This window comes from Ranitomeya imitator, chromosome 4 (assembly GCF_032444005.1).
Source record: "Ranitomeya imitator isolate aRanImi1 chromosome 4, aRanImi1.pri, whole genome shotgun sequence".
NCBI lineage: Eukaryota > Metazoa > Chordata > Amphibia > Anura > Dendrobatidae > Ranitomeya > Ranitomeya imitator.
Window position 1 is genome coordinate 454,464,208 of NC_091285.1, and position 72,089 is coordinate 454,536,296.

Below are 72,089 nucleotides of genomic sequence, written 5' to 3' on the forward strand. Positions count from 1 at the left end.
TCTTGATTTGTAATTAATGTTTATTTGCAATGTGCTTTTGACTTACTCAATTATTTTTTTAGTTATTGATTTTATTAAATTAATAGTTTAACATCTTATTGGAAATAATTTAAAGGAGACGCGACAGGACAACACTCGGTGGATGCCATATCTGTGTTAACAACTCCAAAAAACTTTCAGTTAACTTCTTGCAGGAGAAAGAAATTGTAGCTGTTGGACCTTTGTAGTACAGTTCCAGATATTTGTTGTGTGTTTGTTTTGATTGTTAAAATGTCTGCATTTGAGATCTCAACACGATCTTATTTTTTATAATCAAATTAATTTTTTAAATATTTTATTAGGTTGGTTCAAGGGGTACACGGGCCGCAGTAGACAGGTCAGTGGAGGCCTAGTGGAAGGAGGGACCGCAGATGCGCCACTGTTTCACCCATACACAATTAGTAGGCCTAATGCAGCGTAGTTTCCAACAGCTACTAAACGAGAGCCGGAAGATCGAAGCTCAGGAAAGGCAACCTGGGGAACACCTTGGAGTGTAACACAACCTCTCTCTACACCACGGAAGGGCTGATTCTTAGGAAGGAAGGCTGTTTTAAATAAGCATTGCGCGTCCGAGGGTGATTATATTCTTATTCGGTATCTACTCACCCTCGGACGCGCCATGCTTCTTGATTTGTAATTAATGTTTATTTGCAATGTGCTTTTGACTTACTCAATTATTTTTTTAATTATTGATTTTATTAAATTAATAGTTTAACATCTTATTGGAAATAATTTAAAGGAGACGCGACAGGACAACACTCGGTGGATGCCATATCTGTGTTAACAACTCCAAAAAACTTTCAGTTAACTTCTTGCAGGAGAAAGAAATTGTAGCTGTTGGACCTTTGTAGTACAGTTCCAGATATTTGTTGTGTGTTTGTTTTGATTGTTAAAATGTCTGCATTTGAGATCTCAACACGATCTTATTTTTTATAATCAAATTAATTTTTTAAATATTTTATTAGGTTGGTTCAAGGGGTACACGGGCCGCAGTAGACAGGTCAGTGGAGGCCTAGTGGAAGGAGGGACCGCAGATGCGCCACTGTTTCACCCATACACAATTAGTAGGCCTAATGCAGCGTAGTTTCCAACAGCTACTAAACGAGAGCCGGAAGATCGAAGCTCAGGAAAGGCAACCTGGGGAACACCTTGGAGTGTAACACAACCTCTCTCTACACCACGGAAGGGCTGATTCTTAGGAAGGAAGGCTGTTTTAAATAAGCATTGCGCGTCCGAGGGTGATTATATTCTTATTCGGTATCTACTCACCCTCGGACGCGCCATGCTTCTTGATTTGTAATTAATGTTTATTTGCAATGTGCTTTTGACTTACTCAATTATTTTTTTAATTATTGATTTTATTAAATTAATAGTTTAACATCTTATTGGAAATAATTTAAAGGAGACGCGACAGGACAACACTCGGTGGATGCCATATCTGTGTTAACAACTCCAAAAAACTTTCAGTTAACTTCTTGCAGGAGAAAGAAATTGTAGCTGTTGGACCTTTGTAGTACAGTTCCAGATATTTGTTGTGTGTTTGTTTTGATTGTTAAAATGTCTGCATTTGAGATCTCAACACGATCTTATTTTTTATAATCAAATTAATTTTTTAAATATTTTATTAGGTTGGTTCAAGGGGTACACGGGCCGCAGTAGACAAGTCAGTGGAGGCCTAGTGGAAGGAGGGACCGCAGATGCGCCACTGTTTCACCCATACACAATTAGTAGGCCTAATGCAGCGTAGTTTCCAACAGCTACTAAACGAGAGCCGGAAGATCGAAGCTCAGGAAAGGCAACCTGGGGAACACCTTGGAGTGTAACACAACCTCTCTCTACACCACGGAAGGGCTGATTCTTAGGAAGGAAGGCTGTTTTAAATAAGCATTGCGCGTCCGAGGGTGATTATATTCTTATTCGGTATCTACTCACCCTCGGACGCGCCATGCTTCTTGATTTGTAATTAATGTTTATTTGCAATGTGCTTTTGACTTACTCAATTAATTTTTTAATTATTGATTTTATTAAATTAATAGTTTAACATCTTATTGGAAATAATTTAAAGGAGACGCGACAGGACAACACTCGGTGGATGCCATATCTGTGTTAACAACTCCAAAAAACTTTCAGTTAACTTCTTGCAGGAGAAAGAAATTGTAGCTGTTGGACCTTTGTAGTACAGTTCCAGATATTTGTTGTGTGTTTGTTTTGATTGTTAAAATGTCTGCATTTGAGATCTCAACACGATCTTATTTTTTATAATCAAATTAATTTTTTTTATATTTAATGATGTTGGTTCAAGGGGTACACGGGCAGCAATAGACAGGTCAGTGGAGGCCTAGTGGAAGGAGTGACGGCAGACAGGCATCAAAGGCCTAACATTGGGCTGGCTGTAGGCAAGTTAAAATTGGTTCCAGGGGAACACGGCCATCAGTGGCCTGGTCAGTGTAGTTGTAGTTGAAAGAACGGGACGCAGACAGGCTTCGAAGGCCTAACATAATAACATAGGGCTGGCTGTAGGCAAGTTAAAATTGGTTCCAGGGGAACACGGCCATCAGTGGCCTGGTCAGTGTAGTTGTAGTTGAAAGAACGGGACGCAGACAGGCTTCGAAGGCCTAACATAACAAACTTGGGCTGGCTGTAGGCACTTTTAAATTGGTTCCAGGGGTACACGGGCAGCAGTGGTCTGGTCTGTGGAAGTCTAGTGGAAGGAGTGACCGCAGACAGGCTTCGAAGGCCTAACATAACAAACTTGGGCTGGCTGTAGGCACTTTTAAATTGGTTCCAGGGGTACACGGGCAGCAGTGGTCTGGTCAGTGGAAGTCTAGTGGAAGGAGTGACCGCAGACAGGCTTCCAAGGCCTAACATAACAAACTTGGGCTGGCTGTAGGCACTTTTAAATTGGTTCCAGGGGTACATGAGCAGCAGTGGTCTGGTCAGTGGAAGTCTAGTGGAAGGAGTGACCGCAGACAGGCTTCCAAGGCCTAACATAACAAACTTGGGCTGGCTGTAGGCACTTTTAAATTGGTTCCAGGGGTACACGGGCAGCAGTGGTCTGGTCTGTGGAAGTCTAGTGGAAGGAGTGACCGCAGACAGGCTTCGAAGGCCTAACATAACAAACTTGGGCTGGCTGTAGGCACTTTTAAATTGGTTCCAGGGGTACACGGGCAGCAGTGGTCTGGTCAGTGGAAGTCTAGTGGAAGGAGTGACGGCAGACAGTCTTCGAAGGCCTAACATAACAAAATTGGGCTGACTGTAGGCACTTTTAAATTGGTTCCAGGGTAACACGGCCAGCAGTGGCCTGGTCAGTGTAGTAGTTGTAGAAAGAAGGGACCGCAGACAGGCTTCGAAGGCCTAACATAACAAAAATGTCAAAACAATGGTATTGTCAGTGCCAGGCATTGAAGGATGTCAGCGCCTAGACTACACATTGGTGAAGCTGTGAGAGATAATTTTGCTAGTGGTAGAGCACTGTTTGAGCTGGGGGGGGGGGAACTGTCTTGTGGCCCGGCGGTACAGGCACAGGGCCCCTCATATTACAACGGTGTGTCTGACGTTGGGTGCGCACCACCACCGCCAGAGACACTTTATTGTACTATGAGGGACCCAGTGGCAGTGCCGTCGACCAAAAGCGGCCACACCCACCTCTTCAGACAAACAGCACTCTCAAGGGTCCAAGCGCAAAGTGGCGATAGCACGGCCCCGTGTGGGGAGTTTGGCCATTTCGTGAGGTGGAAACATGTCGTATGCTGGACAATCAGGTGAAGAAAATTACGAGATTGGAAAAGTCATTCAGAATAGTCCACAGGCAAGACCTTTTCATAGGAAAGCTAGGTGTCAGCCGGGCAGGGTGGGGCAAAAGATTTTGAAATCCAGTTGTGGTTCATTTTAATGAAGGTTAGATCATCTACATTTTGGGTAGCCAGACGAGTCCTTTTTTCTGTTAGTATTGAACCTGCAGCACTGAATACTCTTTCTGATAGGACACTAGCTGCCGGGCAAGCAAGCTCCTGCAATGCATATTCTGCCAATTCTGGCCAGGTGTCTAATTTGGATGCCCAGTAATCAAATGGGAATGACGGTTGAGGGAGAACGTCGATAAGGGATGAAAAATAGTTTGTAACCATACTGGACAAATGTTGTCTCCTGTCACTTTGAATTGATGCTGCAGTACCTGTCCTGTCTGCGGTCATAGAAAAATCACTCCACAACCTGGTCAGAAAACCCCTCTGGCCAACGCCACTTCTGATTTCTGCCCCTCTAACACCTCTGGTCTGCTGGCCCCTGGAGCTCGTGTGAGAACGATCACGGGCGCTGTGTGCAGGGAATGCCAGAAGCAAACGGTCAACAAGAGTTGATTGTTTTGTTGCTAATATTAGTTCCAAGTTCTCATGTGGCATAATATTTTGCAATTTGCCTTTATAGCGAGGATCAAGGAGGCAGGCCAACCAGTAATCGTCATCGTTCATCATTTTTGTAATGCGTGTGTCCCTTTTGAGGATACGCAAGGCATAATCCGCCATGTGGGCCAAAGTTCCCGTTGTCAAATCTGCGGTTGTGCTTGGTTGAGGGGCAGTTGCAGGCAAATCTACGTCACTTGTGTCCCTCAAAAAACCAGAACCCGGCCTTGCCACGCCACCAATTTCCCGTGCCCCCGGGAAAGCTTCCTCATTAAAAATATACTCATCCCCATCATCCTCCTCATCCTCCACCTCCTCTTCGCCCGGTACCTCGTCATGTACACTGCCCTGACCAGACAATCGCTGACTGTCATCAAGGCTTTCCTCTTCCTCTGGTGCAGACGCCTGATCCTTTATGTGCGTCAAACTTTGCATCAGCAGACGCATTAGGGGGATGCTCATGCTTATTATGGCGTTGTCTGCACTAACCAGCCGTGTGCATTCCTCAAAACACTGAAGGACTTGACACATGTCTTGAATCTTCGACCACTGCACACCTGACAACTCCATGTCTGCCATCCTACTGCCTGCCCGTGTATGTGTATCCTCCCACAAAAACATAACAGCCCGCCTCTGTTCGCACAGTCTCTGAAGCATGTGCAGTGTTGAGTTCCACCTTGTTGCAACGTCTATGATTAGGCGATGCTGGGGAAGGTTCAAAGAACGCTGATAGGTCTGCATACGGCTGGAGTGTACAGGCGAACGGCGGATATGTGCGCAAAGTCCACGCACTTTGAGGAGCAGGTCGGATAACCCCGGATAACTTTTCAGGAAGCACTGCACCACCAGGTTTAAGGTGTGAGCCAGGCAAGGAATGTGTTTCAGTTGGGAAAGGGAGATGGCAGCCATGAAATTCCTTCCGTTATCACTCACTACCTTGCCTGCCTCAAGATCTACAGTGCCCAGCCACGACTGCGTTTCTTGCTGCAAGAACTCGGACAGAACTTCCGCGGTGTGTCTATTGTCGCCCAAACACTTCATAGCCAATACAGCCTGCTGACGTATGCCAGTAGCTGCCCCATAATGGGAGACCTGGTGTGCAACAGTGGCAGGTGCGGATGGAGTGTTTGTGCGACTGCGGTCTGTGGACGAGCTCTTGCTTCTGCAGGAGGACGAGGAGGAGGAGGAGGAGGAGGGGGTGCGAACGGCTACAGACAACTGTTTACTAGACCGTGGGCTAGGCAGAACTGTCCCAAACTTGCTGTCCCCTGTGGACCCTGAATCCACCACATTTACCCAGTGTGCCGTGATGGACACGTAACGTCCCTGGCCATGCCTACTGGTCCATGCATCTGTTGTCAGGTGCACCTTTGTGCTCACAGATTGCCTGAGTGCATGGACGATGCGCTCTTTAACATGCTGGTGGAGGGCTGGGATGGCTTTTCTGGAAAAAAAGTGTCGACTGGGTAGCTCGTAGCGTGGTACAGCGTAGTCCATCAGGTCTTTGAAAGCTTCGCTTTCAACTAACCGGTAGGGCATCATCTCTAACGAGATTAGTCTAGCTATGTGGGCGTTCAAACCCTGTGTACGCGGATGCGAGGCTAAGTATTTCCTTTTTCTAACCATAGTCTCATGTAGGGTGAGCTGGACTGGAGAGCTGGAGATCGTGGAACTAGCGGGGGTGCCGGTGGACATGGCAGACTGAGAGACGGTGGGAGATGGTATTGTTGCCGCCGGTGCCCTAGATGCAGTGTTTCCTACTACGAAACTGGTGATTCCCTGACCCTGACTGCTTTGGCCTGGCAAAGATACCTGCACAGATACAGCAGGTGGTGCGCTAAATGGTGGTCCTACACTGCCGGAAGGGATGTTGCGTTGATGACTAGCTTCATTGGCCGAGGGTGCAACAACCTTAAGGGACGTTTGGTAGTTAGTCCAAGCTTTCAAATGCATGGTGGTTAAATGTCTATGCATGCAACTAGTATTGAGACTTTTCAGATTCTGACCTCTGCTTAAGGAAGTAGAACATTTTTGACAGATGACTTTGCGCTGATCAATTGGATGTTGTTTAAAAAAATGCCAGACTGCACTCTTTCTAGCATCGGATACCTTTTCAGGCATTGCAGACTGAGCTTTAACCGGATGGCCACGCTGTCCTCCACCAGGTTTTGGCTTTGCCACGCGTTTTGGGCAAGATACGGGCCCGGCAGATGGAACCTGTGGCGATGTTGATGCCTGCTGCGGCCCCTCCTCCTCCTCTGCTTCAGAACTGCTGCCGCCTGCACCCTGTTCCCCCAATGGCTGCCAATCGGGGTCAAGAACTGGGTCATCTAATAACTCTTCTTGTACCTCCTGCGCAACTTCGTCTGTGTCACCGTGTCGTTCGGTGGTATAGCGTTCGTGATGGGGCAACATAGTCTCATCAGGGTCTGATTCTTGATCAGCACCCTGCGAGGGCAATGTTGTGGTCTGAGTCAAAGGACCAGCATAGTAGTCTGGCTGTGGCTGTGCGTCAGTGCACTCCATGTCAGATTCAATTTGTAATGGGCATGGACTGTTAACTGCTTCACTTTCTAAGCCAGGGACGGTATGTGTAAAGAGCTCCATGGAGTAACCCGTTGTGTCGCCTGCTGCATTCTTCTCTGTTGTTGTTTTTGCTGAAGAGGACAAGGAAGTGACTTGTCCCTGACCGTGAACATCCACTAACGACGCGCTGCTTTTACTTTTACCAGTTTCACGAGAGGAGGCAAAAGAGCTAGAGGCTGAGTCAGCAAGATAAGCCAAAACTTGCTCTTGCTGCTCCGGCTTTAAAAGCGGTTTTCCTAATCCCAGAAAAGGGAGCGTTCGAGGCCTTGTGTAGCCGGACGACGAACCTGGCTCCACAGCTCCAGACTTAGGTGCAATATTTTTTTCCCCACGACCACCTGATGCTCCACCACTACCACTACCCTCATTACCAGCTGACAATGAACGCCCCCGGCCACGACCTCTTCCACTAGACTTCCTCATTGTTTTAAAAACGTAACCAAACTAACGTTATTTGTTGCAGTCACACAACTTACACGGTGAGCTATAACTTCAGTATGATTTAGCTACCCCTTTACAGGTTGGTGAGACCACAGCGAAAATCAGGCCCAATGTTACACACTCTTTTTTTGGTGGCTGCAAATTAGAGAGATGCCCCACACGCAGGACTGTCACTGAAGCACAAATGTTAATATTAATGTCACACTATTATTTTTTTTTTATTTTTATTTTTTTCAGGAACACTTTAGAAACCCCCCAAAAAAAAAAAAATAGATTTTTGCAGGGAGAATTTAGAAAACAAATGTAACAAACTATATGCTTTCTATGGGCCACTGAGTGAGAGATGACGCACACAGGAATCAGGAGTGGCACACAAGCCCAGAGGCCAATATTTTTCTACCAATGATTGATGGAGTTATTTTCTCTGGTAGATTTTGGAACCCAAATCAAGGAAAAAAAATATAGGCTTTCTATGGACCACAATTGGAGAGAGAGAGAGAGAGAGAGATGGCACACCCAGGAGTCAAGACTGGCACACAAGCAGAAAGGCCAATATTAATCTCCCACTGTTTTTTTTGTTTGTTTTTTTTTTTTTTTTTTCAGGGAGACTTTAGAAAAAAAAATAATAAAAAAAATATGATTTTATCAGGAAGAATTTAGAAACCAAATAAAATAAAATTATTTTTTCAGGGAGAATTTATAAAACAAATAAAAACAAAAATAGGCGTTCTATGGCCCACTGACTGAGAGATGACGCACACAGGAGTCAGGAGTGGCACACAAGCCCAGAGGCCAATATTTTTCTACCAATGATTGATGTAGTTATTTTCTCTGGTAGATTTTGGAACCCAAATCAAGGAAAAAAAATATAGGCTTTCTATGGACCACAATTGGAGAGAGAGAGAGAGAGAGAGAGAGAGAGAGAGATGGCACACCCAGGAGTCAAGACTGGCACACAAGCAGAAAGGCCAATATTAATCTCCCACTGTTTTTTTTGGTTGTTTTTTTTTTTTTTTTTTCAGGGAGACTTTAGAAAAAAAAATAATAAAAAAAATATGATTTTATCAGGAAGAATTTAGAAACCAAATAAAATAAAATGATTTTTTCAGGGAGAATTTATAAAACAAATAAAACCAAAAATAGGCGTTCTATGGCCCACTGACTGAGAGATGACGCACACAGGAGTCAGGAGTGGCACACAAGCCCAGAGGCCAATATTTTTCTACCAATGATTGATGTAGTTATTTTCTCTGGTAGATTTTGGAACCCAAATCAAGGAAAAAAAATATAGGCTTTCTATGGACCACAATTGGAGAGAGAGAGAGAGAGAGAGAGAGAGAGATGGCACACCCAGGAGTCAAGACTGGCACACAAGCAGAAAGGCCAATATTAATCTCCCACTGTTTTTTTTGTTTGTTTTTGTTTTTTTTTTTCAGGGAGACTTTAGAAAAAAAAATAATAAAAAAAATATGATTTTATCAGGAAGAATTTAGAAACCAAATAAAATAAAATTATTTTTTCAGGGAGAATTTATAAAACAAATAAAAACAAAAATAGGCGTTCTATGGCCCACTGACTGAGAGATGACGCACACAGGAGTCAGGAGTGGCACACAAGCCCAGAGGCCAATATTTTTCTACCAATGATTGATGTAGTTATTTTCTCTGGTAGATTTTGGAACCCAAATCAAGGAAAAAAAATATAGGCTTTCTATGGACCACAATTGGAGAGAGAGAGAGAGAGAGAGAGAGATGGCACACCCAGGAGTCAAGACTGGCACACAAGCAGAAAGGCCAATATTAATCTCCCACTGTTTTTTTTGGTTGTTTTTTTTTTTTTTTTTTCAGGGAGACTTTAGAAAAAAAAATAATAAAAAAAATATGATTTTATCAGGAAGAATTTAGAAACCAAATAAAATAAAATGATTTTTTCAGGGAGAATTTATAAAACAAATAAAACCAAAAATAGGCGTTCTATGGCCCACTGACTGAGAGATGACGCACCCAGGAGTCAAGACTGGCACACAAGCAGAAAGGCCAATATTAATCTCCCACTGTTTTTTTTTTTTTTTTTTTTTTTTCAGGGAGACTTTAGAAAAAAAAATAATAAAAAAATATGATTTTATCAGGAAGAATTTAGAAACCAAATAAAATAAAATGATTTTTTCAGGGAGAATTTAGAAAACAAATAAAACCAAAAATAGGCGTTCTATGGCCCACTGACTGAGAGAGAGAGAGAGATGGAACGCTTAGTACTGGCACACAAGCCCAAAGGGCAATATTAATCTCCCTTTTTTTTTCAGGGAGAATTTCTAAAACCCCAAAAAAAAAAAAATAGGCTTTCTATGGCCCACTATTTGTGAGAGAGATGGGACGCTCAGGACTGGCACAGATGGCACGCTCAGGACTGGCACAGAAGCCCAGAGGCCAATATTAATCTCCCTTTTTTTCTGGGAGAATTTATAAAACCAAAAAAATATTTAAATAGGCTTTCTATGGCCCACTATTTGTGAGAGAGATGGCACGCTCAGGACTGGCACAGATGGCACGCTCACAACTGGCACACAAGCCCAGAGGCCAATATTAATCTCCCTTTTTTCAGGGAAAATTTATAAAACCAAAAAAAAAATTAAATAGGCTTTCTATGGCCCACTATTTGTGAGAGAGATGGCACGCTCAGGACTGGCACAGATGGCACGCTCACAACTGGCACACAAGCCCAGAGGCCAATATTAATCTCCCTTTTTTCAGGGAAAATTTATAAAACAAAAAAAAAAATTAAATAGGCTTTCTATGGCCCACTATTTGTGAGAGAGATGGCACGCTCAGGACTGGCACAGATGGCACGCTCACAACTGGCACACAACCCCAGAGGCCAATATTAATCTCCCTTTTTTTCAGGGAGAATTTATAAAACCAAAAAAAAAAATTAAATAGGCTTTCTATGGCCCACTATTTGTGAGAGAGATGGCACGCTCAGGGCTGGCACAGATGGCACGCTCACAACTGGCACACAAGCCCAGAGGCCAATATTAATCTCCCTTTTTTCAGGGAAAATTTATAAAACCAAAAAAAAAATTAAATAGGCTTTCTATGGCCCACTATTTGTGAGAGAGATGGCACGCTCAGGACTGGCACAGATGGCACGCTCACAACTGGCACACAAGCCCAGAGGCCAATATTAATCTCCCTTTTTTTCAGGGAGAATTTATAAAACCAAAAAAAAAATTAAATAGGCTTTCTATGGCCCACTATTTGTGAGAGAGATGGCACGCTCAGGGCTGGCACAGATGGCACGCTCAGGACTGGCACACAAGCCCAGAGGCCAATATTAATCTCCCTTTTTTTCAGGGAGAATTTATAAAACCCAAAAAAAAATAAAATAGGCTTTCTATGGCCCACTATTTGTGAGAGAGATGGCACACTCAGGACTGGCACACAAGCCCAAAGGCCAATATTAATCTCCCACTGTATTTTTATCAGGGAGAATTTATACACCCCACAAAAAAAAATACAGAAAAATGAAAAGGCTTTCTATGGCCCACTATGTGAGAGAGATGGCACACACAGGGATGGCACTCTAGCAGAAATGCCAAATTGCCAATCTTAATCTCCCACCAAAAAAAAAACAAAAAAAAAAACAGGGAATGTCCTACAATTACTATCTCCCTGCCTGCAGTAATCTCAGCCAGGTATGGCAGGCAGCTACTATCTCCCTGCCTGCAGTAATCTCAGCCAGGTATGGCAGGCAGCAATAAGGAGTGGACTGATGCACAAATGAAATAAAAAGTGTGGACAAACAAAAAAGATAGCTGTGCAGAAAGGAAGGAACAAGAGGATTTGTGCTTTGAAAAAAGCAGTTGGTTTGCACAGCGGCGTACACACAGCAATGCAGCTATCAGGGAGCCTTCTAGGGCAGCCCAATGAGCTACAGCGCTGAGGGGAAAAAAAAAAAAAAAACTTCCACTGTCCCTGCACACCGAGGGTGGTGTTGGACAGTGCAAATCGCTGCAGCACAAGCGGTTTTGTGGTTAATGGACCCTGCCTAACGCTATCCCTGCTTCTGACAAAGCGGCAGCAACCTCTCCCTAAGCTCAGATCAGCAGCAGTAAGATGGCGGTCGGCGGGAACGCCTCTTTATAGCCCCTGTGACGTCGCAGACAGCAAGCCAATCACTGCAATGCCCTTCTCTAAGATGGTGGGGACCAGGACCTATGTCATCACGCTGCCCACACTCTGCGTTTACCTTCATTGGCTGAGAAATGGCGCTTTTCGCGTCATTGAAACGCGACTTTGGCGCGAAAGTCGCGTACCGCATGGCCGACCCCGCACAGGGGTCGGATCGGGTTTCATGAAACCCCGACTTAGCCAAAAGTCGGCGACTTTTGAAAATGTTCGACCCGTTTCGCTCAACCCTAGTGACCATCACACATGTGAGTAAATCCCACCTGCACCACTGATCGTAATGTGAGCGAGAATTTTTTCAGCTGTTGAAAATATTTTGATGACACATTCCCTTTAACTTCCCAAGCTATAGCTTTGTTCAGGCTTTTTTTGTTTGGAAGCTGTGATAGGCTAATCATTCTCATAAGTCCCCCTACAAACAGTGCCAGGCAGTTACCCCTATATACAATATTAAACCATCATCTACTGAATATCAAACTTCAAATTTCTACCACAAAATGGTTATTCATATCTTCATTGATGGGTTTAGTGTAGAGATGAGCAAATCTTTTGAAATACAAATGCGACATTTAACCAAATTTTCCCGAAAAAAGTAATTAGGGCCTACCCCTTCTCAATGACCATATTGCCCCGCATAAAATAGCAGCCTTATTCTCACCTCCACTACTGGCGCCATTCCAGTGATGCCAGAGCTGAGTCTCACATGTGATGTTATGTCCTGTGTGCCCAGTTACTTTCTGCTTTGGTCAAAACTGACATCCAGAAGTAAGACCTGCTCCTGATCTCTGATTAGCGCCATATTTCAGGTACGTCTGAAGTAAGTAAGCGTGAAGGGGCCAAAATGGGGAATATGGTGAAGAAGGGGGTGTCCAATTAGTGAAAAACACTTTTAACGCATACACAGCTTTAGTAATGGAAAAAATGGCTATGGGTAAATGGATGTTAGCTGTTCTTTACTACTGTGTTGTCACACACATTATGTATAGTTTCTTCAGTGTTTTATGGTTATATCTCCCTATTTCTATGGCTAAACTGTAAGCTATAATGTACTCTCACTAACCAAATTCACCGCAAAATGGCTGCTACATTCTCTGCCTCTGCTTTCATACAGGCTATAATAGTTCCTCCTGATTGGCTGTGCTATAATATGATGTGTTAGCTGTAAGACATTATGAGGAAGCCTGGCCTGAGGTCATGTGATCCTTTTCTGGATGATAATGTGGCAATGTGTAAAATCCTGGCTACCATTTAAGTGACTTCTCTGAATCAAAGCACAAATTGTTAAAATTTTCCAGGTCCAGCAAATTCCTGAAAATGTAACACAAATTTGATTTGCATTGAACTAATTTGCCTTTAATCTTTATCAGAAAGTGCTAGTAAAAACAAGTACTTTTGCAATGTTCTATATATTTATATCCCCCGCAATTCCCTGATAATTACAATGTTAATTTTTAATGGGTAGGACTCATTGCCCAAGGAACCGATCACTTCTACAGAAAACTGAAAATCCACAATGCCCACAAATTGTTTGCAGTAGAGCTTGTAAGCACTGCACAGAGGATGGCCGGGATCGCTGGAGTGTAGTGTTGGCTCCTGATCCCGGCCAGGTTTAGTGCCACAGTTTGGACCAGCAGTGTACGATAGTCTGGTACATTGGTGACCCGGTTCAGCGATGAAGGATTCTTAGTCTAGTGTAACTCCGGTATAGGTACCAAGGTCTTTGACTTCTGAGCTCAGTTCAAAAAATTATAATATGAAAAGCAAATACCAAAACACAATACAATAAAACAGAATTGATGCTTTAGTTTATTTATGCACACAAGCAGTTTTAATAATATCAGTAAAATTCTGCTACATTCACATCTACATAATTCTAGAATAGAATACTGACTATTAATAATTACTCCAGGAAGTCAAAACTAGCTGCATATTTTGAAATGAAGCACTTATCGATACTTCGCTGGACTTTTGCAAAGCCTTTTTCTCCCCATTCTTCACCCCAACTGTGAAAAGAAATGAAAATACTGATTGTGAGGTGACGTTATCTGTGAATATAAAATCACTGAAAATCTGAATTCAGTATAAAATATATAAAAGCCACACTTTTAAAACTAGCGCGATGGCAAAGTAAGTGAGTGGGGTGTAAAAAGTGTATGTGGTAGAAGTCCAACGGTATAAAATCTTCAAGACTATTTGTATATTATGAAAACATCTCCCAAGTCTCCTCAAAGTAAATCTCACCCGTACAATGTATTGGACACGGTGATTCCACACGGTTCAATGAGCAAATGCGGAATCACCTGTGTTCACAAGCTGGCAGTGCTTTGGTCGCAGCGGACATGTGCTTGTCCAAAGCAATGCCGATTACTGACCGTGTGCACCTAACCTTACCTTTTGAACCTCTCCCTTAGCTCAGTCATATTTCAAACATGCAATCAAATATCGCAGTCAGCAAACCCTTATACAATCTGGATATTTTGTGTTTTTTTTTCACATGATTAGCTACTCTCTAGATTGAAGAAGTTATCCACTACTTGGATAATTCTTTCTCATACCCCATGCTTGGCCCCCATAAGATAACAAAGCTTATACTTACTTCCTGTGCGGTCAGCGTTCCCGCAGTATCGGCACTCACTTTCCCCGTGGCTCTCGTGCGGTTGTTGTGACACTTGGCGCCTAATCAGCACTGGTGTCACTGTCTATGTCTTTGGACAAATTGCACATGAAAAGGAAGTCAGAGATTAGCTGCAGCCCATACTTCTTCATGTTCAATTTGACAAAAAGGCGGAACAGTGACGCCGGCGCTGAATTGGCACCAGACTCATGTGTCACAACTAGTGATGAGCGAATATACTCGTTACTCAAGATTTCTCGAGCATGCTCGGGGGTCTTCCGAGTATTTTTTAGTGCTCGGAGATTTTGTTTTTCTTGCCGCAGATGAATGATTTACATCTGTTAGCCAGCATAAGTACATGTGGGGATTCCCTAGCAGCCAGGCAACCCCCACATGTACTTATGCTGGCTAACAGATGTAAATCATTCAGCTGCGGCAAGTAAAACTAAAACTCCGAGCATTAAAAAAATACTCGGAGGACCCCCGAGCGTGCTCAAGAAACGAGTATATTCGCTCATCACTAGTCACAACAACTGCACGAGAGGCCCAGGACTTCGAGGGCTGACACTGCTGTGCCAGTACGAGAGGTGACTATAGGCTTTTTTATTTTATCACAGCCAAACATTTAGATCAAGAAGGGGTTGTCCTAGTAGTGGACAACTCCTTTAATTGCATTAGTAGTTTTTAAGACGACTTCTGATTTCTAAACATGTGTTTCCATGATGGATTCTGTGCAGGAGTTTGAGTAAATGGCATTCAGTCTTGAATTTAGAGAAAGGCTTGTTATATTAGCTGTATTGAGGTGTATAAATTGTTTTTGATTAGTTTATTGCAAACAGCAGAAAGTTTGAAAATGTTGCTATTAAGCCTAACCTGCAATGGGGGTTGAATAATTCTGACTGCAAATGTATAATATGTGCATGTGTGTAACTGTATAAAAAATGTTATAATCAGTACAAGTATAATACATATTACCATATATACTCAAGTACAAGGTGAGTTTTTCAGCACATTTTTTATGCTGAAAAAGCCCCTGTTAAGGCTAGCGGAATGCAGCAAATAATAAGATAGGTAGAATAAGGTGCGTTCGCAGCCCGGGGTCCACCGTGCAGAGATGGAACCTGCTGCCAAGTAATGACAGACTATATGGCGGTACAATGTGAATACACACAGGTTAACTTCACCCTGTGAGAAGGAAGCGAACCCTGTTAAGTCACAGGGCCGTGGTACCGCACACAAGAGCACAAGCAAGGAGTCTCCAAGCTCAGTCCAAAGACTTGGGATCTGAGTCTGTGAAGACTACTTGCGGTCGACACCGCAACTGGGGTGTCAGCGTAACCAAAATAATAACAAATGAATGCACGAGAGTGCGTGCGGTGCCGCACTGGCGGACGCCACTAACCACACAGGCTTGGGTCAGGAAAGCGCTGTGAAAGCGCACGGCGCCGCACTGGCGGACACAGCAACTAGATGCTGTATTAGTGTATAACGTGCTGTTGGATAAGTCGGGCACTAGATAACAAACATACACCTTCCGCGAACAGTCATCCAATAGGGAGGGTTATTTAAAGAGCGACTTTCACTCACAACACACACACGTTTACAAATGTACACTAGCGCATGGCCGTGCGGCCATGCGAGCCTTAAATAGCTGCAGCACGTACAGGACCCTTCAAAGAAGGACCAATGGAATTGCTGCAGTACCAGAGCATGTGACCCTAGATCTCCACTGAGAGATCTTGCCCTGGGCATGCTCAGTGTGTGCAAAGTAGGACTTAGCCCCAGAAGCATCTGCTCGCCGCTGTCCAGCACTAGCTTCAATGGCAGAAGCTGGAAAAGCAGCAGTAACCCTATGCACAGAGTGAGACTGAGCAAGATGATGGGACCGACGTCTGCGCTGAGCAGACTCCACTGCGGCTGGAGAAGAATGGGAGACCGCAGCAGAGATGGTTCGAGATTCCCCCTGTGCAGAGGCGGGAACTCAACACCTAACATCGCCCCCCCTTCCCTGGACCTCGCTACGCTCGAAGGCAGCAATGAGCTGTGGAGCTCGAATGTGTTCAGCAGGCTCCCAGGACCTGTCCTCTGGGCCATAACCCTTCCAATCCACCAAATAGAATTTTTTGCCACGTACCACCTTGCACCCCAAAATAGCGTTCACCTCGTAATTGTCCGTAGACGAACCCGATGTCCCAGCAGATGACTCGGAAAACCGGGACATGTATACGGGTTTCAAGAGGGACACATGAAAGGTGTCGGTGATACCCAGGCATGGAGGAAGAGCCAGATGGTAGACCACAGGATTAACCTGTTCGAGGACCTTGAAGGGACCCAAGTAGCGAAGTGCAAACTTAGTGGACTCAACACGCAGCCTGATGTTACGGGCGGAGAGCCACACTAAGTCGCCAGGAGCAAAGGTCGGAGCGGGGCGCCGATGAGCATCGGCGGAGGACCTCATTCTCTCCTTGGAGGCCCGAATGGCATCCTGAGTGTGGTCCCAAATGTCCCGTGCCTCCACAGCCCAGTCTGCCACCCTGGAGTCGGCGGAAGACATGGGCATGGGCACAGTGACACGCGGATGCTGGCCGTAATTTAGGCGGAATGGAGTCTGACCGGTGGAGTCGGCTACGGCGTTGATAAGCGCAAACTTTGCCCACGGTAGCAAAAATGCCCAGTCATCCTGCCTGGCAGAAACAAAATGTCGCAAATATGTGAACAGGGTCTGGATGGCCCTCTCTACCAACCCATTCGTCTCGGGGTGATATGCCGAAGAGAGATTCAACTCAATACTGAGTAGACGACAAAGCTCTCTCCAGAATCGAGACGCAGACTAGGGACCCCGGTCACTAACAATTTTGTCTGGCATACTGTGTAGGCGAAAGACATGCTTGATGAAAAACACAGCCAGAGCCCGTGCAGAAGGTAGCCGTGGAAGAGGCACCAAGTGCACCATTTTGGAAAAATGGTCGGTGATCACCCAGATAATGGTGCAGTTACGAGACTTGGGTAAGCCCACCACAAAATCCATCCCGACCATTTCCCAGGGCCTGTCCGCCACCGGCATGGGGTAAAGCAACCCAGCTTGCCGTTGCCGAGGAGACTTGTTCTTGGCGCAGGAAACACATGCCCGAACATAGTCTGTGATGTCACGAGCAATATGCGGCCACCAGTACGTCCTCGCCAAGAGCTCAGATGTCCTCTTGGTCCCAAAGTGTCCACCCACCATGGACGAGTGAGCCCAAGATAGAACCTCCGGTTGCAAATTAGATGGAACAAAAGTCTTGCCTGGGGGCACAGACTCTAGCGAAACCGGAGCCACCGCTCTCAGGCTCTCTGAAGGGAAGATAAGCCGAGTCTTCTCCTCCTCCACAGATGACACAACGGAGCAAGAGAGAGCGTCAGTCCGAATATTCTTCTCCCCAGAAAGAAAATGGAGGGTGAAATGAAACCGGGAGAAGAACAAGGACCTTCTGGCCTGGCGAAAATTTAACCGCTGGGCTGTCTGCAGGTACACCAAATTTTTGTGATCTGTGAAGACTTGGAAGGGAAAACGAGCTCCCTCCAAGAGATGTCTCCACTCCGAGAAAGCCAACTTCATGGCTAGCAACTCCCTGTCCCCGATGGAATAATTCCTCTCTGCTGGTGAGAAGGTCTTAGAAAAGAAGAAGCAAGGAAGCTTCCGACCTTGAGCATCCTTTTGGAAGAGGACTGCTCCAGCACCAACAGATGAGGCATCCACCTCCATGATAAATGGCTTATCTACATCGGGCCGATGTAGGATGGGAGCGCTAGCGAAGTGTGACTTTATATAGTTAAAAGCCTTGGAGACCTCCACAGACCACAATTTGGGATTTGCCCCCTTCTTGGTGAGGGCAACCAAGGGAGCTACCAAAGTTGAGAAGTGCGGAATGAACTGGCGATAATAGTTTATGAACCCCATAAAGCGCTGCACCGCTTTAAGAGAATGGGGTTCCTGCCAGTCCATCACAGCCTGTAGTTTGGCAGGATTCATAGCCAATCCCTGGGCAGAGATGATATAGCCCAGGAATGGTAAGGACTCCTGCTCGAACATACACTTCTCCAACTTGGCATAGAGGGAGTTTGCCCGTAGGAGGTCGAAGACTTTGCAAACATCTCTCCGGTGGGAGTCAATATCTGGAGAGTAGATGAGAATATCATCCAGATATGTGCGATCGAGAGTCGCCAACCTACCCTCCAGCTGCTGGATGTACCGCAAGGATTTCTGCTTGTCCGTCATTACTAGCCAGACCCTGGCGCTAGTGTGATCTTAAGGCTAGCGGAACGCACCACATAATAAGATAGGTAGAATAAGGTGCGTTCGCAGCCCGGGGTCCACCGTGCAGAGATGGAACCTGCTGCCAAGTAATGACGGACTATACAGTACAATGTGAATACACACGGGTTAACTTCACCCTGTGTGAAGGAAGCGAACCCTGTTAAGTCACAGGGCCGTGGTACCGCACACAAGAGCACAAGCAAGGAGTCTCCGAGCTCAGTCCAAAGACTTGAGATCTGAGTCTGTGAAGACTACTTGCGGTCGACACCGCAACTGGGGTGTCAGCGTAACCAAAATAATAACAAAGGAATGCACGAGAGTGCGTGCGGTGCTGCACTGGCGGACGCCACTAACCACCCAGGCTTGGGTCAGGAAAGCGCTGTGAAAGCGCACGGCGATGCACTGGCGGACACAGCAACTAGACGCTGTATTAGTGTGTAACGTGCTGTTGGATAAGTCGGGCGCAAGATAGCAAACATACACCTTCCGCGAACAGTCATCCAATAGGGAGGGTTATTTAAAGAGCGACTTTCACTCACAACACACACACATTTACAATGGCCGTGCGGCCATGCGAGCCTTAAATAGCTGCAGCACGTACAGGACCCTTCAAAGAAGGACCAATGGAATTGCTGCAGTACCAGAGCATGTGACCCTAGATCTCCACTGAGAGATCTTGCCCTGGGCATGCTTAGTGTGTGCAAAGTAGGACTTAGCCCTAGAAGCAAATAAACTCCGTGTGCACTGCTATATATGTGGTGCAGAGACTAGGTTCCCAAACCGTCAGCAATCAATATAAAAGTCTCGCACTCAACTTCAGTTACTTGGATTGATGAATTTTATTTGTGCAAGGTAGCACTGGAAGTACCTTGCACAAATAAAATTCATCAATCCAAGTAACTGAAGTTGAGTGCGAGACTTTTATATTGATTAGCCCTAGAAGCGTCTGCTCGCCGCTGCCCAGCACTGGCTTCAATGGCAGAAGCTGGAAAAGCAGCAGTAACCCTATGCACAGAGTGAGACTGAGCAAGACGCTGGGACCGATGTCTGCACTGAGCAGACTCCACTGCGGCTGGAAAGGAATAGGAGACTGCAGCAGAGATGGTTTGAGATTCCCCCTGTGGAGAGGCGGGAACTCGACACCCAACAGCCCCCTTCAGCTTATATCCATGTCCATCCAGGAGCCAGCTGCTCTGGCTAACTCCTGTGCCTGCTGCTAAAGAGAAATGAATATTCACTGCACTCACATTGAATATTCATCTCTCTTTAATAGCGGCTACAGTAGTCGCAGCCGCTGGCTTCCTGCAGCGGCGGAGTAATCACGTGTGCCCGCTACTTAAAGGTATGAATATTCACTGCACTCCACTCCCATGGGCATGTAGAGTAGTGAATATTCATTCCCTTTAGTAGCAGGCACTTGTGATCGCACTTGTGATCGCCCAGCTGCTGCAGCTGCTGGCATCGGAACAAGACTGCGAGGGAGCACAAAAAAAGATAAGTATGATGGTTTATTTTTTCTTATTGTTTCTCTGATAGGGGCCATGCAAACCAGGATAGGGATGGGGGGCCATGCATACCAGTGTAGGGATGAGGGAGCCATACATACCAGTATAGAGATGAGGGGGACCATGCATACCAGGATTGGGATTAGGAGGACATGCATACAACTATGAGGATGAGGAGGCCATGCATACAAGGATGGGCATGAGGAGGCCATGCATACAAGGATGGGGATGAGGAGGCCATGCATACACGGATGAGGATGAGGAGACCACTTATACCAGGATAGGGATGAGGAGGCCATGCAAACCAGTGTAGGGATGAGGGAGCCATGCATACAACTATGAGGATGAGGAGGCCATGCATACAAGGATGGGGATGAGGAGGCCATGCATACATGGATGGGGATGAGGAGGCCATGCATACATGGATGGGGATGAGGAGACCACTTATACCAGGATAGGGATGAGGGGGGCATGTATACCAGTATAGAGATGAGGGGGCCATGAATAGTAGGCAGTCATTACGTTTTCCTATTCTTTCGTGGTAAAATTAGGTGCCTCGGCTTATACTCGGGTCGGCTTATACGTATATACAATATATATAACTCTGATCTATGATTTTATAAATACATTTGTGCAACTATATATATACAGTGGGGCAAAAAAGTATTTAGTCAGTCAGCAATAGTGCAAGTTCCACCACTTAAAAAGATGAGAGGCGTCTGTAATTTACATCATAGGTAGACCTCAACTATGGGAGACAAACTGAGAAAAAAAAATCCAGAAAATCACATTGTCTGTTTTTTTATCATTTTTTTTGCATTTTATGGTGGAAAATAAGTATTTGGTCAGAAACAAACAATCAAGATTTCTGGCTCTCACAGACCTGTAACTTCTTCTTTAAGAGTCTCCTCTTTCCTCCACTCATTACCTGTAGTAATGGCACCTGTTTAAACTTGTTATCAGTATAAAAAGACACCTGTGCACACACTCAAACAGTCTGACTCCAAACTCCACTATGATGAAGACCAAAGAGCTGTCAAAGGACACCAGAAACAAAATTGTAGCCCTGCACCAGGCTGGGAAGACTGAATCTGCAATAGCCAACCAGCTTGGAGTGAAGAAATCAACAGTGGGAGCAATAATTAGAAAATGGAAGACATACAAGACCACTGATAATCTCCCTCGATCTGGGGCTCCACGCAAAATCCCACCCCGTGGGGTCAGAATGATCACAAGAACGGTGAGCAAAAATCCCAGAACCACGCGGGGGGACCTAGTGAATGAACTGCAGAGAGCTGGGACCAATGTAACAAGGCCTACCATAAGTAACACACTACGCCACCATGGACTCAGATCCTGCAGTGCCAGACGTGTCCCACTGCTTAAGCCAGTACATGTCCGGGCCCGTCTGAAGTTTGCTAGAGAGCATTTGGATGATCCAGAGGAGTTTTGGGAGAATGTCCTATGGTCTGATGAAACCAAACTGGAACTGTTTGGTAGAAACACAACTTGTCGTGTTTGGAGGAAAAAGAATACTGAGTTGCATCCATCAAACACCATACCTACTGTGAAGCATGGTGGTGGAAACATCATGCTTTGGGGCTGTTTCTCTGCAAAGGGGCCAGGACAACTGATCCGGGTACATGGAAGAATGAATGGGGCCATGTATCGTGAGATTTTGAGTGCAAACCTCCTTCCATCAGCAAGGGCATTGAAGATGAAACGTGGCTGGGTCTTTCAACATGACAATGATCCAAAGCACACCGCCAGGGCAACGAAGGAATGGCTTCGTAAGAAGCATTTCAAGGTCCTGGAGTGGCCTAGCCAGTCTCCAGATCTCAACCCTACAGAAAACCTTTGGAGGGAGTTGAAAGTCTGTGTTGCCAAGCGAAAAGCCAAAAACATCACTGCTCTAGAGGAGATCTGCATGGAGGAATGGGCCAACATACCAACAACAGTGTGTGGCAACCTTGTGAAGACTTACAGAAAACGTTTGACCTCTGTCATTGCCAACAAAGGATATATTACAAAGTATTGAGATGAAATTTTGTTTCTGACCAAATACTTATTTTCCACCATAATATGCAAATAAAATGTTAACAAAACAGACAATGTGATTTTCTGGATTTTTTTTTCTCAGTTTGTCTCCCATAGTTGAGGTCTACCTATGATGTAAATTACAGACTCCTCTCATCTTTTTAAGTGGTGGAACTTGCACTATTGCTGACTGACTAAATACTTTTTTGCCCCACTGTATATATATATATATATATGTCTGACAAGACAATTGAGTGAGTATTGAGATATATATATATATATATATATATATATATATATATATATATATATATATATATATATATATATATCTGTTAGCTATCTGCTAATTCCTGTTTTTAGGAATTTTATTGGGTGTTGGTCAGCAGGGTCAGTTATTCCTTCCTGGCATGGTTTTCTCTGTGACCCTCAGTCGGTTCAGGTGTTTTGGCTGATTCATTACTGGGTTTAGTCTGTGCAGTATTTGGGTGAAAATTAGATGAAGGGACAGAAGGTCTCTGTTCAACAGACTCGGAGGATTGTTAGTGCTTTTATTGTTTTTTAATTCTCACAGGTGGTCTATAGTAAGGCACCTGAGTAGCCAAGGAAGCTGATGTCTTGTCAGTGCTCATCAGGGGTTACTTTGTGTTTTGTGCCTGGATGTAAAGGCTTAGAATTAATTGCTTACACCAACAATAAAGAACAGAAGAATCAGTGTTTGTATTAAGCTTCTCTGTCACTGTGTGACTGCATTGACCCCATTATGTGTCCTGCAATGCAGCTGATCTTCCAAAATATTCATTATTGAAGCATCATTCTTGACTTTGACAATTTTAATACAAGAGCCATATTAATTATCTTACATTTATCCTTGGTGTCCCAAATGGAAAAAAAACAACATTTTTTTATTTATGTATCCTATCTATCTATCTATCTATCTATCTATCTATCTATCTATCTATCTATCTATCTATCATTAGAAATATTTAAATGTCCATAAATGTCATACGTTATTAATGGGAAACTACGGTAATTCTGTTGGGATATCTTGATTGGATTACTATTATGTGCTAGTAAATATTTGAATGCCATCTCCCACAGCAGGAAAGTATCTTTGCCATACCATTGAAAAGGTCACTGTGCCAACATAAATGCAAATTGCATATCAGAAATTCAAATATTTAAAAGCGTAATGAAGTCATATGGACATGACTTAGGTAAATTTTATGGATATGATCTTAGTAGCTCTGTAGGTTGGGTTGCTGTAGTGGTTCCTTTACCAAAGATCATAAGCAAATAAAATTCACCACTTCATTTGACTTACAGTTGAAACCAGAAGTTTTTTGCGTACACTATATAAAAAGACACATATGCACGTTTTTCTCAATATCTGACATGAAATCAGAATAAACTTTTCCATTTTAGATCAATTAGGATTACCATAATTATTATTTGCCAAATGCCAGAATAATGAGACTTACTGCAAAGTCAAAAGTTTACATACACTAAGATTACTATGCCTTTAAACAATTCTGGACTGCCCATATGATGATGTCATGTGTTCGGAAGCTTCTGATAGGCTTTTTGGCAACCATTGAGTTACACATCTGTGGATGTATATTAATGCACACCTGAAACACACTGCTTCTTTGTGTAGCATCATGGGAAAGTCTAAATAAATCAGCCAAGATATCAGGAAGAAAATTGTGGACTTGCACAAGTCTGGCTCATGCTTGGGTACAATTTCAAGATACCTGAAGGTGCCTTGCTCATCTGTACAAACAATTATATGCAAATACAAACAAGATGGTTATGTCCAGCCATCATACTACTTAGGAAGGAGATGGGTTCTGTGTCCCAGAGATGAATGTGTTTTGGTCTGACATATGTATATCAATCCAAGGACAGATGCAAAAGACCTTGTGAAGATGATGGTGGAAGTGGGCAAGATTTTGTCAATATCCACAGTGAAACAAGTACAGTATCAACATGGACAGGAAGGCCACTGTACCAGAAGAAGTGATTACTCCAAAAGAAGCATTAAAAAAGCCAGATTAATGTTTGGAAATGAACACAGGAACAAAGACCTTAATTTTGGAGGACATGTCCTGTGGTCTGATGAAACTCCAATTTAACTTTTTAGGCATAATGACCATCTTTACATTTGGAGGAAAAAGTGAGAAGCTTGGAAGCCTAAGAACACCATCCCAACTGTGAAACATGGGGGTGGCAGCATCATGTTGGTGGGTTATTTTGCTTCAGGAGGGACTGGTACACTTCACAAAATAGATGGCATCATGAGAAAAGAAGATTATGTGGCAATACTGAAACAACATCTCAAGACATCAGCCAGGAAGTTAAAGCTTGGGAGGAAATGGGTCTTCCAAATGGACAATGACCCAAAGCATACTGACAAAATGGTAGCAAAGTGGCTTAACCCCTTCCCGACCTGTGACGCATACGCTGCGTCATGAAAGTCAGTGCCAATCCGACCTGTGAAGCAGCGTAGGCGTCATGGCGGGATTGCGTTCCTGCATTTCGAGTGAAAGGGTTAACTGAAATTGCACCCGACCTGCAGGTACAGGGGGACTTGTACTTTAGCCCAGGGGGGTGGCTTAGCCCCCACTTGGCTATGATCGTCCTGGTGACCACCTTGTCACCACCCCCCAGATCTGATTGGAGCTAGCATCCATGTGATGCTAGCTCTCCATTCAGATGTGGAGGGGCGGAGAAACCATTGCTGCCATGCTGTCCAGCTTCATGCCTTTGGTGGAAGCTGAACAGCGAGGTGCCTGCATATTGACCTGTCACATACCGCGATCGCTGCCACCATTGCAGTCACTGCCACCGCTGCAGTTACCGCCGCCGTCACTGCCTCCGCCAGGTACTCCCCTCTGCTTCTCTTCTCCCTTGCCTTGCGATTCCATGCCCCCGACCTTCGCTCCCTCCCCCCTGCCCTGGAGATCACCCCCCTGCTGCTGCCAGCTCCATTTCCTCCTTCTGCTGCATCGCACCTGACAGCCCCCCTGATCTTCCCCACTGATCGTCCCCCCGATCTTCCCCATTGATCGCTCCCCTGATCTTCCCCACTGATCACCCCCCCTGATCTTCCCCACTGATCGCCCCCTGATCTTCCCCACTGATTGCCCCCCTGATCTTCCCCACTGATCACCCTTCTGATTGCCCCCTGATTGCCCCCCTGATCTTCCCCACTGATCTCCCCCCTGATCTTCCCCACTGATTGCCCCCCTGATCTTCCCCACTGATCGCCCCCCTGATCCTCCCCACTGATCACCCCCATGATCTTCCCCACTGATTGCCCCCCTGATCTTCCCCACTGATCACCCCCCTGATTGCCCCACTGATTGCCCCCCTGATCTTCCCCCCTGATCTTCCCCACTGATCGCCCCCCTGATCTTCCCCACTGATCGCCCCCCTGATCTTCCCCACTGATCGCCCCCCTGATCCTCCCCACTGATCACCCCCATGATCTTCCCCACTGATCACCCCCCTGATTGCCCCACTGATTGCCCCCCTGATCTTCCCCCCTGATCTTCCCCCCTGATCTTCCCCACTGATCGCCCCCCTGATCTTCCCCACTGATCACCCCCCTGATTGCCCCATTGATTGCCCCCCTGATCTTCCCCCCTGATCTTCCCCACTGATCGCCCCCCTGATCTTCCCCACTGATCGCCCCCCTGATCTTCCCCACTGATCTTCCCCACTGATCGCCCCCATGATCTTCCCCACTGATTGCCCCCCTGATCTTCCCCACTGATTGCCCCCTGATCTTCCCCACTGATTGCCCCCCTGATCTTCCCCACTGATCGCCCCCCTGATCTTCCCCACTGATCTTCCCCACTGATCTTCCCCCTTGATCTTCCTCACTGATCTTCCCCACTGATCGCCCCCCCTGATCGCCCCACTGATCTTCCCCACTGATCGCCCCCCTGATCTTCCCCACTGATCGCCCCCCTGATCTTCTCCACTGATCGCCCCTCCTGATCTTCCCCACTGATCACCCCCCTGATCTTCCCCACTGATCTTCCTCTTTGATCTTACTCACTGATCTTCCCCACTGATCACCCACCTGGTCTTCCCCACTGATCTTCCCCACTGATCGCCCCCTGATCTTCCCCACTGATCTTCCCCACTGATCGCCCCCGATTGCCCCCCTGATCTTCCCCTCTGATTGCCCCCCTGATCTTCCCCACTGATGGCCCCCTGATCTTCCCCACTGATCTTCCCCCTTGATCTTCCTCACTGATCTTCCCCACTGATCGCCCCCCTGATCGCCCCCCTGATCTTCCCCACTGATCGCCCCCCTGATCTTCCCCACTTATCGCCCCCCTGATCGCCCCCCTAATCTTCCCCACTGATCGCCCCCCTGATTGCCCCCTGATCTTCCCCACTAATTGCCCCCCTCATCTTCCCCACTGATTGCCCCCCTGATCGCCCCCCTGATCTTCCCCACTGATCGCCCCCCTGATCTTCCCCACTGATCGCCCCCCTGATCTCTCCCATTGATCGCCCCGCTGATCTTCATGACTGATCTTCTCCCTGATCACCCCCCTGATCTTCCCCTCTGATCGCCCCACTGATCTTCCCCACTGATCACCCCCTGATCTCCCCCTACCCTGTGGATCGCCCTCTGCCCCGCTGATGTCCCCGCTGCTGTCCTCCCCTGCCCTTCTGCTGTCCCCTCTGCCCAGCTGATGTCCTCCCTTGCCCCGTTGATGTCCCCCCTGCCCTGTGGATCGCCCCCTGCTCTGCTGATGTCCTCTCCTGCCCCGCTGATGTCCTCCCTTGCCCCGTTGATGTCCCCCCTGCCCTGTGGATCGCCCCCTGCTCTGCTGATGTCCTCTCCTGCCCCGCTGATGTCCTCCCCTGCCCCGCTGCTGTCCCTTCTGCCCCGTTGATGTCCTCCCCTGCCCCGCTGTCCCCCCTGCCCTGTGGATCACCCCCTGCTCCGCTGATGTCCCCCCTGCCCCGCTGATGTCCCCCCTGCCCCGCTGATGTCCCCCCTGCCCTGCTGATGTCCCCCCTGCCCCACTGATGTCCCCCCTTCTCCCACTGATCTCCCCCGTGCCCTGTGGATCGCCCTCTGTACCGCTGATGTCCCCCCTGAACTGCAGATGTCCTCCCTGCCCCGCTGATGTCCCCCCTGCCCCGCTGATGTCCCCCCTTCTCCCACTGTTCTCCCCCCTGCCCTGTGGATCGCCCCCTGTACCGCTGATGTCCCCCCCTGCACCCCAGATGTCCCCTCTGCCCCACTGATATCCCCTCTGCCCCGCTGATCACCCCCCTGCCCCATTGATCACCCCTCAGCCCCAGTTTTTCCATTAGGGTTGGGGCTAAAATTAGGGTTAGGGTTGGTGCTAAAGTTAGGGTTGGGATTAGGGGTAGGGTTAGGATTAGGGTTGGGATTAGGGGTAGGGTTAGGATTAGGGTTGGGATTAGGGGTAGGGTTAGGATTAGGGTTGGGATTAGGGGTAGGGTTAGGGGTGTGTTGGGGTTAGGGTTGGAGTTAGAATTGGGAGGTTTCCATTGTTTAGGCACATCAGGGGCTCTCCAAACGCGACATGACGCCTGCAGACTATTCCATCAAAGTCTGCATTTCAAAACCTCACTACTTCCTTTCCGAGCCCCAACGTGTGCCCAAACAGTGGTTTACCCCCACATATGGGGTCAGCATACTCATGACAAACTGGACAATAACTTTTGGGGACCAAATTCTCCTGTTACCCTTGTGAAAATAAAAAATTGCTTGCTAAAACATAATTTTTGAGGAAAGAAAGATGATTTTTTACTTTCACGGCTCTGCGTTATAAACTTCTGTGAAGCACTTGGGGGTTCAAAGTGCACAGCACACATTTAGATAAGTTCCTTGGGGGGTCTAGTTTCCAAAATGGGGTCACTTTCAGAGGGTTTCTACTGTTTAGGCACATCAGGGGCTCTGCAAACGTAACATGACGCCAGCAGACCATTCCATCAAAGTCTGCATTTTAAAACGTCACTACTTCCCTTCCGAGCCTCGACGTGCGCCCAAACAGTGGTTTACCCCCATATATGGGGTATCAGCGTACTCAGGACAAACTGGGCAACAAATATTGGGGTCCAATTTCTCCTGTTACCCTTGTGAAAATAAAAAAATGCTTGCTAAAACATAATTTTTGAGGAAAGAAAAATGATTTTTTATTTTCCCGGCTCTGTGTTGTAAACTTCTGTGAAGCACTTGGGGGTTTAAAGTGGTCACCACACATCTAGATTAGTTCCTTGGGAGGTATAGTTTCCAAAATGGGGTCACTTATGGGGGAGCTCCAATGTTTAGGCACACAGGGGCTCTCCAAACGCGACATGGTGTCTGCTAAAGATTGGAGCCAATTTTTCATTGAAAAAGTCAAATGGCGCTCCTACCCTTCCGAGCCCTGTCGTGTGCCAAAACAGTGGTCCCCCCGCACATATGGGGTATCAGCATACTCAGGACAAATTGTATAATAACATTTGGGGTCCAGTTTCTCCTTTAACCCTTGGGAAAATTAAAAAATTGTTGCTAAAAAACATTTTTGTGACTAAAAAGTTAAATGTTCATTTTTTCCTTCCATGTTGCTTCTGCTGCTGTGAAGCACCTTAAGGCCGGGGACACACTAGACCGAAATACGGACGAGTGCAATGCGATAAAAAATTGCATAGCACTCGTCCCAATGTTAATCAATGGGGCAGCTCCCATCATCCGATATTTTCTCGGCCGTATTCAGGATCCGAGTGAAATCGCAGCATGCTGCGATTGTCAGCGTTTCTCGGCCGAGAATCGCCAATGAAAGTCTATGGAAACCCCAAAAATACAGATCACACATGGACCAGCAGTGTGACTTGCGAGGAATATGCAGCGCTGTTAGAGAGAAAAGCCGGTAATTCAGTGCGGTGTACAGTAAAATCACACTGACAGCTTAGAATAGAATAGGTCGAATAAATGTGTACACATAGAATAGGTATATATATATATATATATATATATATATATATGTCAGTGAGACACACATATATATATATATATATATTAATATTTCTTCCAGCGCTAGACAGCTTTAAAGCCGGTAATTCAATTACCGGCTTTTGCTTTCTCCTTCCTAAACCCGACATGATATGAGACATGGTTACATACAGTAAACCATCTCATATCCCCATTTTTTTGGCATATTCCACACTACTAATGTTAGTAGTGTGTATATGCAAAATTTGGCCGTTCTAGCTAGTAAATTAAGGGGTTAAATGGCGGAAAAAATTTGGCGTGGGCTCCTGCACAATTTTCTCCGCCAGAGTAGTAAAGCCAGTGACTGAGGGCAGATATTAATAGCCTGGAGAGGGTCCATGGTTATTGGCCCCCCCCTGGCTAAAAACACCTGCCCCCAGCCACCCCAGAAAAGGCACACCTGGAAGATGCGCCTATTCTGGCACTTGGCCACTCTCTTCCCATTCCCGTGTAGCGGTGGGATATGGGGTAATGAAGGGTTAATGCCACCTTGCTATTGTAAGGTGACATTAAGCCAGATTAATAATGGAGAGGCGTCAATTATGACACCTATCCATTATTAATCCAATACTAGTAAAGGGTTAAAAAAAACACACACACATTCTTAAAAATTATTTTAATGAAATAAAAACAAAGGTTGTTGTAATATTTTATTGAACGCCCAATCCAATCACTGAAGACCCTCGTTCTGTAACAAAAAAAACATAATAAACCAACAATATCCTTACCTTCCGCAGATCTGTAAAGTCCAATGATGTAAATCCATCTGAAGGGGTTAAAATATTTTGCAGCCACGAGCTTTGCTAATGCAAGGTTGCTCATGTCTGCAAAACCCCGGGGAATGTAGGTAAAGTAGGTCAATGCCCTATATTTACCTGCATTTGCGGTGAGGCGCCCTCTGCTGGCTGTTCCTAGATCGTGGGAACTTTCCTAGAAAGCTCCCAGGCTCGCGTTCATAAGAGGGCGCCCTCTGCTGGTTGTCCTCATATGAACTCGAGCCAGGGAGCTTTCTAGGAAAGTTCCCACGATCTAGGAACAGCCAGCAGAGGGTGCCTCACCGCAAATGCAGGTAAATATAGGTTATTGACCTACTTTACCTTCATTCTTCGGGGTTTTGCAGACATGAGCAACCTTGCATTAGCAAAGCTTGTGGCTGCAAAATATTTTAACCCCTTCAGATGGATTTACATCGTTGGACTTTACAGATCTGCGGAAGGTAAGGATATTGTTGGTTTATTATGTTTTTTTTGTTACAGAACGAGGGTCTTCAGTGATTGGATTGGGCGTTCAATAAAATATTACAACAACCTTTGTTTTTATTTCATTAAAATAATTTTTAAGAATGTGTGTGTGTTTTTTTAACCCTTTACTAGTATTGGATTAATAATGGATAGGTGTCATAATTGACGCCTCTCCATTATTAATCTGGCTTAATGTCACCTCACAATAGCAAGGTGGCATTAACCCTTCATTACCCCATATCCCACCGCTACACAGGAATGGGAAGAGAACGGCCAAATTTTGCATATACACACTACTAACATTAGTAGTGTGGAATATGCAAAAAAAATGGGGATATGAGATGGTTTACTGTATGTAAACCAGGTCTCATATCATGTTGAGTTTTAGGAAGGAGAAAGCAAAAGCCGGTAATTGAATTACCGGCTTTCTGCTATATCGCGCTGGATGAAATATTAATATATATACATATATGTGTCTACTGACATATATATATATATATATATATATATATATATATATATATAGACAGTATATATGTTTTTTTTTTTTACACATGGATCCTTTGTATAGCCGTATGTCGGTTTTGCAAACCTGCGATAAAAACACGCATTACGGCTGCCATACGGATTACATACGGAGGATGCCATGCGCAAAAAACGGTGACACACCCTGCCTACGGAGGAGCTACGGACCACTATTTTCGGGACTTTTCAGCGTATTACGGCCGTAATATACGGACCGTATTTTCATACGCTGAGTGTGACTCCGGCCTAAGGGTTAATAAAGTTCTTGAATGTGGGTTTGAGCACCTTGAGGGGTGCAGTTTTTAGAATGGTGTCACTTTGGGGTATTTTCAGTCATATAGACTCCTCAAACTGACTTCAAATGTGAGGTGGTCCCTAAAAAAAATGGTTTTGTAAATTTTGTTGTAAAAATGAGAAATCGCTGGTCAAATTTTAACCCTTATAACTTCCTAGCAAAAAAAAATTTTGCTTCCAAAATTGTGCTAATGTAAAGTAGACATGTGGGAAATGTTATTTATTAACTATTTTGTGTGACATAACTCTCTTGTTTAACAGAATAAAAATTCAAAATTTGAAAATTGCGAAATTTTCAAAATTTTAGCCAAATTTCAATTTTTTTCACTAGTAAACGCAAACATTATTGACCTAAATTTACCACTATCATGAAGCCCAATATGTCACGAAAAAACAATCTCAGAACCGCTGGGATCCGGTGAAGCGTTCCTGAGTTATTACCTCATAAAGGGACACTGGTCAGAATTGCAAAAACGGCCAGGTCATTAAAGGGACACTGTCACCTGAATTTGGAGGGAACAATTTTCAGTCATAGAGGCGGGGTTTTTGGGTGTTTGATTCACCCTTTCCTTACCCGCCGGCTGCATGCTGGCTGAAATATTGGATTGAAGTTCATTCTCTGTCCTCCGTAGTACATGCCTGCATAAGGCAAGATTACCTTGTGCAGGCGTGTACTACGGAGGACAGAGAATGAACTTCAATCCAATATTGCACCCAGCATGCAGCCGGCGGGTAAGGAAAGGGCGAATCAAACACCCGAAAACCCCGCCCCTATGGCTGAAGATTGTTCCCTCCAAATTCAGGTGACAGAGTCCCTTTAAAGGCAATGGTAACAAATACTAATGAAATGTATGTAAACTTTTGACTTTCCAGTAACTAATAAAAATGCTTTAAAACATTCCCTCTCTCTCATTATTCTGGCATTTGGCAAATATTAATAATTATGGTAATCCTAATTGACCCAAAGCGGGAAAGGTTTATTCTCATTTCCTGGCAGATATTGAGAAAAACATGTATATGTGTCTTTTTATATAGTTTATGGAAACTTCTGGTTTCAACTATAATTGTAAGGATAGCAGTGTGGGAACGTTATCCAATTTTCTCGGTATATAGTACAATATATCCAGCAAATTGAGGGTTTTTTCAAGAAAGGCAAGTTTACTAGCACATAGTACTCTGCAGTTCTAAGGGCTTGCTCACTCCACCATATTAATTGGCTGAGTACTATCCAATTTTTTTTATCAGATAGTCCTCAATATTTAACGGGGCACTGTTGAGCAACAACTTTTTTCTCATATCAGTTCGGCACGTTACAATTTGACCTGTAAATCGGACAAAACTCGCCCATTTAAGTTTATAGATGGGTGGAAATAATTGTGCTGCAATCGAATGCCATCCAAGTGCAGTCGGATTTCCGCGGACTCACAAAATGAAGAAGGTGGAGAAGTTTTGTTTTCCATCTTCTTCTCACAGTGTGCTCTGCTGGATGTCCTCATATGAACGCGAGCCTGGGAACTTTTCAGAATATTTTCCAACGCTCGAGTTCATATGAGGACATCCAGCAGAGGGCGCATCACCGCAACTCGAGGTAACTACAGGTCATTCACCTACATTCCATTCATTCACTGGGTTATTACAGGAAGGGGCAGCTGCATTAGCAGGCTTCTGCTTGTAAAATTAGTTAACCCTTTCAGATGGATTTACAGCGTGGAACGAGACTGATCATCGGTACGGAATATTGTTGTTTGGTTTTTTTACATTTGTTCCAGGTGACAAGGGTCTTCAGGTGGATTACCAGTATAATAAAATATTACAACAACCTGTGTCTTTATTCCATTAAAATACTTTGTAATAATGTGTGTGTGTTTTATAAACCATTTCATACTATTGGATTAATAATGGATAGGTGTCATAATTGACGCCTCTCCATTATTAATCTGGCTTAATGTCACCTTACAATAGCAAGGTGACATTAACCCTTCATTACCCCATATCCCTCCACTACACGGGAATGTGAAGAGTGAGGCCAAGTGCCAGAATAGGCGCATCTTCCAGATGTGCCTTTTCTGGGGTGGCTGGGGGCAGATGTTTTTAGCCAGGGGGGGGGGGGGGCAAGAACCATGGACCCTCTCCAGGCTATTAATATCTGCCCTCAGTCACTGGCTTTACCACTCTGGCGGAGAAAATTGCGCGGGAGCCCACGCCAATTTTTTCCGCGATTTAACCATTTAATATCTAGAGCGCCCAAATTTTGCATATACACACTACTAACATTAGTAGTGTGGAATATGCAAAAAAAAAAGGTGATATGAGATGGTTTACTGTATGTAAACCAGGTCTCATATCATGTCGGGTTTGGGAAGGAGATAGCAAAAGCCGGCAATTGAATTACCGGCTTTTAAGCTATCTAGTGCAGTATGAAATATTAATATATATACATATATGTGTCTCAATGACATATATTTATATATATATATATATATATATATACCCCTATACTATGTGTAGACATTTATTTTAGCTATTCTATTGTAAGCTGTCAGTGTGATTTTACTGTACACCGCACTGAATTGCCGGCTTTTCTCTCTAACACCGCTGCGTATTTCTCGCAAGTCACACTGCTGGTCCGTGTGTAATCCGTATTTTTCTCGCCCCATAGACTTTCATTGGCGTATTTTTTGCGCAATACAGTGACTAACGCAGCATGCTGCGATTTTCTACGGCCATACAATACCGTATAATACGGATCAGTAAAATACGGCAGATAGGAGCTGGGCCATAGAGAAGCATTGTGCCGTATGTAATCCGTATTTTCTGTGCCTCTCTTCCGTCCGTAGAACTCGCTAGTGTGAGGCCGGCCTAACAGAGCAATATTACAAAATGGGTGTGGGTCAAGGGTGGTTTTAGGAGGTTGCAGATTGGGCAATTAACCGGGGTCCCCATTTTCTTCAGGCACAAATGAAAATTACCCAGTACTATTTAGTAAGTGCATTTTCTATAAAAACTACTTTTATATCTCCTGATATATAGTCACTATAATGTTAGCGATGTGTCCATTCATTGTAGTTGTTTAAGAAAGGTGTATTCTTTACTCACCTATTCTTTATGATCCAGTATGGCTGTTCCTCACCATCTTCATTTTTTTCACTGCCATAACCCATAGCAATAATGGCGTGATTGGCATCTTCTGCACATTCCCCATCAAATATTCCTTGTGTTAAAAAAATAAGATGATCTAAGTTTGTGTAGCGTTTAAGAAAACTGTAATAAGAAGACAAAAGCCTGCTAACCCTTCACTGACCGGTGGCATGCTGCTAAGCTATTGTTCTTCTCTACTTAGGCTTGGTCCACTGGCATTTTTCTTTTGCTCTTAATTCCTTCCCAATGCTGGCAATTTTTGATATTCATTTTTGTTATTTCCTCCCCTTCTTCCAATTGCCATTAGTTTGTTATTTTTCAGTCCATATAGACACATAAAAGCTTGTTTTTTGCAGGATAAGTTGAACTTTTGAGTGACACCATTCATTTTATCACATACAGTAGTGTACAGAAAAATGGGGAAAAAATTCCAAGTGCAATGAAATTGTGGAAAAAATGCAATTGTGATATGAATTTTTGGGAATAGTTTTTGTGGCGCATATTGTGTGATAATGATGTCCTTGCAATATGATTCTCCTCATCGGTACAATCATGGCGGTACACAATGTCTAGTTTTATATTATTCTAGTAGTGAAAAGAAACAAAACTTTGCAAAAAAAAAATATTCTTTTTATTGTGTTGCCATTTTTTGAGACCAGTAACCTTTTTATTTTTCAGTCGATCGAGCTCTATGGGGGCTTATTTTTTTGCGGGGCGACACATTTTTTAATTACACCATTTTGGAATAATGACATTTTGATCGCTTCTCACAGCATTTTTTGTGGCATTGCAGCTACCCCAAAAATTACAATTTGGGCAGTTTTAATTTTTTTTCTATGTTTACGATGTTTATTAATCAAGATAATTATTTCTATATTTTTATAGATCTGACCTTTATGGACACGGCGATACCATATATGTGTATTTTTTTTGTTATCTCTATTTTAAAGACGGGATCAGGGGTATGATTTGAACTTATGGTTTTTTATTTTTTTAAACATTTTTTTAACTTTTTTTTACATTTCACTGTATTTTTTATTCCCTTTAGGGATTTGATCCAGCGATTGTTTGATTGATTTTACTATATACAGCAATACCATAGTATTGCTGAATAATAAAAATCACAGTCTCCTTTGAAGCCTTGCCATAAGCTGGGTTTCAGGGTAACTCCGTAATGACAAGCATGGAGGTCTTCACCAGACCCTAGCTGTCATAAGAACCTATCAGTACCCTCAATCACGTCACGGGTGCGCCGATGGGCGCATAGAATGACGCACTTCATGCTCGCACGTTGTTAATGCCGCTGTCAGAGATTGACAGCAACATTTAACAGATTAACATGGGCAGTGGCAGCGCTCTGCTCCACCCGCGAGTCGGTTCTGTCTGTAACACGCAGCCATTACCTGCTAAATATGGGACTAGCTGACCTCGTGAGCCCGTTCCATACAACCGCTATGGACTTGCACCGTACATGAATGGTGGATGTCGGTAAGTGGTTGAAGGTTTTTCTCAGTGAAGAATGCTCATTCATTTCTGTAGGATTTTAGTGCCATCAAATGGCTTTAGCTTTCTATTCCTTTCAATTACACAATAGTGTAGGGTGCAATGTGACTGACCCAACATGAAGCAGCAACTTAACCACATAGCTTATTTCTCTTTTCTATTGATTTGGATAGATCTTTCCTTTTGAAGCTATTGCAAACAGAGGAGCATATCATGATGACTGATCAATTTTAGGAAGAAAAACATTAATGCACTGTAGAAATAAAATATTGCTACGTTACCATGGCTATACATATTGAAATCATGATCAACTGCAAACCCAACAGCCACGGGTCCTTCTAGTGCCACTGAAGACACGATGCTTTCTTCATCGGGCAAGTTGTAGTATTTGGTCACATTCAGTGTTATTGCTTTATCTTCGTTATATTGACAATCATTTTGCTATTTTAAAGAAAAAAAAAAAGAATCATTAATAATATTTCTGTATATTACTATAACAGTATTTTTCCCACTAGGGTCTGTTCACATGAATCATATCCGTTGTGGAATTACACAACAGCAAAATTCTGTCTGAATTTTTTTTTTGCAGAATCGCTACAAATTAATATGAAAATGAATTTTCAATTTACCCCCCAGGTTTTCCCTTCAATATGAGGATGAGATTTCATAAAATCTCATCTATAAATAGTTTTACTGCACGTAGCAGATATCTCCTTATGGAGTGCATATGTTCCATGCTCGAATACTGTTGGAATATTTTCATACACAGTAAAGTCTTAGGTTGTAGTAAAATATTTTTCAGGGTGCGTTTTCTCATGGTAGCTTTGCTAGCGTCTTCCTAGCAATGAGCACGTCACTTCCATTAACCACTTGAAAGTTTCCGAACCCCGAAGTAGCTAAAAGACTGGACATGCGCACAGCAATGTTGTTTTGTCATTGCGGTGCACTATGTTCACTTTATGAGACACTTTTGCAGTCCTTTTTCAGGTGTATTCTGGCAATAATATACACTGTGTTCACATACATACTGTGTTCATATTTCTCGGATCCGTGCTTTCCTTGACCGCGACACCACAAAAACGCTAGTGCATGCCCTTATCATCTCCCGCCTCGACTACTGCAATCTCCTACTCTCTGGACTCTCCTCTAGCACTCAGGCACCACTCCAATCCATCTTATACTCTGCTGCCCGACTAATCTACCTGTCTCCCCGCTATTCCCCAGCCCTTCACTGGCTTCCTATCGCCCACAGACTCCAGTTCAAAACCCTCACAATGACATACAAAGCCATCCACAACCTGTCTCCTACATACATCTGTGACATGGTCTCCCGGTACCTACCGACACGCAACCTCCGATCCTCTCAAGTCCTCCTTCTCTACTCCCCTCTTATCTCTTCTTCCCACAACTGCATCCAAGACTTCTCCCGTGCTTCCCCCATACTCTGGAACTCTCTACCCCAACACATCAGACTCTCGCCTACCATAGAAACCTTCAAAAAGAACCTGAAGACTCACCTCTTCCGACAAGCCTACAGCCTGCAGTGATCCTGAACTTACTGAACAGCCGCACAACCTGCCCTACCCTCTCCTAGTGTTTTATCACCCATCCCCTGCAGACTGTGAGCCCTCGCGGGCAGGGTCCTCCCTCCTTATGTACCCGTGTGCCTTGTTATTTGCTCACGTTTAATGTATTTGTCTATATTTGCCCGTATTCACATGTAAAGCGCCATGGAATAAATGTCGCTATAAAAATGTATAATAATAATAATAATAATAATACCCTTATACTAATGCTTGAGAAGATTTTTTTATTTTGTAACATTTGTAACGTATTCATTGTCAAGTTTTTTTTAAGTTCAATAGAATTTCTACGTAGAATAATGCTGTATGTTGTGTTTTAACAAAAATACCACTGATCTATAAAACTGCTATAAGAATATCCAAAAACAAAACTACATATGCAGACATTAGAAATGAAACAGCGAGTAAGAGATGTGTGTGACTCGGGCATAAAAGTATATTATTTGTTTTGATAACTTTTGGACTGATTAATAATAAGAATTTCAGAATTTGTTGCAAGCAATCTTTATTTTCCCCTCTGCTTTACTAGTCAAATTTTACATCTGTATACACCCCCCCCAATACAGCTCCCATGTCATTTTAGGGAAGAGCGTTTAATTTTGTTGCAAAAACAGAAAAAAAAGTTTGCAAACTTATTTTATAAGTCTAATATTTAACCACGCACTTCACACCTATAGTGGTGTCTGCTGTCGCATTTTACCTTCTGTACATGTACCTACCTGATATTTCTTGACACGTCCTTTTTGGCAAAGGCTGAATAATTGAAATATATGGCATATGTCTAATCTCAGTTACAGCAGAATTAAGTTACTATTAACAGTGACACTGTCAGTTTGAGTCAGTGTAATGCACAGAACAACCTGATCATAAATGACTAATAAGGAACATTTTTGGACTGCTTTTTAATTTAAAAAAACATGAGTCTGTCAGTGCCCTGTGTTATTAAATGAGCTTTTAGTTACTACTGTGTTTAAGATCTGTTTCTATGGTAAGGTAATTTTAACATTACTAAGACCGTGTTTATGTTAAAGAGGGTGAATACAGCCTTAAATACATGCTTATCTGCTTATCCAGAGGATTCCTTATTGACTGTATCCTTGTGCACACTGTAATCTGTCTGATTGATGAACGTCATTTTATGACAGAAACAACTTCCTTATTTTTGGATTGTCTTCAAACATTAAAATTATTTTCTTACAACATTTACGTGATTGTCAAGATTTCTACAAGATTTACACGGGAACTCAAAATCCGCGTTAGAGAGCATATTTTGGACATTGAAAAGGCTAAAAATGTAACTGATGATACAACATTAAAAACATTAGCTCGTCATTTTAAGAAATACCATGATTGTATTCCTCGTGGTCTCAGGATCAAGGCCATAGATCAAGTGGATCTTGGTTCACGGGGTGGCGACGTAGGCAAAAATTTGGCTAGACTTGAATGCCGTTGGATATACCGTCTGAGGACAATTAGACCATTTGGTCTCAATGAGACAATGGGATTTTCAGCATTCTTATAAATAACAGGTGCTTCTTTTTATGGGGTGGGAGGTGTCCGGTTGTATTTTATATTTGTGTTTTTATGTTGATTTTAACATTTGTTTTTTCATTCTAGAATTCCTTACATATGGTGGGAGAGTTTGTTGTCAATACCATCGTTGCTACGGAAGGATTTGAATTTTCTGGAGATGGACATGTTTTGGACAGAATTATTTATATTATTGTAATGTCATAAATTTTTGGACGCTGTATTTATACTATGTTTTGTATATGTATATTGTTGTTATGTAATTTATAATGTATATTTGCATTTTGTATTCACTGTTATGTAGGTCTGATTAGGTATTCTTGCGAGGAATAATCCATACCCACAATTGTGTGGGAAATGTGGTTTTTTAACATAAAATATTTAAAATATTATTGTGATAAAATATGGTATTCACTATTATGTAGGACTGATTAGGTGTTCTTGCGATGAATAATCCATACTCACTACTATGTGGATATGTGATATTTAACATAAAATATTATTGTGATAAAATATGGTATTCACTACGGAGGGGGTAGTATATATACAGATATTATGGTCATTAGGTGTCTGTGTTAGCGTATTTTTAGGGTTTATTGATTATTATTTATTTTTGTTATTTTTTATTATTATTATTTTTTTATTTATTTATTTATTTTTTTCATCTTATATGTGTGGGTAAATTTGTATCAATTTTTTTTTATATATTTATTTAATATATTTTATGAGGTAGAATATATAGATATATACAGTGGGGCAAAAAAGTATTTAGTCAGTCAGCAATAGTGAAAGTTCCACCACTTAAAAAGATGAGAGGCGTCTGTAATTTACATCATAGGTAGACCTCAACTATGGGAGACAAACTGAGAAAAAAAAATCCAGAAAATCACATTGTCTGTTTTTTTATCATTTTATTTGCATATTATGGTGGAAAATAAGTATTTGGTCAGAAACAAACAATCAAGATTTCTGGCTCTCACAGACCTGTAACTTCTTCTTTAAGAGTCTCCTCTTTCCTCCACTCATTACCTGTAGTAATGGCACCTGTTTAAACTTGTTATCAGTATAAAAAGACACCTGTGCACACCCTCAAACAGTCTGACTCCAAACTCCACTATGGTGAAGACCAAAGAGCTGTCAAAGGACACCAGAAACAAAATTGTAGCCCTGCACCAGGCTGGGAAGACTGAATCTGCAATAGCCAACCAGCATGGAGTGAAGAAATCAACAGTGGGAGCAATAATTAGAAAATGGAAGACATACAAGACCACTGATAATCTCCCTCGATCTGGTGCTCCACGCAAAATCCCACCCCGTGGGGTCAGAATGATCACAAGAATGGTGAGCAAAAATCCCAGAACCACGCGGGGGGACCTAGTGAATGAACTGCAGAGAGCTGGGACCAATGTAACAAGGCCTACCATAAGTAACACACTACGCCACCATGGACTCAGATCCTGCAGTGCCAGACGTGTCCCACTGCTTAAGCCAGTACATGTCCGGGCCCGTCTGAAGTTTGCTAGAGAGCATTTGGATGATCCAGAGGAGTTTTGGGAGAATGTCCTATGGTCTGATGAAACCAAACTGGAACTGTTTGGTAGAAACACAACTTGTCGTGTTTGGAGGAAAAAGAATACTGAGTTGCATCCATCAAACACCATACCTACTGTAAAGCATGGTGGTGGAAACATCATGCTTTGGGGCTGTTTCTCTGCAAAGGGGCCAGGACGACTGATCCGGGTACATGAAAGAATGAATGGGGCCATGTATCGTGAGATTTTGAGTGCAAACCTCCTTCCATCAGCAAGGGCATTGAAGATGAAATGTGGCTGGGTCTTTCAACATGACAATGATCCAAAGCACACCGCCAGGGCAACGAAGGAATGGCTTCGTAAGAAGCATTTCAAGGTCCTGGAGTGGCCTAGCCAGTCTCCAGATCTCAACCCTATAGAAAACCTTTGGAGGGAGTTGAAAGTCCGTGTTGCCAAGCGAAAAGCCCAAACATCACTGCTCTAGAGGAGATCTGCATGGAGGAATGGGCCAACATACCAACAACAGTGTGTGGCAACCTTGTGAAGACTTACAGAAAACGTTTGACCTCTGTCATTGCCAACAAAGGATATATTACAAAGTATTGAGATGAAATTTTGTTTCTGACCAAATACTTATTTTCCACCATAATATGCAAATAAAATGATAAAAAAAACAGACAATGTGATTTTCTGGATTTTTTTTTCTCAGTTTGCCTCCCATAGTTGAGGTCTACCTATTATGTAAATTACAGACGCCTCTCATCTTTTTAAGTGGTGGAACTTTCACTATTGCTGACTGACTAAATACTTTTTTGCCCCACTGTATGTTTATGTGGTCATTCTGTTCAGTGACCATTCACTTTTATGCGATATTCGCATTTATTATGGACACTTTATATTTATTTCAATAAACATCACGTGCACTCCCTTATATCATTAGGCCTTTTTCTTCTTTTTCTTCACTGGGTGTATTTTTTAGAATAAGCATTTTACTTGTGTCTGTCCAGGCATTCTTCTATCCTCCGTATGTGATATAGACTTAGTAAGTGCTGTCAGCGAGCCTTTGCGCATGCGCTTGTTCCCAGACCTCCCGGATCTTCGCTGGGCGTTCTTCTTTTGACACGCAGGCTTTGTGCTTGCGTGCCATTGAGCGTTGCCAGGGAAGTGTCCATTAGAGGGGGCGGGCATAGGCGCAATGCGCGCACTACGGCTGCGCTGGACTCTACCCGTGGAGTATCTCGCGATTGGTGGAGCATTACATTTAAGCCCGGCTACCGCTCACCCTGACACGCCCCCGGAAGAAGCAGGTGGCGAAACGTACGTCGGGGTGAGTGGACGCCGAACGGGTGTATAGATGAGATGCGGTAAGCACTACTTACTTCTAATTGTTAGGCTGGCTTACATGACTTTACTATATCTAGAGTGTAGCTTTGTGGGCACACATTAGGCTTAGGAATTTTCCTTGCTACCCCCTTCATGGCTGAGTAAATTTGTATTGATACTTTGTTATGTATTAGGACATGGGCGGTATTGATTGAAATCCTGGCATTTCATGCATGTTGGAATACTATAGATAGTCTGTGCCAGAGTTTATGTCATGAGATATGATTGCTGCTAGCTTATAATACCAGTTCATATCTTTTCACCGGTTTTTCCTGTTCGGTTTCCACTATACGGTGTTTTTGCTTTTTTAATATTGTTTTTAATGTGGCTTAATAAAAGTTGTATTTTATTTGCATCATTTGTGGGATCTCTTCATGTTTCCATTTAAGATTATTTAATATGGAAGTTTTGGTGTATTGTATAAGATTTACATGGGATAGAATCCTACTTGGGCACCGTCCACAGGAGTGCCCTAATTACTATTTTGCTTAGACAAAGGTATAAGTGGCACCACCTCCCTCTCCTCTCATTTCTGCTGAAGACTTTGCCTCTTTCTTTAAGCAGAAGATCGATACAATCAGAGAAAGCTTTGGCCCGCATCCCCCAATGCCCCTCTTAGCTGCTCAACCCTGTTCCTCCAAAACTAACTTCTCCACCATGACAGAAGACGGCTCGCCACCCTCCTGTCAAGATCACATCTCACCACTTGCACGCTTGACCAGCTCCTGTCCCACCTCATCCCTAACCTCGCCACAGTCATCATCCCAACACTAACACACCTCTTCAACCACTCACTCACAACAGGTGTCTTCCCCTTCCTCCTTCAAGCATGCCTCAATCACACCCATCCTCAAAAAGCCCTCCCTCGACCCATCCTCTGTGTCTAGCTATCGCCCAATATCTCTTCTCCCTTATGCCTCAAAACTACAGGGACGACATGTCCATCTTGAACTGTCCTCCTACCTCTCCTCCTGCTCCCTCTTTGACCAGTTACAATCTTGCTTCCGATTTAATCACTCAACTGAAACTGCCCTAACTAAAGTCACAAATGACCTACTAACCGCAAAGAGCAAGCAACACTACTCAGTCCTCCTTCTCCTGGACCTGTATTCTGCCTTGGACAATGTGGACCACTCCCTCCTGCTACAGATTCTCTCATCTCTTGGCATCACAGACTTGGCCCTATCCTGGATCTTGTCATATCTACCAGACCGAACATTCAGTGTCTTCCTCTCCCACACCACCTCCTCACCTCACCCCTTGTCTGTCGGTGTTCCCCAAGGCTCTGTCCTAGGGCCCCTGCTCTTCTCCATCTACACTTTCGGCCTGGGACAGCTCATAGAATCCCACGGTATGCAGTACCATCTCTACGCCGATGACACGCAGATCTACCTATCTGGACCTGACTTCACCTCCTTACTCGCCAAAATCCCACAATGTCTGTTTGCTATTTTAGCTTTTTCTTCTGCTCGCTTTCTAAAACTGAACAGGGGCAAAACAGAATTCATCATCTTTCCCCCTTCTCTTTCTACCCCTCCACCAAACCTATCCATCAATGTCAATGGCTGCTCACTTTCCCAGGTCCTGCATGCTCGGTGCCTCGGGGTGATCCTTGACTCTGCCCTCTCTTTCAAGCCTCATATCCAAGCCCTTGCCTCCTCCTGCCAACTCAAACTCAAAAATATTTCCCGGATCCGTGTATTCCTTGACCATGAAACCACAAAAATGCTAGTGCATGCCCTTATCATCTCCCGCCTTGATTACTACAACCTTCTACTCTGCTGCCTCCCTTCCAGCACTCTGGCACCACTCCAATCCATCCTACACTCTGCTGCCTGACTAAACCACCTGTCTCCCCATTATTCCCCAGCCTCTGCTCTCTGCCAAGCCCTTCACTGGCTTCCTATTGTCCTGAGGCTCCAGTTCAAAATCCTAGCTATCACATACAAAGCCATCCACAACCTGTCTCCTCCATACATCTGTGACATGGTGTCCCCGTACTTACCCACAAGCAACCTTCGATCTCTTAAGATCTCCTTCTCTACTCCCCTCTTATCTCTTCTTCCCACAACCACATACAAGACTTCTTCCGTGTTTCCCCATCCTCTGGAACTCTCTAACACATCGCATTAGACTCTCACCACGGAAACCTTCAAAAAGAATCTGAAGACCCACCTCTTCCGACAAGCCTACAATCTGCAGTGATCCTTAGTCTGCTGAACCACTGCACGACCAGCTCTACCCTTTGCTAGTGTATCCTCACCCATCCCCTGTAGATTGTGATCCCTTGCAGGCAGGGTCCTCTCTCCTTCTGTACTTGTGTGTGCCTTGTATTGCTCATGTTTATTGTGCTTGTCTATATTTGCCCCTTTGCACATGTAAAGCGCTGGAATAAATGGCGCTATATAAATGTATAATAACAATTATTATTCTACTTGCTAATAATCCAGAATGCCAAGGCTAGCCTGATTGACAAGTTTATATTAGAATGTTACACTTATTAAAGCTGCCTTTAGAACGGAAAAATTAAAAGATGTACCTTTCCTTCATATTCATAGTCTTGAGATTTCATGAGTCCAGTGTGTGTTGCATACGTAAATGCATAAATTGGGAGCCCTCCACAACATGCCTGATCAGTTCTATCACAGTCCACCAGCTGTTGCTCACTCAGGGTCATCAGGTTATGGTTCTTTATGCATAATCGTGATTCAACCACACCCACCTAAAATGACAGAGACATTCTTGCAACTCTAATTATTAAATGTATGTGACAAAAATATTGAAAATATTTAAAGAACACCTACTGTTGCAAATGCCCAACAGGATCCACAATACCCTTGATTCTTAGCAGGTGTTACACATTTGGACTCTCTCCAGTCAACATGATCAGGTAGACCTTCTTTCAATCCGTAGGAGAAAGTAGAAGCCTGAGTTTCAGGCCCATTTGTCATTAAACAGCTCTTCCTCTTGACTTCTTCAGGTGACTAGTGTACATTTAGAAACCAGTTACAAACATGCATACTTCTCTTTTTACAGTCAGTGACTAGAGACAATCTGCTTTACATCTATGTGCTTAAAAACCTGTGAATTGTTCCTCAGATTTTCCTTTTATACAGAATGTTTTCATTCACTACGTGAAAACAGAAATCTTGAATATAGTAGGGAATTGGAGCAAAATATAAGTATACTTCAGTTATAGAATGTTGAATAATGACTGATCTATTTACAAAGATAAGATACAAAATCCCCTTTCACATACCCTTAGTAATGGCTGTGTCTGACTGTACAGGAACATGGTCTGATCATACCACATCTCATGGCCAGGTTATGAAGTAAGAGACAGGACAGAATGGGATTGCAGCTATCTGGGCTAGCACCTAGTGCCCGAGGTTCTGGGGGGTCCATGGCTAGATTGCCCTCATCACACTCATTGGGAGCGTGCATCACTGAGAAGGGAACAGGGTAAAAGAGGTGTTGAAGAGATCATCTGGAGGGTGTGAGCCGGTGATTCGTGTTACATGAAGGGGTCAAAGGCGGATTGAGGCCATGGAAGTTCATTGCAGTCACAGGTGTAGCTGTGATTGCAATGCAGAATGAAAAGTGAGTATTGGTCCTGGGCATTCTATGTATCCAGGGCAGATTTAGGGAAAACCTGCTCTGGGCTTTTGGGTTTTGAAACAGACTATAGAATAGTAGTTGTGCAGTCAACTTAATTCCTGGCTGGGTTTTCCATGTGGCTGAAGGCCAAAGTTTCCAGTTAAAAACCCTGCAGTATAGGGTCTGGGTGCGTCAGGTTCAGAGTCAGTGACAGTCTGGTGTTTGGAGGAGTACAGATCAGAAGCCATTGCAGAGCTCTAACTGTGTGAGGCAACACATGTACTGTAAGTGGAGCCAAACAGCCAAGGCACCTGGAAGGCCTACACCCACAGTGTACACAGCGGTGCAGTCACCCACAGCAACAGGTCTCGTAGTTGGACTGGCGTGTTTATTGGCTGCAATCTGGAGGATATGTTTCCCGGCTGTTATCTGGAGGAAGTCGTGTGCTGTGTTTTTGTAAATTGAACATTAAAGAAACTTTTGTTTTGAACTTTGTTGGGTCACTGCCTCTTCACTGCACAGTGCGGATAGCACTGCACTACAAGGGGTAGGTGATTCCTTTTTTTTTAAGACAGTGGAAAAGAGCATGGTATGGGTGGGATGGCGCTAGGAGAGAAGACATGTACCGTAATTAAAGTTGGGGGGTAGGAGATAGGACATGTCATTGCAATGAATTGGGGAAGGGTTGGAGAGACATGGAATTTTAATGAATTTTAGAGAAGTGAAAGGATATTGAATTGGGAGAGACATGGGACAGAGACATGGAATTTTAATGAATCGAGAGGGAGGGAGAGAGGACATGAATTAATCTAATGAATTGGTGGGTCATGTAACTGTAATGAATTGAGGTTGGGGAGGACATGAAATTGCAATAAATTGGGTATGAGTAAGTAGAATTGAAATGACTTGGGGCAGTTAGAAGATAAGGAAATGAAATTAATTGGTGGGGAGAGAGGACATGGAATGGTAATTAATTGAGAGGGGAAATGTGATGGATTATGCAACAAATTACATTGAATTGGGAGAAAGAAGGCATGTAATTGTTGTGAACTAGGAGAGTGAGTAGGATAGAGGACATGAAATTGCAATGAATTGGGGGATAGGACACAGGACTAGAATTTGTAATGAATTACGGGTGAGAGTCACATGGCTTAATTCATTTACAATTTTATTGGTCAGGGGAAAAGTGGCTAATTATAGTTAATGGGGGACACAATGCTTGCTTATCAATTTATATTTTGAATGGTGTATTGCACATTGGCCAAATGATATATTAATAGTGTGGTGCATATCTGTATTCAGGGGTACAGTATGGGGGACATAGAGGCAGCTTTGTTTTCTAACGTTCGGGTCACACTTGTGTCGGAAGCTCCCTCACATGTTCCGTAATTTTATTGGAAGAAAAGATGAAATGTACCGCACTATTTTTCTGTTAAAAAGACGGCCACCCAAACAGAAACTATTATAGTCTGGTGCCTTTTGCTTTTGTCATAGGATGTATATGTTTTTTGCAGAAGCGCCCTTTTTCTGTTCCTATAGTGCAACAGCAAAATGGAAATTCAAACATTAGTGTGAACATAGTCTGATCCTGCACAACTATTTGTTATACAATATCAACTCAGGAAGATGCATATATACTTTTTAAATAAAAAAACTTAAAAATCAACTTTCATCCATCATCATAACTGGCAGGATCTGGTGGAAAATATTAGGCAACTGCAGTCTTCTCATATATATGGATGAACTTACTATGTCTGCGAAATGATTCATTGCCATCCAGTATGTGGAGCGGCCTTCGTCAGCAAGCTTGTTATGTTCCTGTACCTTATGCCAGGTGTCTTCCCAAATTTTTCTCCGGTGTATCTCCTCTCTGGTGGATGAATATTTTTTATCTGGTATAAAATATTTGTACATGACTGTTACTGACATGTCGACAGAAAAGATTAGCTACTCTTACACTATAAGCCACTTTAATTTGATATAAAATGTATTATTTACATACTACCGTATACATTTTGAGCTCTAACAAGAAATGCCCTCACTCCTCTTGTTTGAATTTCTCAACTACAATCCTATAAGTTTACTATTAATTAATTATGAATTTCTATTAATTACTATTTCACATCAACTTTCCAAATCTACACTTGAAATACATAGTTTTGATACCAGAGTTGTTTTTCTAAAAGATATTAACTGGGTGTTTTACCTCTGAGTATCATACAGCCACCACTTGTCTGATAAATATCCTAACATTTCTGGTTTACATCTGTGATATGGCAGGATGTTATGACCTCAGTACCTGGCCCATCCTGCTCAACTAAACCAAACTTACATCACCATATGATTTTATAAAGCTCAGTTTTACCACAAGTACAAGGTATTATGGTCACTATTAACTAAAAGACATGTCTCATAAAAAATTACCTACTGTTTAAATTTGATTTTTATGATACATGTATTTTTTTTTTTCATATGATTTGCATTATGGAAAAAGTGACAAATTTTGCAATTTTCATACTGGCTACTATCGCTATTTTAAGCTCAAACTTCCTATTGTCTATAGATGATTTTTCAGGAGTCTCATTGTCATAACACATTGTGTCCAGTTTTGGGCACCGGTGCTCAGGAAGGATATAATGGAACTAGAGAGAGTACAAAGGAGGGCAACAAAATTAATAAAGGGGATGGGAGAACTACAATACCCAGATAGATTAGCGAAATTAGGATTATTTAGTCTAGAAAAAAGACGACTGAGGGGCGATCTAATAACCATGTATAAGTATATAAGGGGACAATACAAATATCTCGCTGAGGATCTGTTTATACCAAGGAAGGTGACGGGCACAAGGGGGCATTCTTTGCGTCTGGAGGAGAGAAGGTTTTTCCACCAACATAGAAGAGGATTCTTTACTGTTAGGGCAGTGAGAATCTGGAATTGCTTGCCTGAGGAGGTGGTGATGGCGAACTCAGTCGAGGGGTTCAAGAGAGGCCTGGATGTCTTCCTGGAGCAGAACAATATTGTATCATACAATTATTAGGTTCTGTAGAAGGACGTAGATCTGGGGATTTATTATGATGGAATATAGGCTGAACTGGATGGACAAATGTCTTTTTTCGGCCTTACTAACTATGTTACTATGTTACTATGATTACAATGAAAGGTAGCACCGCTGTGCATAACTGAAAACACAGGATCCTTCAATCACAATAGGTGATATCACAGCTCCCTCTCTCTCTCATTAGATGCATAAATATAAAAGATAGAGTCTGAGTCAGTGTACTGCTGCTGCTGGATAGGTGGCATTCCAGAAAGAACAGGAACCAAAAGTATAGAATAGACTAATTGGCGAATATGATTTTTTCCTTATTTATACATATTGTAATATGAAAAACAAAAAAATACCAACAATTTTTTTAATATTACTATTACTATTACTTTATTATTTTAACCTGACTTAAACCATAGGTTATTTTCTGATGATACATTCTTTTTATAGCGGTTTTCACTGGCACTGGAGCAGGGGACGGTGAATACAGCTGATTTTACTGGTTTTACACTGGGCAAGCTAATGGAATTAAAAAAAACTTGTACATGGAAACCTCCTTTCGCGACCTCCGCCATACTAGTACGGCGGAGGTCACATCTCTTCCTTTGATGTGGGCTCCGGCGCTGAGCCAGCATCAAAGCCGGGACATGTCAGCTGTTTTGTATAGCTGACATGTGCCCCCAATAGCGGCGGGTGGAATCACGATCTATCCGCCGCTATTAAAGGGAACCTGTCACCTGAATTTGGCGGGACAGCTTTGTGGTCATATGGGCGGGGTTTTCGGGTGTTTGATTCACCCTTTCCTTACCCGCTGGCTGCATGCTGGCCGCAATATTGGGTTTAAGTTCATGCTGTGTCCTCCGTAGTACACGCCTGCACAATCTCTAGTTATACAATTTTCCCTCATAGGTCATTTTCACACATTCAGTATTTGGTGAGATTTTTACCTCAGCATTTCTAAGCCAAAATCAAGAGTGGGTGATAAATTCAGAAGTGGTGACATGTTTCTATTATACTTTTACACCGATCGTTCCACTGATTCAAATACTGAGGTAAAAAAACTCACCAAATACTGAATGTGTGAATGTGGCTATACTCTGATTGTAAAGGTAATGGTGTTGAATGAAGCAGCCGGTACCATGGCTGCTTATTTAAGTTAGACTGGGGTCACACTAGCATATGGCATCGGAGGTGATATGCTAATGACACTCGGATAAAACTCTGCTGCGGGTCTGAACCGAGTGTCAGTGCGCTGTGCTCTGATCCTCTTGCATGAGAGACTCACAGCACAGGTGCATAGCAGACGGAGAAAGTCATTTCTCCATCTCCTTTATTGCCAGCGCCCGCGACAATCGCACTGCACTCTGAATCAGCACGAGAAATAGTCACAGATCTGAGCTGCCCCTAGAATAATACTGGTCCGAGTGCTATGTCATGTTATAAAATATGCACATTTTTTTACATGGTATTTTTGCAAGAATTTTTTATGCATTTTTCCCATTCATTAGAGTAGGTGAAAAACGCTGCAAAAACACTGAAAGAATGGACATACTACAGATATGAAACTGCTTAAAATCTACAAGGAAAAATAAGCAACTTGTGCATAAGACTTCAGAACAGAAATCTCATTCACTTTGCTGACACTAGGAAATCCTTTAGTTTTTGTGACAAATCTGCGCCGAAAAATTGTGACCAAAAACGTAGCAAATACTTAATGTGTGCACATGCTCTTGGCTTGTAGAGGATGAGTTTGAATGGATCAGCCATCAAGCACCCGCCTTTCTACTCCATCCATTGTCTATGGGGCTGCTCCTTACGCCAATTGTGCAGTGAGGAGGGGTGGCGGACCCCAGATCTAATGATCTATGGGAGTCCAATGGTGGCACCTCCAGTAATCAGTCATTTATTAACTATTCTCTGAAAAAAATGTTAATTTAATAAATATAGAGGATGTATAATTTGTTCATATATTTGGAAAACCTTTGGCTGGGAAATCTAAAGAGAATGTACATGGAGTAAGTTCGTGCTGTGTTCATTATATGACAAAATTATTCTCAACTTATAGATACTGTTCACATATTATTTTATCATATTACTTACTGTATTTTGTCTTCCATGTGCTCCATTCTTGATCGAAAAAGGTGGAAGCCCAAGTACAGAAGAGGAAAGTGGCGAAAATACACAAACTTCTATTCAAATGCATTCTGAAAAATGACATAAATTTATAAATCACTAATTCAGTTAATAAATATAATAAGAAATAAGTCTTATTGTTAGTAATATCCTTTCAACTAGGTTCTGCCATACCATATTTCACTAACCTGAAAGTTGTGCACTGGCATATGAGTGTAATACCCAGTCACACCAGTCAATATATATATATACCTATGTATGCGTGCGTTTTATAAGTCATTTAAAGTTATCAGATTCATTTAACTGAATATCACCACCACTTTGAGCCTGTCACAATCTGATTACTGGAAACAGTTAAGTGAGATAAGATTATCAAATTGGACTCAACGGCTTTTTTTGTTGAAAGTTTTCATTGATTTATTATAAGAATTCATTCTACATTGTGGCATAAATGTGTTTAATTTTTTTCACTTCTTAGAGTATAATAATTTTCCTGCAAGCAGAGATCTTGAAAATGGGTAGTAATAGAAACACAAAGTATAGTATTATGCTCTTATATTTTACAGCTATTATATCGTGTCCCAGGATGAGAGACATAATTACTGGAAGGGGCCCAGGATTTAGAACATTATTCCAGGAAGGGGCCCAGGTTGGGGAACATTTAACCAAGAAGTGGCCCACGGTCAGAGCTATTATTACGGGTAGGAGTCCAGGATGGTGGCATTATTGCTGGAAGGGGTCCAGGATAGGGGCATTATTAGAGGAAGGATACCATTTGTTGGGACATTATACCAGGAATGGACCCAGGATGGGGGGCATTATACCAGGAAGGGTAACATGTTGGGGGCATTTTTACAAGAGGGGGCCCAGGATGGGGAACATTATTACAAGAAGGAGCGCCTGATTGGAAACATTATTACTGGAAGGGGGCAAGAAAGGAGACATTATTAAAGGATGGGGACATTATTACAGGACGTCGCCCAGAATAGGGGACATTATTACAGGAAGGGGCCAGGATGGGAGTATTAATAATTGAAGGAGTCAGAATCAGCACATTATTACAGGATGGGGCCAGAATGGGGGGCAATATTATTTAATGAGGAGACTGAACACATATATCTTTACAGGATCTAGAATGCTACAAAAAGGCCCAGACATGTAGGTGGGGGACCAGATCCAAATTTTGCACTTGGGTTCATCGGACTCTAGTTACATAACTTTTTCTAATTAGCCTATTATTTGATCAGATAACCCTTTTAACAGCAACATCCTGCTCTGTCTGTAGACAGGTCCTGTTTTTTTGTGTAATAGAAGTTAGTGCAACCGGATGATATTTAAGTCTAATTGAGTGTACTCATAACATGCCACCGGCCCCTGAAGAAGCCACAACAGTGGCGAAACGCATCAGGTTTTTTATCAGGCTCCTTTGACAATTTATTTTAGCCACCTGGTCTTGAGCTATGGGCATCTTTGTTAGGTATGTTTTGGTGTCACTATTATGTGACTCACTTCTATAACCATTGTTCCTATGTATGCTCTTAGCAGGGGTTATACCTCTTTCCCCTTACTTTTGTATTAAATGCATGTGTGAATACACGATATCAAAGTTCTTTTTTCTCAGTTCTCTATACACACTCTTCGGGTTGTTTATGGGTATTAGTCATTAACCCTGTTTGTATTTGACCTCATTTGTATTGATAATACTCCCGAGTCCAGGTTGGCTTATGTTTACATTCTTACATAATAACATAGTAAAATATTTATTAAGGTTGAAGGAAGAATTTTAAGTCCATCTAGTTCAACCCATAGCCTAACCTAACATGCCCTAACATGTTGATCCAGAGGAAGGCAAAAAAAAACCCATGTGGCAAAGAGTAAACTCCACACTGGGGAAAAAAATTCCTTCCTGACTCCACATACGGCAATCAGACTAGTTCCCTTCATCAACGCCCTATCAAGGAATCTAGTATATATACCCTGTAACATTATACTTTTCAAGAAAGGCATCCAGTCCCCACTTAAATTTAAGTAATGAATCACTCATTACAACATCATACGGCAGAGAGTTCCATAGTCTCACTGCTCTTACAGTAAAAAACCCGCGTATGTTATTATGCTTAAACCTTCTTTCCTCCAGATGTAGAGGATGCCCCCTTGTCCCTGTCTCAGGTCTATGATTAAAAAGATCATCAGAAAGGTCTTTGTACTGTCCCCTCATATATTTATACATTAACATAAGATCACTAGTGTTGAGCATTCCGATGCTGCAAATATCGGGTATTGGCCGATATTTGCTGTATCGGAATTACTATACCGAGTTCCGATATTTTTGTGACATCGGAAATCGGAATCGGCGTGTGCGGTGCGTATGGTTCCAAGGGTCTGGAGGAGAGGAGACTCTCCTTCAGGCCCTGGGATCCATATTCATGTAAAAAATAAAGAATAAAAATAAAAAATATGGATATACTCACCCCTCCGACGAACCCTGACTCTCACCGCTGTGAGCGTCTGCCTCCGTTCCTAAGAATGCAGTGAGTGAAGGAACTTCGATGACATCACGGTCACGTGACCAGTCACCTGACCGCGACGTCATCGAAGGTCCTTCACTCACTGCATTCTTAGGGACGGAGGCAGACGCTCGCAGCGGTGACAGCCAGGGTCCTTCGGAGGGGTGAGTATATCCATATTTTTTATTTTTATTCTTTACATGAATATGGATCCCAGGGCCAGAAGGAGAGTTTCCTCTCCTTCAGACCCTGGGAACCATCCAGGATACCTTCCGATTTGTGTCCCATTGACTTGCATTGGTGTCGGCGGCGATATCCAATAATTTTTTGATATCGGCCGATACCTTCCGATACCGATACCTTTGAATATCGGTGTTAGGAGTCGAGTTTGCTCTGCTGCACAGGGGGAATCTCGATCCGTGTCTGCTGCGGTCTCCCATTCTGCATCGGCCACAGTGGAGCCTGCTCAGCGGAGACGTCGCTCCCAGCGTCTCACTGAAACTGGTACTGTGCAAAGGGTTACTACTGCCTCTCCAGGCTCTGCTATGGTACCCTACACTGATCTGCAGCGAGCAGGCTTTTCTGGGTCTAAGTTCTGCTTTGCACACACTGATCATGCCCAGGGCAAGATCTCTCAGTGGAGATCTAGGGTCACATGCTCTGGAAGGCCCTGTAGGTGCTAGGACTTAGTCCTGCTTTGCATACACTGAGCATGCCCATGGCAAGATCTCTCAATGGAGATCTAGGGTCACATGGTCAGGTACTGCTGCAAATCCGTTTGTTCCTTCTTTGAAGGGTCCTGAATGTGCTGCAGCTATATAAGCTTCGCATGACCGCACAGCCATGCGCTAGTATACTATTGTTATCGTGTGTGTGTTGATGAGTGCAAGTCGTTCCTTAAAAAAAACATCCCTTGTGTATGACTGTTCACATAAGGTGTATGGCTGCAATCTAGCGCCCGGCTGAACTCACAGCCTTAACACACGAAGCAGCGTCTAACTGCTGTGACCGCCAGTGCAGCGCCGTGCGCTATTAGAGCGCTTACCTTACCAAAGTCTGGGTGGTTAGTGGCGTCAGCTAGTGTGGCACAGCATGCACTTCTGTGCATAATAGTTACCTCTGATACCCCTATTGTGGTGTCGATCGCAAGAGGTCTACACTAACTCTAATCCTGTGTCCTGGGATAGAGTTCTGAGGTTCCTTGCTTGCGCTGTCTGTGCGGTACCGCGACCCTGTGACTTAACAGGGATCGCTTCCTTCACACAGGGTGAAGTTAACCAGTGTGTGTAATCACATTGTACCGCCATATAGTGCCGCCATTCATTTAGCAGCAGGTTCTTTCCTGCACGGTGGATCCCGGTTGGCGAACGCACCAATCTTACTTAATAAATATATTCGGTGCGTTCCGCCAACCCTAACAATCGGAAGGTTTTGCTCAACACTAAAGATCACCCCTTAGCCTTCGTTTTTCCAAACTAAATAGCCCCAAATGTAATAACCTATCTTGGTATTGCAGACCCCCAGTCCTCTAATAACCTTGGTCGCTCTTCTCTGCACCCGCTCCAGTTCAGCTATGTCTGTTTACATTGTATATTTTGGATACTGTGCAATATTGAATATGATATGTTATATAGTGTTTGTTCCACAGGGTCTTATGGAGCTCAATGTTTTTAGTTGTTTTTAAAGTGTGTGTTGATTGTTTTTTGTACACACTAAATACAAATAAATTACCTTATTATTTCTACAAGGTTAGTCCCTGATTATGTGGCTTGTCTCTTTAGACCTCAGCAATTTGAGAAAAAGTCAGAGTGTTCACTGCAGTTAAGCTCAGTGTGTTCACTGCAAATCACCATGAGAAATGTTTAAATAATTAAAAATATGATGTGGGGACCCTTCTATTTTTGAAAACTGGCCTTGCTAAAGCTGGCAGCTGAGGATTGCAGCCGGCAGCTGTTAGTTTTGCATGGTTGGTTATCAAAAATACAGGGGATGGCCAGGTCATTTAAAAAAATATATATAATTATACTCCCATCAGCAGCCATCTGATCTCACTGTTATCAGTTGAATGCAACTCTAAGCATTGTCCCCTGCAGCACGAGCAGGGGAGAATGATGAGAGCTGTCTGCAGCACCCGACACGGGAACAGCACTAACAGTCCTACTGGACTGGAGCACCTTTGGCCCACCAGAGAAAATCATTCTTGGGGCCCATTATGTAGCTACATTGAAATAAATACAAAACCACCAATTGCACGGTAAAACATGCTAACATCAGGATATAGTGTAAGGTAGTACACATTTTAATGATATAGCAGGGGTTGGGGTAGCTCCCTTCATAGAATATAATGTAGCCCCCTCACATAATATAATGTAGTGCTCATATATTATAATGCAGCCCCCCTTATAAAATATAATGTAGCCCCCCCTCATAGAGTGTAATGCTGCCCCTCTCAGAGTATAATGCAGCCCCTCTCATAGAGTACAATGTAGCACCCTCATAGAGTATAATGTAGCTCCTCTTATAGATTATAATGCAGCCCCTCTCATATAGTATAATGCAGCCTTCCTCATAGAGTATAACATAGCCCCCTCATAGAATATAATGCAGCCCACCCATAGAATATAATGTAGACCCCTCATAGAGTATAATACAGCCCCATCATAGGGTATAATGTAGCCCTCACCATAGAAAATAATGTAGCCCCCTCATAGGTTATAATGCAGCCCCCATAGAATATAATGTGCCGTATTCGGTGTGTGTATAAAATTGTAGCATGCTGCGATTGTCACCAAGACTCTCCAATACAAGCCTATGGGTGCAAGAAAAATATCGCATAGCACTCAGACCATGCGTGTGCGGTCGAATTTTTACACATTGGTGTCCTTTGAAAAGCCAACAATTCAGTTGCCGCATACAGTAAAAACAATGAGTGACAGAATAGAATAGATAGAATACAGTATATATACAGTATATACACACAGAGAATACATAGATAGAATACATAGATATATAGAAGTCAGTGACACACACATATATGTATGTATTTATATATTACATAGATGGATAGAAGAAAAGCTGTCAATTCAGCAGCCACGTAGTGTAAAATCACAGCAATAGCCAACAGTAATTAATAAATTGATTACATACAGTAAGTACACATAGAATAGGTAGATATACACATGTCAGTGAGAAACACAATTAGTACAGTGTGTGTGCAGCTTACTGTACATGTATTTAATTAATAAAAGATTATTTAAAAAAAAAAATGGAATGGACTCCCGAGTAATTTTCTTAACCAGAATAAGGAAAGCCGACAGCTGGAGGCCAATGTTTATAGCCTGGGAAGGGGGTAATACCCATGGAGCTTCTCAGGCTATTAATATCAGCTCACAACTGTAAACTTAGCCTTTTCTGGCTATTAAAATGGGGGACCCTAAAAAAATGACGTATGGTCCCCCTATAATTAATAGGGATAGAAAAGGCGCATCCCTAAGATGTGCTGATTCTGGAACTTAGCATCGCTCTTCCCACTTTGCACTGTAGTGGTGACAAGTGGGGTGATAGTTGGCATCATGGTTGACATCAAGCCCCAAGGTTAGTAATGGAAAGGCATCAAAAAGACAAACCCATTACTAACCCCATAGTCATATCGTATGAAAACACACACCCAGAAATAAGTCCCACATGGGAAAATTTCAAAGTACTGTCAAGATACATGGGCCTTTTGATGGAAAATAAATTGAATATCTTCACAGTTTTGAAAGCTGTATATAGGCTTTGATTTAAGACACCTTAATTATTATTTTCTAATCTCTGTTAGGAGTAATAAATGCTGAAATATTCAATGATTCTAAGATTGTTCTAAAGTCGTTAACAGGATGCATGACTCAAAAAGATCTCATTTATCTCTCAAGATAAGGATAAGAATCAGATGTCATCTGCTTGTTATGTCAGTATGGTTTAGAAATGTAAATGCCCAATATTGACGAAGATCAGACCACACAAAAAACATTCCTCACACAGTTTCATCACTAATAATTTAAATATTTGAAGTGATTGATATATTAAATAGTAACAATCTGTTATAGCATGCTGGCATTAGACTTCTTGCTTAATGTCCATCAGAAAATCCAATTTTAAGACACCATTACCAAAATCATTATGCAATATCTATTACATGAATAGACTTCTACTTTAATAAGCACATGATTGTGGAAAGCAGATGGACTATGTAATTCTATGTTATGAACCTCTTTTAAAGAGAACCTATCACTGGGTCAAAAGTAGCTAATATTTGTTATTTTTTTTCCCCACGGCTCCCCTGAGTTTTCTGGGGGGGGGGTTGTTTGCTTATTTTTTTTTTTACCTCCCATATAGTGCCAGAGATATGGGCTTCTTTCCTTCAGTGCAAATTGTTATGGTCTTTAGGGCCCCTTTCCACTTGTGTGAGAAAAAAACGGTCCGATTTACGGACCGAAAAAACGGATGTAACGTCTGCGAGTGCCATGCGAGTGCCATGCGAGTGTCATGCGAGTGTCATGAGATTTTTTTATCGCACCCATTGACTTGCATTGGCGAGTCTCGTCCGAGAATCTCAGCAATACGCAGCATGCTGCGATTTTTTTCTCAGCCGACACAGATTTTTCTCAGTCCGACTTCGGCTGGGAAAAAAATCGCAAATGGAATGTCACATATTGATTAACATTGGTCCGAGTGCAATCCGATTTTTTATCGGATTGCACTCGTCCGTTTTCCTCACAAGTGGAAAGGGGTCCTTAGAAAGGGGCATTACTCACTGGATAATGATGCAGGTAAGCCTAAAGACACTCTCCAGGTAATTTTGAGAGCCATGCTCCTTTGATAAAGATCATATGAATTAGCACTAAACGAAATGGCCCATATTTCTGGAACTGTATGGCGGATTTAAAAAAAAATCTGAATAGCCAGGGCAGCAGTGACATCAAAACAACAACATAAACTAGTCACTTTTGACCTGGACGTGGAGACTGGACCTATTTAAATACTTCCCTATGTTAAAGGAGAACTATACTTTCAGGTAACTTTTCAGAATAAGCTGTAATGTGTGCATGAACAATAAAACTATTGTTGGTCTTCATGTGACTTCATTTTTTAGGAGATTTCCCCTCTGCTAGCTCTATCTCTAATTTGCAATTGACGTTCAGCTAGCTTGTATGATATTTCTAATGTACTAAACATATAGAAAGAAGTAAACCTGTTTTTTTGCCTTTTGTAGTGCACAGTCAGAAGCAGCATAAGTATTGGAGGCAATAACCAGTAGTAACGAACAGTGTAGCTGTGAATCCAACACTGGTCTTAAAAGCTAGCTAGAAGCTGCACAATCTGTTTCCATGCCTCTCACCCTTCTTGTGATCTGACAAATAAATGTTCTAGCAGTCTGTCATTTCTTGAGCTAGAAGGATATGAGATGTTTTGTTCAGCATGGATGGTGACTTCACAATGCAGGCGAGAGGGAAAAGTGCCATATAAGTAAACAAAGAAGCAAGTTTCTTATATTAATTAGTAGTATATATTTAGCAAAGTTTGTTGAAAGTACAGTTTCAATGTAAATATTAATAACCTACTCATTTCAATAAAATGTTGAGCACACATAAAAATGTTAAAAAGTAAAACAAGTATTTTACTTGTATACTTTGTTAATGGAGTATGCAGGGTACATTTATGAAAGAATTGAGTCTCGCATGTTTACTTTTGTAATCTACATTAATGTCAAGACACAATTAATTGTTGTGTGTGTAATTTTGGATTTCTTGAGCTGGAAAAAAAGTAAACATAAATAAATAAGCTTGTAAAGGTAGAAAAACTAAGCATATTGCTTGTGATGGCCAATCATTTGGGGAGACAAGCAACATCAAACAATTCAGATATTGCTTTCAAAGGGTTGCCAGTCTAGACTGTCTAAATAATTACGAAAAAAAAGAAAAAATAATTGACGCTACCTTGGATCCTGTTGACTTCTATTATGCAATGAAGATTATGTTCCCCATGATCAGGATGCGCTACCTTAGGCTGGGTTCACACTTGCATTTGGCTGGTCTGCGTATTTGTGATGCCCCAGGGTCCTGTTTGTCACAGTGGCATTGCTTTCCTCACGGGGAGAGTGATGTCACGCTTGGAAGCGATGGAAGATTCCTTTTTGACAGGTAATTAGCACATACAACACCATTCTGACTTCAGGCCTGATGGGGGAGCTCGACACCTGAAATCAGGGGAGCTGCACTCTCTTTGGTCGGGAGGAGGAGTTACTTGCTAGGCAGTTGCTAGGCAGTTGGGAAGTTTTAGTCAGTTGGTGCCGGACAGCAGACTGGAACAGTCTAAGGCAGAAGGACGGGTGAGGGGCCGTACAGCATGAGGTGCTGTAGCTCCTAGATAGCGAGATACAGAAGGAAGAACAGCTTTTAAGGCCCCTTCACATTTAGCGACGCTGCAGCGATACCGACAACGATTCGGATCGCTGCAGCGTCGCTGTTTGGTCGCTGGAGAGCTGTCACACAGACCGCTCTCCAGCGACCAACGATGCCGGTAACCAGGGTAAACATCGGGTAACTAAGCGCAGGGCCGCGCTTAGTAACCCGATGTTTACCCTGGTTACCATGCTAAAAGTAAAAAAAAACAAACACTAGATACTTACCTACAGCCGTCTGTCCTCCAGCGCTGCGCTCTGCTTCTCTGCTCTCCTCCTGTACTGTCTGTGAGCTGGAAAGCAGAGCGGTGACGTCACCGCTCTGCTTTCCGGCTCACAGCCAGTACAGGAGGAGTGCAGAGCGCAGCGCTGGAGGACAGACAGCGTTAGGTAAGTATGTAGTGTTTGTTTTTTTTACTTTTAGCATGGTAACCAGGGTAAACATCGGGTTACTAAGCGCGGCCCTGCGCTTAGTTACCCGATGTTTACCCTGGTTACCAGTGAAGACATCGCTGGATCGGTGTCACACACGCCGATCCAGCGATGTCTCCAGGGAGTCCAGCGACGAAATAAAGTTCTGGACTTTATTCAGCGACCAACGATCTCCCAGCAGGGGCCTGATCGTTGGTCGCTGTCACACATAACGATTTCATTAACGATATCGTTGCTACGTCACAAATAGCAACGATATCGTTAACAATATCGTTATGTGTGAAGGTACCTTTAGCTAACGGGCCGGAGAGCGAAGCACAGGAGAGAGACAACAAGGGAGAATAGCTGCGACTGGGCTACATCCCTGATTGAGCGCAGACACCGGTAGCCAGAAACCCGAGGCTTTTGTGGGACTCTAAGACACATAGCAGAAACTGGCAGGACAGCTGAATTATACCTCACCTGTTCGCCCTAACACCCAGGAGACACAGTGACACATAGAGCCCGGGTCATGATAGAGACCCTGTAAAAAGTCTCGAGTCACCTGTCATATGGGTTTGTGTCCCACTTACACAAAGGACAGAGATAACTAAGAGGACCTTGCTACAAAGTCATAGGTAGTAAGGGACACAGCGCTAAAAGGAAGGCTTTTAACTCCACCTGATAAAGCTAGACTCTGAACTCTCTTCCAAGCCGGCCAGACCCTGCCTGTACCTGTGATCTGGTGCCTTGGACTGTGGCTGCCTGCTACCATCAGTAAAGCCAGGTAAAGAGACTGCACAACTGTGTTCTGAGTCCTTTACTGCGCCACTTACCATCATCCAATTATTCACCGGGAGCCCGGGGGACCTACTTCACCTGTGGGAAGTTATACCATCTAGCTGCCATAACATCACCCCAGAGGATCCCATTAAGCAGCGTCGGTCACCCCTGACCAAATACCACAGGTGGCATCACTGTTGTGAATTCTGTTGTCGGGCTCCCTCCTGTGGTCATGAATGGTACTTCGGCTGGTTCTGTCCATGGACTTCCTCTGGTGGGTGTTTCTGAGTTTCCTTCCACAGGTGACGAGGTTAATTCGTTAGCTGCTGCTCTATTTAACTCCACTTAGATCTTTGCTCCATGCCACCTATCAATGTTCCAGTATTGGTTTAGTTCTCTCCTGGATTGTTCTTGTGACCTGTCTTCCCAACAGAAGCTAAGTTCCAGCTTGTATTTCTTTGGTTTGCTATTTTTCTGTCCAGCTTGCAATTTTTATTGTTGTCTTGCTTGCTGGAAGCTCTGGGACGCAGAGGGAGCGCCTCCGCACTATGAGTCGGTGCGGAGGGTCTTTTTGCGCCCTCTGCGTGGTCTTTTTGTAGGTTTTTGTGTTGATCGTAAAGTAACCATTCCTATCCTCGGTCTGTTCAGTAAGTCGGGCCTCACTTTGCTAAATCTATTTCATCTCTGTGTTTGTATTTTCATCTTACTCACAGCCATTATATGTGGGGGGCTGCCTTTTCCTTTGGGGAATTTCTCTGAGGCAAGGTAGGCTTTATTTTTCTATCTTCAGGGCTAGCTAGTTTCTTAGGCTGTGCCGAGTTGCATAGGGAGCGTTAGGCGCAATCCACGGCTATTTCTAGTGTGTTTGATAGGATTAGGGATTGCGGTCAGCAGAGTTCCAACGTCCCAGAGCTCGTCCTTTATTATCAGTAACTATCAGGTCATTCCGTGTGCTCTTAACCACCAGGTCCATTATTGTCCTGACCACCAGGTCATAACAGTACAGGTGGCCCAAAGTACTAATGCATCTCAATAGAGGGATAAGAGAAGTTCTTAGACCATTTTTTTTTTGTTCAATTTATCTGTGCCAGAACACGCCGCTATGCGGAGTTATATAAAGGAATTCTTGGAGAAAGGCCATATTCGCCCGTCGTCATCACCGTTAGGAGCAGGGGTTTTTTTGTGGCCAAGAAGGATGGTTCTTTGAGACCTTGTATTGATTACCGCCTTCTTAATAAAATTACAGTCAATTTTCAGTATCCTTTGCCGTTGCTATCTGATTTGTTTGCTCGTATTAAAGGGGCTAGTAGGTTCACCAAGATAGATCTTCGAGGGGCGTATAATCTTGTGCGTATTAACCAAGGCGATGAATGGAAAACAGCATTTAATACGCCCGAGGGCCATTTTGAGTACCTGGTTATGCCATTCGGGCTTTCCAATGCTCCATCAGTATTTCAGTCCTTTATGCATGACATCTTCCGAGAGTACCTGGATAAATTCCTGATTGTGTATTTGGATGATATTTTGGTCTTTTCGGATGATTGGGAGTCTCATGTGAAGCAGGTCAGAATGGTGTTCCAGGTCCTTCGTGCAAATTCCTTGTTTGTGAAGGGGTCAAAGTGTCTCTTTGGAGTTCAGAAGGTTTCATTTTTGGGGTTCATTTTTTCCCCTTCTACTATCGAGATGGACCCTGTTAAAGTCCAGGCCATTTACGATTGGACTCAGCCGACATCTGTGAAGAGCCTGCAGAAGTTCCTGGGCTTTGCTAATTTTTATCGGCGCTTCATCGCTAATTTTTCTACTGTTGCTAATCCGTTGACTGATTTGACCAAGAAGGGTGCTGATGTGGTCAATTGGTCTTCTGCAGCTGTAGAGGCTTTTCAGGAATTGAAGCGTCGTTTTTCTTCTGCCCCTGTGTTGTGCCAGCCAGATGTTTCGCTCCCGTTTCAGGTTGAGGTTGATGCTTCTGAGATTGGAGCAGGGGCTGTTTTGTCGCAAAGAAGTTCTGATGGCTCGGTGATGAAGCCATGTGCTTTCTTTTCTAGAAAGTTTTCGCCTGCTGAGCGTAACTATGATGTTGGTAATCGTGAGTTGTTGGCCATGAAGTGGGCATTCGAGGAGTGGCGTCATTGGCTGGAAGGAGCCAAGCATTGCGTGGTGGTCTTGACAGATCACAAGAATTTGACTTATCTTGAGTCTGCCAAACGGTTGAATCCGAGACAGGCTCGATGGTCGTTATTTTTCTCCCGTTTTGATTTTGTGGTTTCATACCTTCCGGGCTCTAAGAATGTGAAGGCTGATGCCCTTTCAAGGAGTTTTGTGCCTGACTCTCCGGGTGTTCCTGAGCCGGCGGGTATTCTCAAAGAGGGGGTAATTTTGTCTGCCATCTCCCCTGATTTGCGGCGGGTGCTGCAAAAATTTCAGGCTGATAGACCTGACCGTTGCCCAGCGGAGAAACTGTTTGTCCCTGATAGATGGACTAGTAGAGTTATCTTTGAGATTCATTGTTCAGTGTTGGCTGGGCATCCTGGAATCTTTGGTACCAGAGATTTGGTGGCTAGATCCTTCTGGTGGCCGTCTTTGTCACGGGATGTGTGTTCTTTTATGCAGTCCAGTGGGACTCGTGCTCGGGCTAAGCCCTGCTGTTCTCGTGCCAGTGGGTTGCTTTTGCCCTTGCCGGTCCCGAAGAGGCCCTGGACGCATATTTCTATGGATTTTATTTTGGATCTCCCCGTCTCTCAAAAGATGTCGGTCATTTGGGTGGTTTGTGATCGCTTTTCTAAGATGTTCCATTTGGTACCTTTGTCTAAATTGCCTTCCTCCTCTGATTTGGTGCCATTATTTTTCCAGCATGTGGTTCGTTTACATGGTATCCCGGAGAACATCGTTTCTGACAGAGGTTCCCAGTTTGTTTCGAGGTTTTGGCGATCCTTTTGTGCTAGGATGGGCATTGATTTGTCTTTTTCCTCGGCTTTCCATCCTCAGACAAATGGCCAAACCGAACGAACTAATCAAACTTTGGAAACATATCTGAGATGCTTTGTTTCTGCTGATCAGGATGATTGGGTGTCCTTTTTGCCGTTGGCTGAGTTCGCCCTTAATAATCGGGCCAGCTCGGCTACTTTGGTTTCGCCGTTTTTCTGCAATTCTGATTTCCATCCTCGTTTCTCTTCAGGGCAGGTTGAGTCTTCGGACTGTCCTGGTGTAGATACTGTGGTGGATAGGTTGCAGCAGATTTGGACTCATGTGGTGGACAATTTGACATTGTCCCAGGAGAAGGCTCAACGTTTCGCTAACCGCCGGCGCTGTGTGGGTCCCCGTTTTCGTGTCGGGGATTTGGTTTGGTTGTCGTCTCGTTATGTTCCTATGAAGGTTTCCTCTCCTAAGTTTAAGCCTCGCTTCATTGGTCCGTATAAGATTTCTGAGGTTATCAATCCTGTGTCATTTCGTTTGGCCCTTCCTGCTTCTTTTGCCATCCATAATGTGTTCCATAGGTCATTATTGCGGAGATACATGGCGCCTGTGGTTCCATCCGTTGATCCTCCTGCCCCGGTGTTGGTTGAGGGGGAGTTGGAGTATGTGGTGGAGAAGATTTTGGATTCTCGTGTTTCGAGACGGAAACTCCAGTACCTGGTCAAGTGGAAGGGTTATGGTCAGGAAGATAATTCCTGGGTTTTTGCCTCTGATGTTCATGCTGCCGATCTGGTTCGTGCCTTTCATTTGGCTCATCCTGGTCGGCCTGGGGGCTCTGGTGAGGGTTCGGTGACCCCTCCTCAAGGGGGGGTACAGTTGTGAATTCTGTTGTCAGGCTCCCTCCTGTGGTCATGAATGGTACTTCGGCTGGTTCTGTCCATGGACTTCCTCTGGTGGGTGTTTCTGAGTTTCCTTCCACAGGTGACGAGGTTAATTCGTTAGCTGCTGCTCTATTTAACTCCACTTAGATCTTTGCTCCATGCCACCTGTCAATGTTCCAGTATTGGTTTAGTTCTCTCCTGGATTGTTCTTGTGACCTGTCTTCCCAACAGAAGCTAAGTTCCAGCTTGTATTTCTTTGGTTTGCTATTTTTCTGTCCAGCTTGCAATTTTTATTGTTGTCTTGCTTGCTGGAAGCTCTGGGACGCAGAGGGAGCGCCTCCGCACTATGAGTCGGTGCGGAGGGTCTTTTTGCGCCCTCTGCGTGGTCTTTTTGTAGGTTTTGTGCTGATCACAAAGTAACCTTTCCTATCCTCGGTCTGTTCAGTAAGTCGGGCCTCACTTTGCTAAATCTATTTCATCTCTGTGTTTGTATTTTCATCTTACTCACAGTCATTATATGTGGGGGGCTGCCTTTTCCTTTGGGGAATTTCTCTGAGGCAAGGTAGGCTTTATTTTTCTATCTTCAGGGCTAGCTAGTTTCTTAGGCTGTGCCGAGTTGCATAGGGAGCGTTAGGCGCAATCCATGGCTATTTCTAGTGTGTTTGATAGGATTAGGGATTGCGGTCAGCAGAGTTCCCACGTCCCAGAGCTCGTCCTTTATTATCAGTAACTATCAGGTCATTCCGTGTGCTCTTAACCACCAGGTCCATTATTGTCCTGACCACCACGTCATAACACATCACAAACTTTCCTTTATTTAAAAAAAACCCTTTTAAGACCATCCCTTTATCATGGGTGCCCAGGGCCATGGGTTGCTACGACCGTGACACATCCCTTTAAGTACTGGACATGGTACCGAGTACCCCACGGCCCTGGCAGGCGTTTCATTTGGCTGCATAATCCTCTGTTAAGCTCCGCCTACACTCCACAGAACGAAGCAGGACAAAGTAAGCGGAGTGTAGGCGGAGCATAGGCAGAGCTTAACGGAGAATGTACGCAACCATATGCAGACCAGTCAAACGCAAGTGTGAAACCAGCCTAAGACCATGAGGAGATGCTCAGCCATTGAGAAAGTATACCAAACATTCATATTGAGTGTAAAGGATTTCCAGTGGCATTCTTCAAATATGGTAAAATCTCTTCTACATTATGTAATATTAAAAGCGAACGTACAGGCAGAGAAAAATGCAATAAATGTGCTGGACCATCTACATAAACTAAATTGTACCACCAAATTTTGGAATTTCAGTGATGACAGATTACTTGGATATGCTATCACCTTGTAGATGTTAACCTTATAGACCATTCCTGAGGAAACTTCCTTGGCGTAGAGTGACCTGAAGGTCAGACGTTGGCTATAGCCTTGCAGACCAGGAAAAAGAGAAATAAGTGCTGGAAAGAGTGTTGTGATCCCTTTACTCTCCACATCTGTGCAGGGTCTGTAGCTCATAGCTATAAGATGTCCGTCTTATTTATATAATATTACATATGATGGGAATGATCCTTTAAAGAGAAACTGTCAGCACGATTTTGTAAAGATATGGTGGTAATAGTGTTGTAGCACAGATTAAATTGTACCTTACGTTAGTGATGGCAAAATGAGACCGCATGCCCAAACTACAACCCAAAACCCACTTATTTATCGCAAAATGGGAACACAGCAATTTCACTTGAATATGGAGGTTTTAGTTTAGAAAAAACCTCTCATGCAGAGAGCAGGCGGGGGCAGCAGAGAGCAGGCGGGGGCAGGAGCATGTGTACCAGACTGCAGATATAAAAGAATATGCATCCACATCCTGGTATATGCAAAGACATTCTGGTATGAACACCTCATCCTGGAATATCCTCCCTCACTCATCCTGATATATGCTCTCCTCATCCTGGTATATGCTCTTCCTACCTGGTATATGCTCTCCCCAACCTGGTATATGCTCCTCCCAACCTGGTATACGGTCCTCCCATCCTGGTATATGGTCTCCCCATCCTGGTATATGCTCTCCCCAACCTGGTATATGCTCCTCCCAACCTGGTATATGCTCCTCCCATCCTGGTATATGCTCCCCCATCCTGGTATATGCTTTACCCAACCTAGTATATGCTTTACAAAACCTGGTATATGCTCCTCCCAACCTGGTATATGCTCCTCCCATCCTGGTATATGCTCTCCCCTACCTGGTATATGCTTTCCCCAACCTGGTATATGCTCCTCCCAACCTGGTATATGCTCCTCCCATCCTGGTATATGGTCTCCCCATCCTGGTATATGCTCTCCCCAACCTGGTATATGCTCCTCCCAACCTGGTATATGCTCCTCCCATCCTGGTATATGCTCCCCCATCCTGGTATATGCTTTACCCAACCTAGTATATGCTTTACAAAACCTGGTATATGCTCCTCCCAACCTGGTATATGCTCCTCCCATCCTGGTATATGCTCCTCCCATCCTAGTATATGCTCCCTTCATCCTGGTATATGCTCCTCCCATCCTGGTATATACTCCCCCCATCCTGGTATATGCTCTCCCCAACCTGGTATATGCTTTCCCCAACCTGGTATATGCTCCTCTCAACCTGGTATATGCTCCTCCCATCCTGGTATGTGCTCCTCCCATTCTGGTATATGCTCCCCCCATCCTGGTATATGCTCTCCCCATCCTGGTATATGCTCTCTTCAACCTGGTATATGCTTTCCCCAACCTGGTATATGCTCCTCCCAGCCTGGTATATGCTCCTCCCAACCTGGTAAATGCTCCTCCCATCCGGGTATATGCTCCCCCCATCCTGGTTTATGCTCTCCCCAACCTGGTATATGCTTTCCCCAACCTGGTATATGCTTCTCCCAACCTAGTATATGCTCCTCCCAACTTGGTATATGCTCCTCCCATCCTGGTATATGCTTTCCTTAACTTTGTATATGCTCCCCCCATCCTGGTATATGCTCTCCCAATCCTGGTATATGCTCTCCCCAACCTGGTATATGCTTTCCCCAACCTGGTATATGCTCCTCCCAACCTGGTATATGCTCCTCTCAACCTGGTATATGCTCCCCCTATCCTGGTATATGCTCTCCCCATCCTGATATATGCTCTCCCCATTCTGGTATATGCTTCCCCCATCCTGGTATATGCTCTCCCCAACCTGGTATATGCTTTCCCCAACCTGATATATGCTCCTCCCAACCTGGTTTATGCTCCTCCCATCCTGGTATATGCTCCCCCCTTCCTGGTATATGCTCTCCCCAACCAGGTCTATGCTTTCCCCAACCTGGTATATGCTCCTCCCAACCTGGTATATGCTCCTTCCAACCGGGTATATTCTCCTCCCGTCCTGGTATATGCTCCCTCCATCCTAGTATATGCTCTCCCCATCCTGGTATATACTCTCCCCATCTTGGTATATGCTCTCCCCAACCTGGTATATGCTTTCCCCGACCTGGTATCTGCTCCTCCCAACCTGGTATATGCTCCTCCCAACCTGGTATATGCTCCCCCATCCTGGTATATGCTCTCACCATCCTGGTATATACTCTCCCCATCCTGGTATCTGCTCCCCCCATCCTGGTATATGCTCTCTCCAACCTGGTATATGCTTTCCCCAACCTGGTATATGCTCCTCCCAACCTGGTATATGCTCCTCCCAACCTGGTATATGCTCCTCCCAACCTGGTATATGCTCCTCCCATCCTGGTATATGCTCCCCTTATCCTGGTATCTGCTTTCCCCAACCTGGTATATGCTTTCCCCAACCTGGTATATGCTCCTCCCAAGCTGGTTTATGCTCCTCCCATCCTGGTATATGCTCCCCCATCCTGGTATATGCTCTCCCCAACCTGGTATATGCTTTCCCCAACCTGGTTTATGCTCCTCTCAACCTGGTATATGCTCCTCCCATCTTGGTATGTGCTCCTCCCATTCTGGTATATGCTCCCCCCATCCTGGTATATGCTCTCCCCATCTTGGTATTTGCTCTCTTCAACCTGGTATATTCTTTCACCAACCTGGTATATGCTCCTCCCAGCCTGGTATATGCTCCTCCCAACCTGGTAAATTCTCCTCCCATCCTGGTATATGCTCCCCCCATCCTGGTATATGCTCTCCCTAACCTGGTATATGCTTTCCTCAACCTGGTATATGCTCCTCCCAACCTGGTATATGCTCCTCCCATCCTGGTATATGCTCTCCCTATCCTGGTATATACTCTCCCCATCCTGGTATATGCTCCCCCAATCCTGGTATATGCTCTCCCCAACCTGGTATATGCTTTCCCCAACCTGGTATATGCTCCTCCCAACCTGGTATATGCTCCTCCCAACCTGGTATATGCTACTCCCAACCTGGTATATGCTCCTCCCATCCTGGTATATGCTCCGCCTATCCTGGTATATGCTTTCCTTAACCTGGTATATGCTCCTCCCAACCTGGTATATGCTCCCCCCATCCTGGTATATGCTCTCCCCAACCTAGTATATGCTTTCCCCAACCTGGTATATGCTCCTCCCAACCTGGTATATGCTCCTCCCAACCTGGTATATGCTTCTCCCATCCTGGTATATGCTCCCCCTATCCTGGTATATGCTTTCCCCAACCTGGTATATGCTCCTCCCAACCTGGTATATGCTCCTCCCAAGCTAATATATGCTCCTCCCATCCTGGTATATGCTCTCCCCATCCTGGTATATGCTCTCTTCAACCTGGTATATGCTTTCCCCAACCTGGTATATGCTCCTCCCAACCTGGTATATGCTCCTCCCAACCTGGTATATGCTCCCCCCATCCTGGTATATGCTCTCCCCATCCTGGTATATGCTCCCCCCATCCTGGTATATGCTCTCCCCAACCTGGTATATGCTTTCCCCAACCTGGTATATGTTCCTCCCAACCTGGTATATGCTCCTCCCATCCTGGTATATGCTCCCCCCATCCTGGTATATGCTCTCCCCAACCAGGTCTATGCTTTCCCCAACCTTGTATATGCTCCTCCCAACCTGTTATATGTTCCTCCCAACCTGGTATATGCTTTCCCCAACCTGGTATATGCTCCTCCCAACCTGGTATATGCTCCTCCCAACCTGGTATATGCTCCCCCCATCCTGGTATATGCTCTCCCCATCCTGGTATATGCTCCCCCCATCCTGGTATATGCTCTCCCCAACCTGGTATATGCTTTCCCCAACCTGGTATATGTTCCTCCCAACCTGGTATATGCTCCTCCCATCCTGGTATATGCTCCCCCCATCCTGGTATATGCTCTCCCCAACCAGGTCTATGCTTTCCCCAACCTTGTATATGCTCCTCCCAACCTCCTCCTCCTTCCAAACTGGTATATGCCCTGTTGTGAATTCCGCTCTTGGGCTCCCTCCGGTGGTTGTAAGTGGCACTTTTGTGAGTTCTGCTCTTGGGCTCCCTCCGGTGGTTTTAAGTGGAATGGCTGCTCCTTGGATTTAGCAGTCAGCAGCTGCTTCCACTGATTGTCTATTCTGCTCGGCTATTTAGCCTGGCTCTTTCCTTCAGCTTGTTCCACTTGTCAATGGTTCCTGGTTGGATTCACATCTCTTTGGATTTCCCTGTTATCCTGACCAGTTCAGCAAAGTTAAGTCCTTGCTTGCTCTTTTCTGTCCACAGGTTGTGGACTAATCCGTTCTGTGCTTTCTATGTTTGTCCAGCTTGTCAGTATGAATTAATTCAGTGTAGCTGGAAGCTCTGGGAAGCAGATTTACCCTCCACACCTTTAGTCAGGTGTGGAGATTTTTGTAAACTCTGTGTGGATTTTTTGTAGTGTTTTATACTGACCGCACAGTATTCCATCCTGTCCTATCTATCTAGCTAGACTGGCCTCCTGTGCTCATCCTGGTTTCATTCTGTGTATGTCTTTTCCCTCTCCACTCACAGTCATTTCTTGTGGGGGGCTATCTATCCTTTGGGGATTTTCTCTGAGGCAAGATAGTTTTCCTGTTTCTATCTTTAGGGGCAGTTAGATCTTAGGCTGTGACGAGGTGCCTAGGGAGTGTCAGGAGCATCCCACGGCTACTTCTAGTGTTGTGTTGAGCTTAGGGACTGCGGTCAGTACAGGTACCACTTCCTTTAGAGCTCGTCCCATGTTGCTCCTAAACCACCAGATCATAACAGTACAAGTGGCCAAAAATGAATTAAATGCATCTCAAAAGAAGGAAAAAATTCTGAGCCTTTTTTTTTCTGTGCTATATTTTGTCTTTTTTTTTTTTCCTCTTGATCTCTGGGTGGTTAAGGATTTATGCTCTGGCATGGATGTTCAGGGTTTGTTTTCTCGTGTGGATCAACTTGCTGCAAGAGTACAGAGTATCCAAGATTATGTTGTCCAGACTCCGGCTTTGGAGCCTAGAATTCCTACTCCTGATTTGTTTTTTGGGGACAGATCCAACTTTTTGAACTTTAAAAAACACTGCAAATAGTTTTTTGCTTTGAAACCCCGTTCTTCTGGTGATCCCATTCAGCAAGTTAAAATCATCATATCCTTGCTGCGTGGTGACCCTCAGGACTGGGCATTCTCCCTTGAATCAGGGGATCCGGCATTGCTGAATGTAGACGCATTTTTTCAAGCGCTCGGATTATTGTATGACGAACCTAATTCTGTGGATCATGCAGAAAGAACCCTGTTGGCCCTGTGTCAAGGTCAGGAAGCGGCAGAATTATACTGCCAGAAATTTAGGAAATGGTCTGTGCTCACTAAATGGAATGAGGATGCTCTGGCTGCTATTTTCAGAAAAGGTCTTTCTGAAGCCCTTAAAGATGTTATGGTGGGCTTCCCTACGCCTACTAATTTGAGCGAATCTATGTCTCTAGCCATTCAGATTGATCGGCGTCTGCGCGAGCGCAAAGCTATGCACCATATGGCAGTATCCTCTGAGCATAGTCCTGAACCTATGCAATGTGATAGAATTTTGACTAAAACAGGACGGCAGGAATTCAGACGTCAGAATAGGCTGTGTTTTTACTGTGGTGATTCTGCTCATGTTATTTCTGATTGCCCTAAACGTACTAGGAGGGTCGCTAGGTCTGTTACCATTAGTACTGTACAGCCTAAATTTCTTTTATATGTGACCCTGATTTGCTCATTGTCGTCCTTTTCTGTCATGGCATTTGTGGATTCAGGCGCTGCCCTGAACTTAATGGACTTAGAATTCGCCAGGCGCTGTGGTTTTTCCTTGCAGCCTTTGCAGAGCCCTATTCCTTTGAGGGGCATTGATGCTACACCCTTGGCTAAGGATAAACCTCAGTACTGGACACAGATGACTATGTACATGGCTCCTGCACATCAGGAAGATTGCCGTTTTCTGGTGTTGCATAACCTGCATGATGTTCTTGTGCTGGGATTTCCATGGTTGCAGGAACAAAATCCGGTGCTGGATTGGAAAACTATGTCTGTGACTAGTTGGGGTTGTCAAGGGGTACATAGTGACGTTCCTTTGATGTCAA

The 72,089-nt window shown here is 43.9% G+C and overlaps 1 protein-coding gene across 2 annotated transcripts; it reads right to left on the bottom strand.

Moving 5' to 3' along the window:
- Positions 1 to 13,438: 13,438 nt before the first annotated feature.
- Positions 13,439 to 50,951, bottom strand: LOC138676463 (uncharacterized). 2 transcript variants are annotated; one of them, XM_069765786.1, is made up of 8 exons: positions 50,831 to 50,951; positions 50,610 to 50,713; positions 47,212 to 47,354; positions 44,670 to 44,849; positions 44,405 to 44,587; positions 36,119 to 36,278; positions 34,293 to 34,407; positions 13,439 to 13,653 (listed from the first exon to the last, which is right to left on the bottom strand). In XM_069765786.1, exons 2-8 carry the CDS (start codon positions 50,710 to 50,712, stop codon positions 13,551 to 13,553), a joined length of 987 nt encoding a protein of 328 aa, XP_069621887.1. In that variant the 5' UTR covers position 50,713; positions 50,831 to 50,951; the 3' UTR covers positions 13,439 to 13,550. The 2 variants fall into 2 exon arrangements, with proteins under 2 accessions (XP_069621887.1, XP_069621886.1); XM_069765785.1 differs by lacking the exon at positions 50,831 to 50,951 and having other exon boundaries at positions 50,610 to 50,727.
- Between the last annotated feature and the right edge of the window lie 21,138 nt (positions 50,952 to 72,089).

Excerpts from the sequence above, each read along its gene's own strand:
- LOC138676463 (XM_069765785.1), bottom strand. The coding sequence starts at position 50,727 with ATGTCATTTTTCAGAATGCATTTGAATAGAAGTTTGTGTATTTTCGCC. Across the intron at positions 44,588-44,669 it reads CCTGTTGGGCATTTGCAACA|GTGGGTGTGGTTGAATCACG; the intron begins GTAGGTGTTCTT and ends CTGTCATTTTAG. Across the intron at positions 13,654-34,292 it reads TACTGGATCATAAAGAATAG|TTGGGGTGAAGAATGGGGAG; the intron begins GTGAGTAAAGAA and ends TTCTTTTCACAG.